At 41.0% G+C, this 58812-nt stretch overlaps 3 protein-coding genes across 3 annotated transcripts; all 3 read right to left on the reverse strand.

Moving 5' to 3' along the window:
• Positions 1-14311: 14311 nt before the first annotated feature.
• On the reverse strand, positions 14312-29294 carry LOC309476838 (outer dynein arm-docking complex subunit 4-like; the record flags this gene model as incomplete). The annotated part of the gene is given in 14 exon segments (XM_082139971.1): positions 14312-14433; positions 21594-21694; positions 21881-22077; positions 22192-22278; positions 23275-23353; positions 23450-23578; positions 24787-25011; positions 25110-25257; positions 25407-25462; positions 25574-25727; positions 27467-27598; positions 27706-27745; positions 27747-27792; positions 29195-29294. Coding segments are annotated over 14 exon segments (1530 nt in total). The 3' UTR covers positions 14312-14397.
• A 6667-nt stretch (positions 29295-35961) lies between these two features.
• Positions 35962-44967, reverse strand: LOC309512326 (tripartite motif-containing protein 16-like). The gene is made up of 5 exons (XM_082187862.1): positions 44250-44967; positions 42215-42310; positions 41886-42119; positions 40803-41037; positions 35962-36578 (listed from the first exon to the last, which is right to left on the reverse strand). Exons 1-5 carry the CDS (start codon positions 44820-44822, stop codon positions 36058-36060), a joined length of 1659 nt encoding a protein of 552 aa, XP_082043988.1. The 5' UTR covers positions 44823-44967; the 3' UTR covers positions 35962-36057.
• Positions 44968-54324: 9357 nt separating this feature from the next.
• LOC309512406 (E3 ubiquitin/ISG15 ligase TRIM25-like) lies at positions 54325-58570 on the reverse strand (the record flags this gene model as incomplete). The annotated part of the gene is made up of 6 exons (XM_082187964.1): positions 57837-58570; positions 56703-56798; positions 56374-56607; positions 55287-55446; positions 55090-55137; positions 54325-54842 (listed from the first exon to the last, which is right to left on the reverse strand). The coding sequence occupies exons 1-6, from the start codon at positions 58407-58409 to the stop codon at positions 54325-54327; spliced, it is 1629 nt and encodes a 542-aa protein (XP_082044090.1). The 5' UTR covers positions 58410-58570.
• Positions 58571-58812: the final 242 nt, after the last annotated feature.

The following is a 58812-nucleotide window of genomic DNA, read 5'->3' on the forward strand; positions in this document are numbered from 1 at the left end:
TGATAAAAGATCCGTTAAATAGACTGGAGCTAAGCCGTTTAGGGCTTTATAGGTCAGTAGCAATACCTTGTAATTAATACGGAACTTTATAGGTAACCAATGCAGTGATGATAAAATCGGTGTTATATGATCATATTTTCTTGATCTAGTAAGAACTCTAGCGGCGGCATTTTGGACTAACTGTAGCTTGTTTATTGAGGATGCAGGACAACCAGCTAGTAAAGCATTACAGTAATCCAGTCTCGAGGTCATGAATGCATGAACTAACTTTTCTGCATCAGAAACTGATAGCATATTACGTAGTTTAGCAATGTTTCTAAGGTGGAAAAATGCTGTTTTTGTAACATATGAAATATGATTTTCAAAAGACAGGTTGCAATCGAGTATGACACCCAGGTCTTTTACTGTAGAGGATAAAGTAACAGGACATCCTATGATGTTAAAGTTGTATTGTGCGAGGTTTTGTGGGCGGTTTTTTGAACCGATAAGTATTACCTCTGTCTTGTCTGGATTTAATAAAAGAAAATTACGGGTCATCCAATCTTTTATATCTTTAACACACTCTGTCAATTTGGAAAATTTTGCGTTTTCATCCGGCCGTGATGAAATATATATTTGAGTGTCATCAGCATAACAATGGAAACTAATTCCATGTTTCCTTATAATATTTCCAAGTGGCATCATATATATTGAAAATAACAGAGGGCCTAATACAGATCCCTGCGGCACTCCATAGTTTACTGGAGTTATGATCGATTTTTCTCCATTTAAATAGACAAAATGGTAGCGGTCAGATAGGTATGATTTGAACCAGCTTAGTGCTTGTCCTTGAACACCAGTATAATTTTGTAGTCGATCTAAGAGTAATGTATGATCTATAGTATCGAACGCAGCACTAAGATCAAGTAAAACTAGTATTGAGATACAGCCTTGGTCAGAAGCTAAAAGTAAATCATTTGTGATTTTAACAAGCGCAGTTTCAGTGCTATGATGCGGTCTGAATCCAGACTGAAACTTTTCATAGATCTCATTTTGTTGCAAGAAAGAGCCCAGTTGAGCGGACACCACTTTTTCTAATATTTTAGACATAAATGGAAGATTTGAAATGGGTCTATAATTTGCTAGATTATTATGATCTAATTGTGGTTTCTTAATGAGAGGTTTTATAACTGCCAGTTTAAATGTTCTTGGAACATGACCTAAAGATAAAGACGAGTTAATAATATTGAGGAGAGGATCTTCCACTACAGGTAACACTTCTTTCAGTAGTTTAGTTGGTATAGGATCTAATAAACATGTTGTTGTTTTAGATGAAGTGATAAGTTTATTTAACTCTTTTTGTTCTATAGTTGCAAAGCACTGTAATTGTTCTTTCGGGGTGATAATTGAAGCTGAATTATAAGGCGCGATTGAAGATTGAACGTTTACAATTGTGGTTCTGATGCTTTCTATTTTCTCAGTGAAGAAGTTCATGAAATCATTACTACTGAACTGTAACGGGATATTTTGTTCGGGTGACGTCTGTTTATTTGTTAGTCTAGCCACGGTGTTAAATAAAAACCTTGGATTGTTTTGGTTGTTTTCTATTTGTAGCGAAGTACCACTACAATTGAAAGTTAGCTGGTTGAGGCGGCCAAATATGGATCAGATTCCGATCAGAGAATCAGGAGTGGAGAAGAGATTCTTGATAATAAGGCGTTTATTTATCTTGTATATGCATCTGAGTTATGCATCTGTGCTTGTATATGGTATGTATTGCATGAACGCATTTACACAGAACGAAACCACCAGCATAAACAATGATTCACCGTCATCTTCTACCGGAGTGCGTCGCTAATAAAGGAACGTGTAGGAAACAATAAACAAACATTAGTTCCTAGGACAGGCTTTCTTACACAGCCGCCCCAATTATCTGTCAAGATAATTAAACACTCTAGGAAAGTCTGTCTGCAGTGTCTGTGTCACAGTCCTCAAGATGAGGAAGAGGGATCAGTCGGACAACTGGACGGGTGTAGGTTTTCTCTTTAACCTTGACTTTGGCGATACGGATTCTACCATCAGCCCCAGCCAGGGTCTCCATCACAGTGCCGACGGGCCAGAGCGCCCGTGGAAGTTGGGGATCGACAATAAGCACTACTTGACCCACTGTCAGTTCTTTGCCATCCGTCCTCCACTTGTGACGACCTTGCAAGCCTGGGAGGTAATGGCGAATGAAGGCAGTCCAGAAACAGTCAGCCAGCACCTGACTGTGTCGCCATCTCCGTCTTCCTAGCAAGTTGTTAGAGTCGTACAGGACCTGAGGTAGAGAGGCATCACGGCGACCCATAAGAAGCAAGTTCGGAGTCACCGGATCCAAGTCTGCGACATCTGAGGATACATAGCCGAGCGGCTTGGCATTTAAGATGCTTTCAACTTCCACTAGAAGGGTTTGTAGTACTGGTTCTGGGACTGACTGCTCTCGCAGGATTACCCGCAGCGCTGTCTTGACTGATTTTACCTCACGCTCCCAGGTTCCCCCGAAGTGAGGAGCACTTGGTGGATTATGGCGGAACCGGATTTTCTGCCCAGCCAGCAGCTCCTGGAGCTTTGGAGACATGGCAGTGAAGGTCTCTTGTAGTTCTCGATTACCTCCGACGAAATTAGTGCCATTATCACAAAGCAGTTCCATGGGCTTGCCTCTTCGTGCTATGAATCGACGCAGAGAGAGCAGGAATGCGTCAGTGTCCAAATGCTCTAATAGATCCAGATGTACACACCGTGTCGTCATACATTTGTAGATAATCCCCCATCTTTTCTCTTGGCGGCGACCAACTTTGACTGCAAATGGGCCGAAGCAGTCTACACCAGTAGAATGGAAAGGTGGCTTATACAGGTTCAGCCTGCAGGGTGGTAGATCAGCCAATCGTGGGGTTTGAGGCTTAGCACGCCACCGCTGACAGTCTTGACAGTTGCGCTGCTGTTTACGAATTGCTTCTCGGCCTCGAAGTACCCAGTACTGACGACGCAGTTCAGCTAGGACCCTTTCCGAGCCGGGGTGAAGAAGTCGCTGATCGGTCTCCTTAATTAGCAGCTTGGTGATGGGATGGCCAGGGTCTAACACAATTGGATGAATAGTATCCAGGTCAAGGTCACCCGCACGACGTAGCCTTCCACCCACTCTAATGAGACCAGTGTGCCCATCATACTCGGGGGCAAGAGAGCTCAAACGACTGTCGGCTGGAACTGACTGTCCAGCCTTTAAAGCCCTGACTTCGATTGGGAATGAATCACTTTGGGCCTGTGCCAGGAGGAGCCTCTCTGCTTCAATATAATCAGAAGCCACGACAAGAGTGTCGTTGTCTGTGCCAGCCGCCCCATGCAGGGATCTAACAGTAGCCTGGACAAGCTCTTGCCATGTGTGGAACTGGCTTGGATCAGGAAGGGAACTATTAGGCACGGAAACAGTGCCAATAAAGGCAGCCTTCTTTAATTCACTGAAATCTGGCTCCTTTTCAGTTTTAGGTGTGGATGGCCACTGATCAACTGACTGGTTCAGGAAGGATGGTCCTGAGCTCCACTTATGAGGACCTGCCAACTCGGTTAGTGTAAGACCTCGTGTGATGTGGTCAGCAGGGTTGTTAACAGACTCAACATACCTCCATTCAGCCATATCAGTGAGGGTCTGTATTTCTGCTACACGTGTTCCGACAAACACCTTGTAGCGGCAAGACTCCGATGTCAGCCAGTATAACACAGTGGTGGAGTCAGACCAGAAAGTAACCTTGTGAATAGGAATGGTCAACTCTGTTTGGATCACCTTGGCCAACTGGGCACCAGTCAGCGCAGCACTCAGCTCCAAACGAGGCATGGACAGACATTTCCTCGGTGCTACTCTAGACCTGGCCAAGACAAAAGTTACAGTGACTTGTCCTTGACTGTCTGTGGTACGCAAGTATGCAACCGAACCATAAGCTCTTTCCGATGCGTCACTGAAGACATGAAGTTCTCGGATGACAGAACTGTTGTCATTGGAGTCCGAGGTGTATGTACGAGGGAACTGCAACTGAAGGAGAGTTGGGAGTTCTCCTACCCAGGCAAGCCACTGTTCTCTCAGATGCAGAGGTTCAATGGGGTCGTCCCAACCGAGGTTATTCTTCCAAAGGTCTTGAACGAGAACCTTGGCCCTGGTGGTAAATGGGAGGATGAACCCCAAAGGGTCATATTGACTTGCCAATGTCCTATACATATTCCTCATGGTAGGAGCAGCGGTCTCCGTAGAGCGTAAATTATACCCCAGGGTGTCATTGATACAGTTCCACCGTAGCCCAAGAGTGGGTTCTTGGAGGTCAGTGCTTTTTTGTGCCAACCAGCGCTCACTATTAGCGGACTTGGCATCTGTGGGAAGGTGTTGGATCACAGATGGTACATTACTTGCCCATTGCCTTATCTCAAAGCCTCCATCAGCGAGCAGCTGGCGCAGTCCATCCACAATTTCTTTTGCTTCATTTGCAGTTGGTGTACTATGAAGGCAGTTGTCAACGTAAAAGGAATGTTCTACTATGTTGACTAGGTCAGCCATGTCATCTTTGTGTCCTTGGGCATGATTTTGGAGGGCATAAATAGCACAACATGGGCTGCAGGTAGTGCCAAACGGAAGTACCTGCCATTCATATATATCAGGTTCCACGTCCCGACGCATGTCCCTCCAAAGGAACCGCAGCACTGACCTGTCCCTAGGCAGCAAGCGTACCTGATGGAACATACCTTTGATGTCCCCACTGATGGCAACAGTGTGTTGGCGGAATCTAAGGAGGACACCCAGTAAGGAAGGTCCCAAAGTCGGCCCGGGCAGCAGTTGATCGTTCAAGGATTGTCCCTGATGTTTAAAGGAACAGTTAAAGACTATCCTGTCTTTACTGTTGTGATGCACCATATGGTGCGGGATGTACCAAGACTCTGCACTTTTGTTGGCTTCTTCTGGAGTGATCTTAGCCACATAGCCAGCCGCCTCCAGCTTCTGGATCTCATTGCAGTAAGCTTTGGCCCTCTCAGGATCCCGTACCAGCCTGCGCTCAGTGCTACGCAAACTGGGAAGCACAGTCTCTGTTCCTACATGGAGTAAACTCATTGACGTTCGTCTCAGCAATGGTGTAGCGTAACGTTGAACACCATCCACGTTGACCCGGATTGTGGCATTTTGCAGCAGGGCGTAAGCCTCTCGATCCTGCTTGGACCTGGTGATCATTTTCTCGTTATAAGGGAGAGTATCAACCTGCCAGAGCCTTTCTACATGGTGGATGAGATCATCACGGGTTGGAACTGTCATGATGTGAAGACACTGCTGATTCCCTCGTGATGGTTGCATTGGACTCATCGGGCCCTGGAGAGACCATCCGAGTTGTGTACAGACAGCAATGGGTCCCCCAATTGGGCCTTTGCGTATGGGCTGGATTGGTGTTAGGAGGTGGGGATTATCTGACCCTATAAGGAGCAATGGCTTTACTCTGTCCACAGGAGGCAGCGGCAGATCCTTTAGGTGTCGATAGGCATTCTGCAGAGCAGATACTGGGTAGGTGTGCTCCGCTAGACACAAACCAGTCGCAGTGAATGCATTACGTATAGTGAACTTTGTCATGGGCTTGGATACTGAAGAAATCTCAAAGGATATCGATGACCCGTCAAGTTCAGTGTGAGACTGCTGAATTGTCTGTAGGGGAAGCAATTCCGGAGTGCCGGTTAGCTGAAGCTGCTGTAGCACTGGCTGGAGCACTATTGTTCTCTCTGATCCGTTGTCGAGGACCGCATGGGTTTCCATAGTGTGTCGACCATTGTGGAGAAGGACTTTGACCACTTTCAACATAACCTTTGGAGAACGGTTAGGTCTGTCAAGGTAGATCCTGGTAGGTGGCAGGCTTACCAAAAGTACAGCCCTGGAGGTGTCATTAATTGAGTCATGTAGAATTGTGAGATGTAACTCTTTACAGACCTTACAAGGACGCTTGAGGTTACAGGCCTCTACTGCATGTGAACGACCACATCTCCAGCAGCGTTTTCCCTCCTTAATCCAAGTGACAATTTGAGAAGTTGTTAATTTCTTGAACTGGTCACAATAGTTGAGGTAATGGTCCCTGTTGTCACAATGGGGACAATATGGCTTTGGTTTTGAACTGGGTTTCGGGTCAGCAGATTGAGGGGGCCTTATTCCACTCTCATTGGCCAGAAGAACTGGTGTAGGTCGCTCTCTGGAACGAGTGAATGTCGTTGCCTTACCATAGGACTTGGGCGAGTCACTCTGGAACAAGGTTGCAGCTCGACTGGAGATGCGTTTCGCTTGAGACTTGATCTCTAGCCAGGTGGCCAAATCAGGAAGTGTATAGGTCTTGTCAGTACCCATCTGGAGAATACCCCTGCTTAGGCAGTATTCAACAAACCCATCACGATAAGCAGATGGTAATTTACTTAAGAGACGATCCACGTGAGAACCACACATGAGCTCGTAACCGTTCTGGCCCTCAAGAGTCCTCAGCATGCCTACCAATGATTGAACGGATAATGCAAAAGAGTCAAAAGCGTTAGCATCACCCATTCTCAGTGGTGGAGTACTCATGATAGCGCCCAACTCTGACTGGACGAGCTGTCTTGGCTGGCCATACTTGTCTTGGAGAGCCTGTAGTGCAGCTGAATAAGGACACGGATGGTACATATAGGCCTTAGCCAGCTGCTGAGCACTGGGAAGTTTCAAATGGCTAAGCAAGACATGATACTTGTACTGCTCACTGAGATGGTTGTGATTGCTCAACAAATTGTCCAGTGCTAACTTTAATAAGGCGAAGTCACTCTCATTACCACTTTCGAACACCGGCAACTTGGGTTGTGGGATGCCATAGGCTGATGCAAACAGTAGCTCTGTACCAGGGTATGCTGAATGACCATCATGCTGAAAGGGCAAGAATGAAGGTGGTTGAGCACGGTTAGGGCCAGGAGGTGGCACGGATGAAACCTGATAGCTGGTAACTGGAGGCTGCAGCAGACGTGTGCGCGTTGTCACAGGAGGAATGGCTGTCTGCAGCACAGCATATGGCATTGTTGCTGTTGTAGGTTGATGTGACACTGCCGGCATGCTTTTACTCAAGGGGTGTGCAGCAGTGGACATGACTGTGGCTCTTGAATGTGGTTGGGGTACCATATTCGATGTTGACAACACAGTACGAGCTGGTGCAGTTATAGGGGTAGTCTGAGATACATTGGAGACGGGTGAGGAGACAGCTTGTGGTAACATGTTGAGCACTGCGTGTGGTGCACTCCCGGATTCGGGTGGTCTAACTGCTGGCTGAGCCACCCACGAATCATCAGGAATAATCTGTTCTGCTGAACAAATTTGTATGGTTGAGGTCACAGCTGGTGACTGAGCAGAGGGCTGCTGGAGAGAGGGTGATTGATGAGATGGGCTTAAGGCTGGACTAATATGTACAAACTGAAGTGGAGGTGAAAGCCTATCTGGTGAGCCTGGAGGCACAGGAGTTGTTTGACCAGAGTCTTTAATAAGCATGGAGGATACGAGCTTCGCTACCTCAAACTCAGTCTCTGCTTGTTGCAGCTTACGCTGTCTTTCTAGATGCTTGGATAAGGCCTCCTTAGCTGTGAGAGCTTCCTCTTGAACACGCTGGGCTTGTTTAGCTTGTACCTGTAGCCGCTGATATTCCACATCTGCCAATGAGTCCTCCACGACCTGCTGGCGGAGACTTTCTAACTGCCTCTGTTTAATCTTCTCCTCCAACATAGCAGTCTGGACACTAGAGAGTTCTGGTGGAAGATAAACGCCAGTGGAGGTAATAGAGCGCCTACTTGACCTGGAATGAGAGCTTACGCCACTACGAGACGTTTTCCTCGAGCCGCTTCTTGGTTGACTGGGACAGTGGGAAGAAGCTTTAGGAGGAGGGTCCTCAGCGGGTCGATAGCCAACCTCATAATCGTCCAGGTGAGAAGGCAGATTAGTCCTGCGGCGAGGTCTGTCCATTGTCTCTAATGTGTCACTTTCTGCTGAATCCATACTGGTTTGATCTTGCACTCAATCCGGCTCGAAGGACCATATTAATGTAGCGAAGTACCACTACAATTGAAAGTTAGCTGGTTGAGGCGGCCAAATATGGATCAGATTCCGATCAGAGAATCAGGAGTGGAGAAGAGATTCTTGATAATAAGGCGTTTATTTATCTTGTATATGCATCTGAGTTATGCATCTGTGCTTGTATATGGTATGTATTGCATGAACGCATTTACACAGAACGAAACCACCAGCATAAACAATGATTCACCGTCATCTTCTACCGGAGTGCGTCGCTAATAAAGGAACGTGTAGGAAACAATAAACAAACATTAGTTCCTAGGACAGGCTTTCTTACACTATTAGTTTGCGGAGGTGCTCAGCCCTGGCCGCTTTTAGGGCCTTTTTATAACGTGACATACTGTCTTTCCACGCGATTCTAAAGACCTCTAAATTAGTTTGTTTCCATTTACGCTCTAAAATACGCGTTTCTCTCTTTAAAACATGCGTAGTATTGTTATACCATGGTGCTTTATTTTTCTCTCTGACCTTTTTTAATTTAATAGGTGCAACCACATCCAATGTTCTAGAGAGAATGGTGCTCATAGTGCTAGTTAGTTCTTCTTGTTCATCTGTTTGTTTGGGTTCAGGCAGCAGCTGAGACAGATTAGATAAGCAATTTGAGAAATTATCTATGGTGGATGGGAGGATTGTTCTGCCTGGTTGATAACGCGACGCCGCATGACATATTACAGCAGTACGTAATATGCAAGTTACCATGTAGTGATCAGTGACTTCATCACTTTGTGGAATGATATCTATATCGGTTGGATCGGTTCCATGTGATATAATTAAATCGAGTGTATGATTAAGACGATGTGTTGGTCCGGTGACGTTTTGCTTGACCCCAAATGAATTTAATAAATCTGTAAACGCAGCTCCTAACGCATCATTTGGATTATCTACGTGTATGTTAAAATCTCCAACAATTAGTGCTTTATCGACATTGACTAATAGGTCTGAGAGAAAATCTGCAAACTCTTTTAGGAAATCAGCGTAAGGCCCTGGCGGTCTATATACGGTAGCCAAGGCTAGAGATAATAGGGATGTTTTTCTAACATCTAAGAGCGTAACATTTAGTACAAGTACTTCAAATGAAATAAACTTATAACCCGTTTTCTGGGTAACATTTAGAATATCTTTATAAATGGTTGCAACACCTCCGCCACGACCAATCAGACGGGGCTCATGCTTATAACAGTATCCAGGAGGAGTAGACTCATTAATACCGAAATAATCATTTGGTTTAAGCCAGGTTTCAGTAAGGCAAAGTATATCGAAGCTATTATCTGTGACTATTTCATTTACAATAACTGCCTTAGGTGTGAGTGATCTAATGTTTAGAAGACCTAGCTTTAGAAATAGTTTTTGTTTACTAATAGCAACATTTTCTGTTTTAATAACAATTAGATTTTTCCTAGATCCTGCATTAGATTTATTATTTGATCTCACTAAACGAGGAATAGACACGGTTTCTATGCAATGTTCTACACTAGTATTTATATCAGTTGAATTGGTGCAGCAGAGACTATGATTTGGACTTTTGGTTACTAGTCAAAGGGTATTTAACATTTTGGAGATGTTATCTGACAGAAGATCCGCTCCGAATCTGCTTGGGTGTAAGCCATCAGCACGGAAAAGCCTAGGACGCTCCCAAAACAGATTCCAATTATTTACAAAGAGCAGTTTCTGCTCATTGCACCATGACATTAACCATTCATTTAGCGCAAATAATCTGCTGAACTTTTCATGCCCTAGTCGGTACGTGGGAAGCGGTCCTGACACAATGATCGTTGTTTCAGGCGATGTGCTGCATACCGTATCGATTAGATTCCTGAAGTCTTTCTTCAGAATCTCCGTCTGGCGCAACCTGATGTCGTTCACTCCCGCGTGCAGGACCACAGTTCCGACGCGCTCGTCACCGTTCAGGATCTCGGGAACGCGAGCAGCGATTTCAGAAACACGAGCACCAGGAAAGCAGTGACTTTGCACCTTACTTTTACCTAACGTAGCGTGTACATGCCGAACGATGGAATCGCCGATGATCACAGCATCGCGTTCTGTTTCGCGTAGAGGGGAGAATCGGTTTTGTGTCGATAACTCGAAAACCGGGAGGGTCGGAGAAAGTCTTGGTCTAAACCTGACTCGCGTCTTCCGCTGCGGAACCACCCAGGCTTCGTGGTGGCGTGTTGGAGCCGGAGTGAACGAGACCATGGCTGATTTCGACCGATGCTGAGGAACGCACGGAGTAGACGCGGTCGGAGTCAGCGGGTTAGTAACGTTAAACACTGATTTGTGTGCATCGGCGCGTGATGTTTCAAGAGCCAAACACCGGTCTCTCAGCTCGGCCTGTCTCAATAAAAGGTTGTGGATCTGTTTCTCAACAGCTTCCAGCTCAGACTGCAGTGCGTGAAGCTCAAATGTGTCCTCACCTGCACCAAGCGGTAGACTACTTAACGTTACATCTGATATATTCGCCATTTTAACAGATGGACAGTGAGTTAGCAACGAAGCTACCAGTGATGCTATCAATATTAATACTAATTTATATTATAAGTTTGTTTGTAAGTGAGTGTGGAGAAGACGCGTTCAGCCGTGATCCATGGACGTAACCTTTAAGAGTATGCAGCGTTGGATCACTAATAGGCTTGAGACGCGTCTGCTCAACAGTCCGCGTTGTAACTATGAGGTTTTTTAGGTTTTTTAGTGGTAGGGGTGTAGAGTAGACGCACGATAGGCGAAAAAAAAATGTTTGTTTATAAGTGAGTGTGGAGAAGACGCGTTCAGCCGTGATCCACGGACGTAACCTTTAAGAGTATGCAGCGTTGGATCACTAATAGGCTTGAGACGCGTCTGCTCAACAGTCCGCGTTGTAACAATGAGGTTTGAGCAGTAACATTAGTGCTTCTCAGTGAGGAAAAGTAGAAAATGTTCGTTGTAAGCGAGTTTAAAGAGAAAAATCAAGAATTATAAATCAAATCGATAGAGCTCCAAAAACAACAACGCATTCAGACGCAACGCATGATAATAACAGGACAAGACATTACTCACCGTGTTTGTTGAGTGTTTCTTACTCACCTGAGCTTTTCTGAACTCAAAGGCGCGAGCGCGCGAGAGAAAATAAATAAATAAAAATAGCTGAGCGCACACGGGTGGCGCGTTTACAGGCTAGCGAATTACTAGCGTGTTGTGCTAGTAGTAACGTAAGCTAGCGATGTCAGGGTTGGGTAAGCTGTATTTAGTAGTAATATACACAACTAGAAATTGTAGTAAATGATGGTTCAAAACAAGGAAATACGAGGCTAAGACGGAGCTTACAGCACCGAAGCAGACACACTCACAGCAGGCAGCGAGAAAAATCAAGAATTATAAATCAAATCGATAGAGCTCCAAAAACAACAACGTATTCAGACGCGACGCATGATAATAACAGGACAAGACATTACTCACCGTGTTTGTTGAGTGTTTCTTACTCACCTGAGCTTTTATGAACTCAAAGGCGCGAGCGCGCGAGAGAAAATAAATAAATAAAAATAGCTGAGCGCACACGGGTGGCGCGCGTTTACAGGCTAGCGAATTACTAGCGTGCTGTGCTAGTAGTAACGGAAGCTAGCGATGTTGGGTAAGCTGTATTTAGTAGTAGTATAAACAACTAGTAATTGTAGTAGATGATGGTTCAAAACAAGGAAAATACGAGGCTAAGACGGAGCTTACAGCACAGAGCAAACACACTCACAGCAGGCAGCGAGGCAGACAGGAGCAAAGGAAAGACGGAAGGAAGGAAAGACAGGAATGAAGCGAGGAAGGAAGGAAGGACAGACAGGAAGGAAGCGAGGAAGGAAGGAAGGAATTAATGAAGGACAGACAGACAGGAAGGAAGCGAGGAAGGAAGGAAGGAAGGAAGGAAGGAAGGAAGGAAGGAAGGAAGGAAGGAAGGAAGGAAGGACAGGCAGACAGGAAGGAAGGAAGCGAGGAAGGAAGGAAGGAATTAATGAAGGACAGACAGGAAGGAAGGAAGGAAGGAAGGAAGGAAGGACAGACAGACAGGAAGGAAGCGAGGAAGGAAGGAAGGAATTAATGAAGGACAGACAGGAAGGAAGGAAGGAAGGAAGGAAGGACAGACAGGAAGAAAGGAAGGAAGGAATTAATGAAGGACAGACAGGAAGGAAGGAAGGAATTAATGAATGACAGACAGGAAATACGGAAGGAAGGACAGACAGGAAGGAAGGAAGGAAGGAAGGAAGGAAGGAAGGAAGGAAGGAAGGAAGGAAGGAAGGAAGGAAGGAAGGAATTAATGAAGGGCAGACAGGAAGGAAGGAAGGAAGGAAGGACAGACAGGAAGGAAGGAATTAATGAAGGACAGACAGGAAGGAAGGAAGGAATTAATGAAGGACAGACAGGAAGGACGGAATGAAGGACAGACAGGAAGGAAGGAAGGAAGGAAGGAATTAATGAAGGACAGACAGGAAGGAAGGAAGGAAGGAAGGAAGGAAGGACAGACAGGAAGGAAGGAAGGAATTAATGAAGGACAGACAGGAAGAACGGAAGGACGGAAGGAAGGAAGGAAGGAAGGAAGGAAGGAAGGAAGGAAGGAAGGAAGATGGTTCCAAATTATCAACGAAAGACAGAGCATGCAAGCAAAGGATTTAGACATAAATTACCGTACTCTGACTCGGTATTGTCAAAAGAGAAGAAATTGAAAGTCAGACAGCCATGCCAGCAACAATGGTTGGTTATACAACGCCACAGAAGTTTTTTTCACCTGATTTGGAAAAGCAGCTTGTTGAGTATATTACTGGGTCAGCTGGGCCATTTATTTTGGTCTGTCGCCAAGTGAGGTCAGAAAGCTTGCCTACCAGTTTGCTGTGGCACACCAGCTGAAGTTCGCGCCTTTGTGGGCAGAAAAAGAAAAGGCCAGCAAAGAGTGGTTTACAGGCTTCTTAAAGTGGCATACAGTGCTGTCAATGAGAAAGCCAGAGGCAACTAGCCTTGCCAGGGCAAGTAGCTTTAACAGAGAGAATGTTAATGCTTTCTTTGACAACTTAGAGAAAGTGTGAGTTTGGACCAGGAGACATTTGTAATGTTGATGAAACTGGGGTCACTGTACATAAACCAGACAAAGTGGTGGCCAGACGTGGATTCAAACAAGTGGTCACTGACCTCTGCTGAAAGGGGAACCCTTGTCACACTGGCCTGTGCTGTCTCAGCCACAGGGAATAGTATAGCTCCATACTTTATTTTCCCCCGTGTCAACTTCCGTGATCATTTCCTGATCAACGGGCCACCTGGCAGGAAAGGAGAGGCAAATTCCTCTGGATGGATGAAAGACACGAACTTTGTTGACTTCCTGAAACATTTCAGTGAACATACAAAGTGCTCAAATGAGAAGCCCTGTTTACTCCTTTTGGACAACCACGAGTCTCATCTGTCCATTGATGGACTCAATTATGCCAAAGAAAATGGCATAATCATGCTGTCATTCCCACCCCACCGCTCACATCGGCCCCACCAACAGGTCTGTCTACGGGCCACTAAAGAGGCACATCATCATTGTGTGATGCCTGGATGAGGAACAACCCCAGGAAGACAATGTCAGTTTATGACAAATCTGGACCTACGAAGAACAAGGCAGCTAAAAGAAGAAAAATCATACAAGAGTCATCATAAGATGATGAAGAGTGCTTCTGCCTTGTCTGTGTAGAGCCATTTTCAAACAGTCGTCCAAAGGAGACCTGGGTAAAATATGTAAAATGCAACAATTGGGCCCATGATGCTTGCACCTCAGGCCAGGCAATTTATGTGTGTCAGAATTGTGACTCTGAAGATGAGTCTGATTAGTCAGATACAGGGCATCTGTTCTGTTCAGAGGTTAAACATGTTAAGTGAGTTATCTGCAGCATTCCATTCAGTTATCATGGATCTATGTGCAAGCCAGAGAACGTTTGAGTTTAAAGTTCAAAGTAAAGTGGAACTTGCCACTTAATGTGTTTTGATTGAAATAATTGTTTTTCACAATTAAGTAGCTGTGTTCTTATTTTTAGATAATCTAGTGTGAAAACTTACCCGCCGATGGGGCAAATTGTCACAAGTGCACACTCTCTCCCCAAACTCTTTATTCAACAGTCTAAACTATGCAAAACATATTTTTACCATATGCAAACAAGCACAGAGAAGGCAGTCATGAAGTAATCCTTAACCAATGACACCCGAATGCAATCCAACACAATGTTCCTCAGGCAGATTTTATTCCACTAGTAAGGATGCATTAGTTCTGACTTTGATTGCAGACATTTTATTCAGATGGGTTCCTCGTCTTACTGGGTCACTCTGTGTCTTGCTTCACGAAGAGCCTGCAGAGCGAGAAATTGAGGAGTTGATTAAAGTGAGTCAAATAATAGCAGAGCAACATGAAGAAATATGATATTAGAGAAACTGGATAGTCAAGAATCAGGTAACATGCAAAAAATGAAAATGTAAATATTACAATTATCAGTTCATATTATGACAACACAATTAGTATTGATGAGTATTCTGTCACCTACTAACTACCCACAACACAACAAGATTCCAGAGACGTAATGCGCGCAATGTAACATCAGAACAGCTGTTTTCCTGGCATAACATTAAGACAACGTTTTTGTAACTTTTTATTTTCATGACTTCTAAAATGCTTCTCCAAGCATAATCTTTGTCATTGCTTTCCTTACGGAAGTCACGGTGGTTTTGTCATATAATATAAGCTCATTTTTCTTAGCTTCCATAATCAATCTCCTTTTATCCACTTTTAATGATGTTTTATAAACAAAGTTCGGGAGGAGCACGTTCAAATAATCAATCCAATCTACTCGTCATCAAACAATTATGTCTACCCTAATCAGCATGACAAGTATATATATATCCACACTGTCAACTCACCTAATATTCCTTGACAGTTTTCCAGCATTTGGTCCCGCCCATTTGTCGTAATGTCAGAGATCGAAGTCGAACTCTTCCCGTCTGATGACGATGCCCTCGCTGCCCAGGATCCATCGCAGTTTCCCAGCACTGCAACGAGCTCCCAGGCTCAACAGGACACCGCAGCTGAACCTCCAGCTACACCGCGAGGCCGCCGGCCTAGCCGAGCTGCTTCCTGTACCCCGAGGCGCCGTGGCTTGCCCTCACCTCCACCATCAAGATTGCCACCACCTTCTCCAGCTTCTTCCTACACTTCAGCACAACCGACCATTCCGGCAATAGAAAAATGGACAGTATTGGGATTGAGACAAGCGCTAATCAGCGCTGATGTTAATTTTTCCAGGAGAATGAATAAAGCACAATTGTACAACCTGTATGTTTCACTCCAGTCTGCTTTCCCGTCTCCAAAATCCACTCCATCTGCAAAATCCGGAAAAAAGGCACGTTCCCAGAAAACTCCTACTCCCTCTCGCGCAGGGCCTAGTTTTCCGCGAGCGTCAGGCCGCAGCAGGCCTTCTGCTAGCCTGAGCCGCGCCCCAGATTCAGCCGCCGCTGCCAGGCCCCAGTCTCCTCTCCGCTCTGCCGAGCTACAGACCGCAGCTTTCTCCAGCACCGCGCCCCCCGTCTCAACGCCATTTCCTAATGAGACAGGCGGCAGTGTGAGTATGCTTCCATCAATGGCGCAGGCTCAGCCACCATATCATTTTCCTGTCTCTTTTTCCAACCTGTTCCCCTGTCCGTGGCCTGCAGCCCCACCTCAAGACTCTAGCGCGAGGCTGCCTCAGCTAGAGTCGCAGGCCCAGACACCATTTCTACCTCCCCAGCTCCCTTCCTTTCCCACTTTTTCTGTTCCTCCACAAGCTCCAGGGGTCGACCCAAGTGTGAGGTTGCCTCCACAAACGGCCCCGGCCCCGGGGTTTTTTCCTCCTAACACTTTTCCTCAAAATCGTGCTCCTTTCACTTTGTTTTCCGCAACGCCGATGCCCATCCCGCCGAACGCTACAGCTATGGAACCGCCCCCTGTTGCCAGTAACATCAGAGCTCAGATCCTCACAGGTGCGGACATCGATTTATCTTCCCTTCTCTCTTTACTTCCTCCCTCTGTGTCAAACCGTCAAATCGACTGCGGCGATTTTGAAGTCACCCTAAAAAACCCAGTTAATAATTCATCCCGCATTCTTTCGTTCTCTGAATTTGCTATTGCTTTCAGCCGTTATAGCGAAATAATTTGTGCCGCACTACCCCACAGGAGAAGAGAGTTAAACGATTATCTCGCGATAATCGCAGAACTCGCGCTATCATACGGAGGAACCCATTTTTACACTTACCATAAATTATTCTCTGCAAAGTGCGCCGTCCGAGTAGCCCAGTGGAACCAGTGCCCTTACTGGGGCGCTCTAGACACAGAGCTACACAATAGAGTGTTCCTAGGCTGCCGTAACATATCCTGCGCGGTTTGCAGATCCGTTTCTCACTCCACCACAGCTTGTCCCTTGATTATCCCTCCTCCCCGCCCAGATCCATCACCAGCTGAAAAATCAACCAGTTACGTCCCACGGCCAGCAAACATCAATTTCAACGACTCCGATTCCAAAAGAAGAAATTTCACATCCAACAGTCAAGTTTGCAATAACTTCAAATCAGGACGTTGCACACGTCAACGCTGCCGTTATTTGCATGTTTGTAGCTATTGTGGCGGCGCTCATGCCCGCACCATATGCCCTGTTAAAAGGTCCGTAAATAAAGATTCAAAAAATTACTTGTCGACTCCTTTGAATATTTCTCGTCTGTCTTCTGAATTGTCTCACCACCCCAACACTGATTTTACCAACTATTTACTGTCTGGTCTCGAGCACGGTTTCAAAGCCTCCCCACTCAAAGTATCATATGTGATAATCTCCAGTCCGCGCTCGCTGAACCCGACACAGTCGACATCCTGATTAAAAAAGAAATCGAATCAGGCTTTATGATTGGTCCTTTCAACAATCCTCCTTTCGAGTGTTTCCGCATCAGCCCCATTGGGGTGGCTACCAGAAAATTTTCAGGCAAGAAACGCTTAATAATCGATCTCTCAGCCCCACACAACTCCCCATTTCCAAGCATAAACAGCCTTATTTCTCTGGAACAATTTTCTCTTAATTATCACACCATTGACCAAGCCATAACCTTGATTAAAGACGCAGGTTACGGCGCTTGGCTTGCTAAAGTCGACATCACCTCTGCTTTCAAAGTGATGCCCATTCACCCAGATTCATGGCATTTGTTCGGCGTACGCTGGCAAGAAAAATTTTACTTCGCCGTCCGTTTAACTTTTGGCTGCAAAAGCAGCCCCAAGATTTTCGACATGCTATCAGAAGCAATTTGTTGGATTCTTTCCAATAACTACTCAATACCCTACTTAATTCATCTATTAGATGATTTCCTAATCATCTCACCGCCTGACCTTGTCCCAGCCGCGCATCTTCTCACAGTCCAAAAAGTCTTCGCTGAGCTCGGGATTCCAATCGCCCAAGATAAAACTCTGGGTCCAGCCACATCCATCGAATTTCTGGGCATTAATTTGGACTCAGTTAACTTCCAGGCCTCACTACCCAAGGAGAAAATCGACAGGATTATTCTGGTCGCATCCACCCTCCTAGAAAATCCACATTGTTCCAAACGAGAGCTACTTTCTCTACTCGGCCACCTAAACTTTGCGATGCGCATCATCCCGCAAGGCCGCCCTTTCATCTCACATCTCCTCTTCCTCGCATCATCAGTGCACACACTAGAGGACCAAATCTCCCTAACTACTTCATGTTGCAATGAACTCAGTTTATGGATAACTTTCCTTAAACAATGGAACGGCCTGTCTTTTTTCTATAATGATCTGATTTCTCTCCCTGAGGATATCCAACTGTTTACTGACGCAGCTCCCTCCATTGGTTTCGGAGGGTATTACCAAGGCCGTTGGTTCGCGTCTACATGGCCCGCCCAGCTGTTAGACTCACCGCAGTCACTAACATCCTCAGTGCTGTTCGAATTGTATCCTCTAGTGGTAGCAGCTTTCCTGTGGGGAAAAGAATGGTCAACTAACAGCATAATGGTGCACTGCGACAACGAAGCAACTGTGCATTGCATTAATAAAGGCCGCTCAAATTCCCCCGCACTAATGCCTCTCCTAAGACGCCTCATTTGGATCGCAGCTTGCGATCAATTCATTTTAACTGCCAAACATGTTCCAGGTTCCAGAAATCAAATAGCTGACTCTCTCTCTCGTTTTGCTTTCCAGAAATTCAGGCTGCTGGCACCAGATGCGGACCCTTTTCCAACCCCAGTACCTCACTATTCAGAGCTGATATTCCCATAAACCACCCATTGAAACCACTTCTCGATGCCTCTCTTAATTCCATTCTTCAAGCCGTTTCAACCAGCACCCTCCACTCCTACTTAACCGCATGGAAGTGTTTTCAGTCTTTTCACTTCATATACAAGCTGCCTTTTCCAAATTTTTCTCTGCTCACCATCACTTCATTCATAACTCGACAGCATCAAGAACCTCAAAGCCGGCTCCATCAAGGGTTATCTAAGCGGAATCCAATTCTTCCACAAACTCCTTTTTGGTTCACCCTCCACAGAGATAGCAAATTCTCAGACATCAATGCTCATCAAAGGTATCCAAAAAAACCAACCCACCCGCCCAGATGCCAGGAAACCTATAACGTTAGACATACTCACTAAATGCATCTCCACCCTCCGCAGAGGTTACCATTCCACCAACACAGCCCGCACACTGGACGCAATGTTCATTTTGGCTTTTTTCGGCTTTCTAAGATGCTCAGAACTCACCATCACTTCCAGCTTCAACCCAAAAATCCACCCCACAACAACAGATCTATCAGTGCTAGACAACGAAACCATCTCCTACTTCATTAAGCAAAGTAAGACAGATCAAACCAGGAAAGGCCATTTCATATATATCTTCAATCTCCCATCACCAATCCAACCATACCAAACTCTCTCAGCCTACTTGCTTTTCAGGAATTCACAGTCCAAATCCCCTTCTGACCCACTTTTCGCAGACGACTCCAACCGCCCTGTTACACGTTTCTGGTTCCAAAAACACCTTCAATCCGTTTTGCTCCTTTCAGGCATCCCAGCAGACCACTTTTCCAGCCACTCTTTTCGCATAGGCGCAGCAACAACAGCTGCTCAAAAAGGCCTCTCTCAGCAGCAGATCCAATCACTTGGCCGTTGGTCATCGGAAGCCTTCAAAAGTTACATCCGCTCAAACCGCTTCCATATCAAAGAAGCCCAACGAACCCTCATCAGCTAAATTCTTTACAACTCCTCATTCACGTTGAAGCAAGTCTTTCCCAAACACCACAGCAGCATCATCTTCCTCCATTAGGAACCCATTTTTCCACCCAACTGGCTCTAGTTAGTTAAAAGCAAGTTAATCAAGTCTACCTCCGCTAATCTACTCCACTCCCGCAGAAGTTCTGTCACTCTGTCCAAACTTATTCCACTTCTGCAGCAGTGTCTTCTATTCCGCTCCCGCAGGAGCTCCATTACTCCATCTAAACTTGCTCCACTGCCGCAGCAGTGTCATCTACTCCGCTCCCACAGGAGCTCAGTTTCTATGTCCAAAATCGGTTTGGATATTTAAAAAGCAAGTCGAAGCAAGTTTGCTCCACTGCCGCAGCAGTGTCATCTTCTCCGCTCCCGCAGGAGCTCCATTACTCCATCTAAACTTGCTCCACTGCCGCAGCAGTGTCATCTACTCCGCTCCCACAGGAGCTCAGTTTCTATGTCCAAAATCGGTTTGGATATTTAAAAAGCAAGTCGAAGCAAGTTTGCTCCACTGCCGCAGAAGTGTCATCTACTCCGCTCCCGCAGGAGCTCCATTACTCCATCTAAACTTGCTCCACTGCCGCAGCAGTGTCATCTTCTCCGCTCCCGCAGGAGCTCCATTACTCCATCTAAACTTGCTCCACTGCCGCAGCAGTGTCATCTTCTCCGCTCCCGCAGGAGCTCCATTACTCCATCCAAACTTGCTCCACTGCCGCAGCAGTGTCATCTACTCCGCTCCCGCAGGAGCTCAGTTCTATGTCCAAATTGGTTCAGATATTTAAAAGCAAGTCGAAGCAAGTTTGGTCCACTGCCGCAGCAGTGTCATCCACTCCGCTCCCGCAGGAGCTCCATTTCTCCGTCCAAACTCGTCCACTGCCGCAGCAGTGTCATATACTCTGCTCCCGCAGGAGCTTAGTTTCGTGTCCAAATAATTTGGATATTTTAAAGCTTTGAAAGCAAGTTTGGTCTACTGCAGCAGCAACATCTCCTCCTCTACCGCAGGAGTTCCGTTCCCCGTAGCAGTGTTTACTTTCCCGTCCTTTTGCTACCAGCTAGTTGGATAGCAAGCCAAAATAAATTTGATCCACTGCCGCAGTAGTGTCATTTCTAGAGCTAGTTCTCCATCAACTTGCTTTCACTGCAGTGGTTATTCCTTTTTACTCCACTTCCGCAGAAGTACATCACATATGACCATCCCTAGCCTACCACCTTAGAGGCACACCCTTCCGACGTGTGATACCGAGCCCGGAGCCCTCTCCTCGGACAGCACGCCAAATACGCATTTATTCTATCTAACTTATTTGTAAGTGTGAACTAGTGAAATGATGTTTTATAAACAAAGTTCGGGAGGAGCACGTTCAAATAATCAATCCAATCTACTCGTCATCAAACAATTATGTCTACCCTAATCAGCATGACAAGAAGTATATATATATCCACACTGTCAACTCACCTAATATTCCTTGACAGTTTTCCAGCATCCCTCCACCACCCCGACTCCTCACTCTTGGCTTAATCTTTTACAGCCAGGAATACGGGGGGAGTACTCTGGGTTCGGGCCGAATACCGAGCCCGGAGCCCTCTCCTCGGACAGCACGCCAAATACGCATTTATTCTATCTAACTTATTTGTAAGTGTGAACTAGTGAAATGTTTAATATGCACAAGCCCCACGGGGTGATGCCATAGAAGTAGAAACTAAGCGAAAGACTAAATGTAGTGTGGCTGACCATTTAAATGAGTGACTAACAGTGAGAAACAGTTTCAAGGGAATTCTACAGGATAGACATTGCAGAATATTACTACCCAGACTCTCAAGGTGTGAGGCAAAAAAGGTCAGTTGTCCATTATCAGTAGCAATATATGAAGCATAGACTCACACTTTCAAACCAAGCAGCTTTACAAACCAAGCGTGACCAATATAAACCCAATGCAAAATCTGCATAGGGGAAATCTTTTGCCCTTGCAAAATTTCTGATCGCACGGATTCTAATTGAAATGACCGAATTTGCCTGCAAACAATGCCGAACAATGGTAAATGTGACCGCACCTTTAGTCAAACTGACAATAACTTCCATATTGGTCCTCTGTGACATACACAGAAACAATAGCGCGCATCCTGTGTGATTCAGAATCTCAGTCATTTTAATGTAGTTTGAAGGGGACTATAGAAAAGGCCGCGAGCGAGATGGATGGTGAGAGGGATGAGGGAGAGAGAGTGAGACCTTCTGGATGGCTTCGCTGGCGGAGTCGTCCTGCTGCAGTTTTGCCCGGTCCAGTGCTCTCTCAAAGTGTAACACACTGGCCTTGTAGTTACCCAGCTTCACTATGTAAGAGAGAAAGAGGATGTAAAGTGATGTAATCGCACAGCATGGCGTAGATCAAATATACATAACGACCACATTAACGTCCTATTGATTCTGAGCATTGTGGGAAATCAGATTATTCATGGTCACAGAGTGCATTAAACTGCTGACTTCCTGGGATTCTGGGCGAAGTAGTTTGGACTCACATTCGGCCTGCGCCATGAGCACACTGGCATTGAGCTGCCATTTCTCATCAGTGATGTCATCCGCTGCCGTGAGCGAGCGGGAGCCATAGTCTCGTGCTTCGCCATAGCGCTTCAGCTCAAGGTAACAGCGGCCGATCTCATGGAACAACCAGGCTTTCTCTAACCCGCCACATGCTAGAGGCACCTTCTCCTCCCAGCTATGCAAACACACACATAAACACACACAGAACAAAATGAAATCACTATTACAATAGACTTGTGTGTGTACATCAACACCAAAGTAAACATCAATTAAAGGCAAATGCACTTACACTTCTATAGCTTGTTGGAACTTGCCAATCCGTGCGTACACACGACCAATGTTGTCCAGAGCCCTGGATTTACTGTCCGTCAGGTCGCTATGACACGAAGCACAAAGCAAACACACCTGATGAATAGTAGTATTCATTTAAAAAGTCAGCTTCATTTATATAGCGCTTTTAACAATATGGATTGTTTCAAAGCAGCTTTACAGTGATAATAGGAAATTACCGTAACAGATTGTTTAGGCTCTACAACAGCTCTAGGATAAAGTTATTGTCCAGCTAAAGTTAGTTTTGATTGATTGATTCACTTCCGTGGCGAAGATCATTAGTTATTAACGTAGGGGCCGCTAACACAACACCGTTCTAACAGGAAAACCCTTAACGCGCTCCGGCCGCCCATCCGCACAAAACAGTGGCTGGTGTCTCGAGAACGCACTCCCTGAAATAGGTTCGAAGGTGCAAACGATTATCCGTTATCTCTGCGCAAACCTCAAAAACGCAAACCCACGAAAACGCAGACCTCGCGCACATGCGCATTATGTGTTCAGTCCAAAGGTATGTGCGTTTGAATATATATGTGCGCAGGTGTGTAGTCCTTCTTTACAAATCAACCCTCAATAAACTACTTGTCTGGCCTTAAAAATGTGTAATAAAGAAATGTTTTGTCGTGTCTGCGCAGCCACGCAAACCGGAATTATCCCGACAACAACGAGGTAAAGGGAAGGGAAGGAGGCCTTCACAGGGGAGGAACTGGTTGACAATTCAGGACTGCGTTGTCGTCGTGTCCAGGCGCAGGTCCTTCATCAGATCTGGATACAACATGGATCCGGCAGAGTGCGGTAAACCTTGGATAAACTGATATTAGCGTAGACGTCATCCTTCTTATAAAGTAACAAGTACATCAGGATTTATGGGGAGTGTTCCCGGTTCCGGCTGACCTAATCTATGCAGCCTAACATTGAATTATAGAAGTCTATACACATTATAGACTTCTATAATGTGTTTATGTGTATGGTAGGCTAAAGCTAGGCCAAAATTAACCAACCAAGAAAAACAAAAGGTAGTTTTCCTGCTCTCATGAGCGCTCACCCTTTCTTGGCCAGCTCCAGATCTTTCTCATGATGATGCAGAGCCTTGTCCATATTCCCAAGATCCATCAATGCATTCCCTACACAGCACATAAAATAAAATGTTGTATCTCTGATTCTTGTGCTATTGATATTATATATTTAAGTATTGGGCCGATGAGATTCCCAGACTCTACCAATGCAGCTGTGCAGGTTCCCAAGCACTTCTCTCTTATTGGGCAGCACCTGCTCAGACCATTCCTTCACCACCTTCATGAGCTCACGGGCCTTCTTCAGGCCGCTTTCTGCATCGCCGGCACTCAAGGCTGCCAATTCAACAAATAACTCTCAATAAACCCAATAACATACTGAACATTTTCTGAAAATGTTTGCCAATCCAAATGTCATGCGATACCAGAGTGTTGCTAAGACTGTTTCTATGAGTCTATAGGATTTTTTGGCCTGTTTTATTGTCCACCAGGAAAAAATCATGTGTCACCTAAAAAATCTCTTAAGGTTTGGTAATTTTAGTAAAATTTAACAGAAGTCATTTTCTAATCAAGCAGTTTTCTGTTGGTCAAATGTGACAAATGTGAATCTCCTGTGAAATTTGTTTCGCCCTCATGTGAAATTCCAGAATGTGTGGACTGGATTCCCATTGAAAAGACTGGATTTCGCCCACGAAAATCCGCTGAACAACAGTAAATCTGCAGCAGCTTTATAAAAGTAATAACACTTCTCAACAAGTAGCAGAATTTGATGTATTGTTCATGTCCATGGCACAAATGTTACACAGTTATGCACCAAAGTTTCATAGTTATATTTAGGGGTTTGTTCAAATGTCCTTAGCAAGCACTATTAACTTACATTAATACAATTTAAATAATCAGCTGGGTGTGTTATGTATCTGGTCTGCTAACACACACATTGTGGAGTGACCTAGAGAATAATTAGGATCATAATTCCAACATTATCTCCAAGTTGTCGTAGGTCAGTCACTCATCAGTTAGCTAATAATCATAGGCATACACTGCAGTTCAAAAGATTGGGGTCGGTAAGATTGTTATATATTTTTTTTAGATAAGATAAATAAATTAATCTTTTATTCAGCAAGGATGCATTCAATTGATCAAAAGTGAGAGTACAGACATTTATAATGTTACAAAAGAAAGTATAAAATTTTCCACAAAAATATTAAGCAGTACAACTGTTTACAACATTGATAAAAATAAGAACAATTTCTTGAGCATCAAATTAGCATATCATAATGATTTCTGAAGGATCTTGTGACACTGAAGACTGGAGTAATGATGCTGAAATTCTTTTAAACCGTAAAAATATTTCCCAATATGATGGAACAAATGCAGCCTTGATAAGCATCAAATATTTATTCAAAAACATTACAAAAATCTTACTGACCCCCAACTTTGACAGTAGTTTATGATTTTGCATGTGCAACATGAGTATGCAACTAATGCTAAACTTTGTTGTTAGGAACCTAATGCTGTGAACTTTGAACTCTGCAGAGGTTCACCTTTGTCAATATCCTCCAGACTGGCGAGGACATATCGGGTTGGGTCTGAGGGTGGCTTGTGTTGAACCCGGTTCCACCGCTGCTGCATTAGTTTTCGGTCTTGTTGACGAGCATAGATGGGCTTCTGCTGCTGCCAGAATGCTGTCCGCGTGTCCAGATAGGAGATACAGCCCACGATCAGATCTTGCACACGCTCTCCAGTTCCAATCTTACCTTTTAAAAGATCTGTATGGGAGCAGATTGCCATCCTTTATATAGAATATACACCATCATAGATGCAAACTAACATCAAACAAGGCCTAAAAAAACATGAAAACACACACCTTCATCTTGTAGAAGTTTATCTAAGAATTCTCTGTCACTGTACAGTTCTCCCAGAAGTTGCTTGGCTGCTTTTTCATATTTGCTCTTCTTCTGGCCATGCTTTTTGGATTCCTTCTTATGAGAAGGATTCAAATGCTTGGGACGAACCTTTGGGAACGCATCAAACAAACAAATATGCATTACTAACTGCTAAAATTAACATAAACGTAAATTATAAACAATGGTGTGATGGTGTGGTATGAGTGACGGGGAAGGTGGCATAACGGAAGAGAGAGAACGAGCGAGAGATAGCTCACCCCGTTGTAGAAGAAAGACAGGTCTCCTTTATTTTCCAATTTCACAGAGGAAGGACCTTTCAGGCCGGGGAGAGAGAGGCAGATGAGGGTTACTAACTTAAGTCACTTTGTTGTGTAACCAAAACATGAACTCCTCATTTCTCATCATGTTGTGTCTAAGGACTTACTGCCCACTGAGTTCTCGATTGCCACTTGAGCTTTCTGGATTCCCAGTCTGAACTCCTGTAGCTCTGGACGTAGCTTATGGCCTCTGTGATAGTAGACCAATGCAAACTCAAAATCCCCCATAGTGTAGAGGGCTTCAGCCTTCTGATACAGACCCTGCAGGACACAGGATGGAGAACCAGAGAGAATCAGGTTACTTGTTAGCACATCAGAAATACAGTAAAAACAGGAATATTGTGAACTATTATTAAAAATTAGAAAAGAATTGTCTTATATTTTAATCAATTTTGAAATGTAATTTTCAGCATCATTACTCCAGTCTTCATTCATTGTCACATGATCCTTCATCAATCATTCTGATATTCTGAGATGCTGCTTTGGTGCTCAATAATCTGTTTATGATCAATGTTGAAAACATTTGTGCTGCTTAAAGTCCCCCTGTAGTCAATCATTTTATTGCTGAAAACTCATCTCTGATCACCAAAATGACAAGTTTTTTAACTCTACATCCTTGGTTCATTTAGCGGATTCATGAATATTTCAAATTAGCCCCGCCTCCAGTCACTCACAGCTCAGAGACCCACTCAGTCAACTTACTGAGGTAAACGCTGCACAATGATATCGCTCTTGACTTTACAACATTTTTTATTTTATTATGTAAAAATTAAGTATTTACTATCACTTTTGATCAATTTAATGCATCCTTTGTGAGTGAATAGTGACCCCAAACCTTTGCTAAACATCAGATAATTCAGATGTGCTTTTACTGTGCTTTTTAGAGAGCTTATATAGTGGCTCCAAAAAAGCCACATTTAAAGATTCATGAACTTCATTGGATTACATACAAAATACCAATCTAAGTGTCATGTGAAAAGCTAATGGTACACTTTCCACAGAACAAACCTCTTTTCTTGACTATTTAGCATTTTAGTGGATTTTCCCCTCACAGGTAGTCATGTTTCACCAAGTGTCATTTTTGCCTTAACATTTTTAGTGTTAATCTTAAACAGTATATTCATTCACAAAAGTTATATTGGTAATATCCTGTGTTCGAAAAACGTGCTTGTGATATAAAGGTCACTTTTTCTGAGACCGAATCGTCATCTGATAAAGTATCAGTAAATTCGCCCCCTTCAGGACAAGTGTCTTACTACAGGTACACATACAGTGACTCAGAGCTGTGGCTGCTGGGAACTTTTGGAACAAACGATGAGACAAAAGAAAAAAGGAAGCTAGTATGGAGCTAGAATTTTGTCTTTATTACATGCGATAAAATAAATGATCTGAGAGAAAAAAAAAAGTTTGAGAGAAAAAGTTATCACACTGATAGGCGGCATCTATGCTGGTGAACCGAACAATGGTGTAATGATTCAGTTTGACTCCCAAGACAAGACGATGCTCACCCGACTGGCCAATAGGAACGTGGCCCCGCCCATGACACAATTTTCACAGCAAAAGCAAAATCCTGACACAAGAGCAAGAAATTGCATCGAGAGCAAAGAAAAGCGTTTTGAGAGAAACACTTTCTTTTTTTTGAGAAAATGTTTTCACACTGATAGCAAAAATATATATATTTGAGAGTTTTTTTCAAAGTATTTTGAGAGAGATTTTTTTTCTCAGAAATAATAAAATAAAAATAAATTACATTTAGATTTTTTATGTTCTATTAGAAAATACTTTCTCTCAAAACTTTTTTTAGTCTCAAATATTATTATTTTTTGCTACTGATATGAAAACTTTTTCTCTCAAATATTATTTTTTCTCTCATGAAATGCTTTTCTGCTATCAGTGTGATAACTTTTTCTCTCAAACTTTTTTTTTTCTCTCAGATCATTTATTTTATCGCATGTAATAAAGACACAATTCTAGCTCCATAGGCTAGGACGGATGAACACCTTGAAGTAGTTTCTGTTGTCTTTGAGGGAGGTCTCGGCGTCTTTCAGCGCGCTCTCTGCATCTCCTAATTTCACATAACACCTGGATCTGGCGACCAGACAGTTCTTATCATCCGGCTGTAAACTTAAAGCCTGTTGGATAGCAGAGAAGACGCTTATAAAATGTAAAATAAAGCAATCCATATAATTTCGTCTGAACGTAAGCAATGCAATATATGATCGCATAGTTATTAGCTCACCGTGGAAAAGCACTCGATAGCTTTGACATACTCGCCCTTGAAACAGCTGGTCACCTTCAGACATATAGGTGGTAACAGTGGTGTAGTCTAGTTTTTTGTAGTGAGTATACTGTAATCCCCCCCCCCCCCCCCCATCCCCCCCCCCCCCCCCACACACACACACACCCACCCCGCCTCATACTCGCCCGTCCCAGAGCGTCACCCCATAAGCACCACCACACTCACTAATGCATACAGTATGCATCGACATGTAATTGAGAGCATTATGAAATACTAAGTGTTATCAACATGTCAATTTATTATAAGAAACACAACTCAGCCAGTTAAGAGCTACATTTAGCCTTAGATGTTACATGAATATGGTCCCTGAACCACAGGTTTTATCAGCTGACAATTAATTTTTTTTTTTTTATAATAATAATAATTTAAAACATTATACAAATACAAATTTGCTTTTAGAAATGGTGTTTTTGAAAAAAAAATGGTGTTATTGTTTTGGCAAGTTTACTTTTGAAAAACTTTGTGTGATATTCCTTTAAAATAACGTTTTAATAGATTGTATTATTATTATTATTATTATTATTATTAATAAATACATTTTACTGTGCAATTTCTTTCTAATTTCTTTGAGTTGGACCGAACTTTTATTTTGGTGGGTTGTACACATTTGAGTTTCTGTGTGTTTTAATAAACTATTATTATTATTATTATTATTATTATTATTATTATTAGGCCTACTTGAAGTATACTCTACTGTGCAATAGTAATATATTTCTGTTATAATTTCTTCAAGTTATACCGAACTTTTATTTTGACAGGTTGTCGTAAAGACATTACAATCTCTTACGTGTGCATATGAAACGAATGAATGACGATAGTTTTATTTAATGAAATGGTGAAATTCTCGTGAAGTGACTTTCATAGCAGCTCTGCGATGAAGTGCACATATGTAGCCTACATCATGTCTCAATACAGTGAAATGTTGAAAACACCACGAGCGTGAGTCACGCGTGCTTCAGTGTGTGTGTGTGTGTGTGTGTGTGTGTAGGACACATTGAGCGCTCATTCCCAGAGACGCGTAGAACAATTGCAGTCTCTTTTAACTTTAATATTCACAGACACTAGTCCATATCGAGATTTGATTCATTGTACAGCCCTACTTTTGATTTATTAATTCAAAAATAGCCAAATTCCGTGACTGGATTCCGCGATTCTATCCGTGTCGCTTCGCAAACACAGACGGGGTGAATTTATGAATGAAAGTGTGAAAGTTCTGACACAAAACGAAGTTGTTACGTATCCTCACGCTTTTTTTAAGTGGGTATACGGAAATCCTTGGCCTTTTCTAGTGGGTATACGGCGTATACCTGCGTATCACGTAGACTACACCACTGGGTGGTAAAGGTACTCTTTGGCCCGGCTTGTTCTCCCTCGTTATCAGACATTTTTATCGTATTCTAAGCAGAATTATATCAAAACCTTTCAGTACACATCAGTAAGAGCGACCGTCCCGTCCGCTCGTATCCTAGAAACGCTCCTAACAAAACCCAGTGAGGCCAATGAACTGCGTTAGGAACTTTGATGGACATGCCAACACATACTAGGTCATTCAATCCGAAACGTTTAGGTATAATGTAAATAAATTATATGTTGTGGAAAAAATTCATCTTTTCTTTGTATTTTATTTTCAATGATTTAACAAACGAATGCCATGCGTTCTTTGGCTGTATTCTGAGTTTCTTTTATGATGTTAGCACAGCTGCAGGGTGTGTGTGTGTGACTCAGAGGTGAGAAGATTAGGGGGTTAGGGGAGCCACAGGGGTTCCTCTGTGTCTTTTGTTTAGTGGGGGCGGTAAGAGATAGCTTTTGAAAGAGATAACACTATAAAAATGCTGGCCAATCTCTGCTCTGGGTCTCACTCCGTCTGCAGCTGGTCTGTGGATGGACTGGGAACATTTCTTGCAAGAAATAAATATGCCTTAAAACAATTTGATCCTGATGTCTCTTATGCCTGATGCTGTTTTGTTAGTTATTTGTTTTTGCCTCAACATTATATATCATTTATAAAACGTAAAATATTATCTAAAATAATATTTAGTCCAACAAACGTTTCTTAAAAAATAAATAAATAGAAATTATATCTATAATAAAAAGAGATTGAGAACCTGGTGACAAAATAATCTGAAAAAAAAATTTAAAATCAAATGAAAAATAAATGTATTAATAGAGACAGAGAAGTTGAGTATTTGGTGAAGGGGAAAACAGAAAGAGACTTACTTTATTTACATTGCTTTTTAAAAACGGTCCATAGTCGAGAATGTTCAAGCGGAGTGAGCAGTCAGTGTGGACGTTGACTTTGAATACACTGAAGATATAGCAGCTTGATATTTGTTTGCATTTTGCAATACGTACGCTGCAGTTTCTTGGGAATAAATGGAAAAGGAGGAAGCGAAAGGAAAGGGGCTCTATCGGGAGAGACTAAACAACAACGCCAGGCAGCGTTATTTAGAGAAACTGCTTGACATCAACAACATGGACCCGTACGACATGCCAGCTACAGAATGGACGAAAGACCCAGAAGCACTACCACCTTTCACATATGATTAAATGTAAATGAAAGCTCTGATTCAATTATTCTTTTGCACCATCACTCAAAACTGAGCACGGTCTCTCGCTGCACATTTATTAGGGTGTTTTAGTAAAATACATATTGATAAGTTTAGCCTACTGATGTTTATTACGTCTCACTCTCCCTGCAGCTCGGGGATTCCCCAGTGCCTCCACTGCTAGAGCAAGCACAACGTTGACAGCTCTGCAAATGAAAATGATGTCTCTGCACTGTGGCTATCAGGTGAGACCAAGCATAGATATCATATATAAACGCTAGATGTCTTATGGCGCAGTCACTTCCGGCATCACCGTTCGGCCATCTTGTCACAGTGAAGCTGTGAATTAAGGTGAGTGATCAGCATGCACACAAATCCTCTTATCTCGCTGAAATCTTGACGGATTTACAAACGGTTTGGTTTCTTACAAACGTTATTTACGTGGCTATAATTCCGAATGCTTGAACATGTATGTTATAATTATTCATATGTATGCAGTCAGTGTATGTATTAGTGATGTTACATATGACACTGAAGCTTCGATGCGCGTATCACACAAGCGAAACAATAGGTGTGTTCGACATCGGCTGCGGCTGGATGTAACCGATCGGTGAGAGTAGCCGCGTGCAGGCGGGGAGGAGCTGCAAACGGAGATGTGAAGTCGGACACTTTCTGGTTCCCGATCGTAGTGACCGCTCACGTGGTGTTTGCATAGCCTACTTTACCACAGCTGAAGTGAAATAAATGCAATATTTGCCAAATAATACACAGATGTTTCAGATACATTTTCATTCAATACTTTATGTACAGCTTCATACAGCGTCTGTTTGAACAAGAATAAAGTTCAACATAAGCTAGGCCTGAAGTGGAGTCTACATTTTTTAATCAGTTTTAATTTGATAAACATGACACAATATAACATCACAACTACATGAAAAGAGTGTTTACTGTTATAAAAAAAACTGATTTGTGAGCTTTAGAGGAACTAAAGGTTTTCGAATAAACACGAAACACACGTGATCGTTGTCATGCGGTGAATCTGGCCAATCGTGGAACAGCTGTGTCGTCATCAGCCCTTGTGCAGCCCAATGCAGCCGCTCTTGAGAAGCTGCGCTGGCTGAGTTCTCCGGCTACTCTCGAATTGCTCTCGCGGTACTTTGATGGCATACGTCACAGTCACGTGGCGTCGGCGCTGTATCAAGTCGGACAAAATTTCTTACCGGCATGCACTGCTTCAAGTCAGCCGCCGATCGGTCTGCGCAGAGCTGCATGAAGTCGAACAAGCCTAATTTCTACTGAAGCCCCGTATCGGGGTGTGTATTGGTTTACTAGAGTCACGTGATCGATGACAAACGAAGCCTCACTTTCTCTCCAGTCACGTGCGCGTTTCGCTTTGGGTGTCAGAAGGCTCGAACTCCAGATCGTATTTAACGAGTCATTGTTGGCTCAGTCTGGTTGATGTGTTTGTGAGGAGAGTGGTGTACTTTGAAAGTTAATCATCAATAGCCTATATTAGCCTACATTTAAATAAGCAAAAATTATTTTTCGCTACTTAGGCTATTATTATTTTTTCTTGTGTCTTTTTGTTTGTGTAAAATCTTTGCACTTTTTGGTGATTTTAGGTAATTTGGTGTTGGTATTTGGGTTTAGGGTGAGATTAGGGGAGAGGGGTGTTGGTGTTTGGTGAATGGTTTGTATTTAGAGCAATGGCAACAGCCAAAAATAATAAAAATAATGAAAAACTTTATCAACTTTCTGTCATTCCTACAGTTGATTAAGCACTATCAGTAACAAGTGTCATAAGCACATTTAATAACAGATGATCCTATCAGACAATGTCCTTATTCATTGTGTGTGTGTGTGTGTGTGTGTGTGACTGTGTGTGTAGAGAGAGAGAGAGAGAGAGAGAGAGAGAGAGAGAGAGAGAGAGAGAAGGCCTACATTAGATCTTATTGAATCATATAAGCTCATTTTATATTTTAATTGTCACACTTTAATGGGTAAAAAAAAATATTTTAATGAACAAATCAAACACAAACATGTAAAGTTTTTATTTGTACACATAACATTGAAACTGAGGAGTGTGTTGTGGTTGCTTCATCTGCCAGAGCTTCTAACACAGGCTTCTGGCTGCTTTATTCTAAATAAGCACCAGATGGCGATGTTCTCGACACTCTCGAAGCTTTGAATCTTTTCCCGGAACAGTTAGGGGAAAGCTTCAGTGATTCATGAGGCTTCATTTCCCCATCCCTAGTATGTATGCAGTGTCATAACTACATCTCTGACGTTTATAACAAACCAAACCGTTTGAAAATCGGTAGAAAATTGAGCAAGTTATGGTTATTTAAAAGTACATGCACCATTAAACGAGTGAGCGAGCACACTGTGGCAAGATGGCCGCCACGTGCGGACGTCGACCTCCATTGGCCAGCAGCGCGCACGAGACATCTAGCCTTTATATATGATATCTATGAGACCAAGGCTGCGTTCCAGTCCAAAAGTGTCATGCCCTTCACTCGCTAACTTCCCTCCGTCTCGTTCACTCGGATGTACGTCATTGCTTACGATGCACAAGTGCCCACTACTGGCGGAAACTCCAATGGGCTGAATTGGAACGCCCTAAGCCCTTGATCACTTGGAATCAGCTAAAGAGTTGATTTATTATAAAAAAAAAAAAAATTCCCTTTAAGAATTTGTTTAATGCAGCATCCAAATGTATATAGGTGTTTGTGGGTTGGTTTAAATTAAAATATATATATAATTAATATATCATAGAGTTGTTTGTTGTGGTGGTGATTAGACGAGATTTGTGGTGACGTCACAATCGTACTGCATTGTGGGACATATAGGTGCCTGAAGTGTACATATGAAGTAGACTCGCTCCCTTGATCAAAATCGAGGGAACGAGGGTCTGTCCATCTAAACTTCCCTCGTCCACTTCACGAAGTGGAACGCACTTCAAAATGGCGGCGGGGATTCCCAGGAGGGGAAGTGCTTAGGGAAGTTCGCAAGTGCGTGTCTAAAAGTGGACTGGAACGCAGCACAAGCGTGCCGCACAAGCCCTGAAAAGTGAAGCCAAAACGTCTCGATCGCCCCCCGGTGACTGGTCCTAGTATAGGTCATAAGCCCCGCCTCCCCGTGTTATTCAACTAAAGTGAGATCAACTAAACAATTAAATACACTTCAAATATCTTTTTTCCAAAGGTGGTTTCTTTCATTTGCTGTCGTTTTTATCACGCTAATGTAAGTTCAAGTGTCTGTTTCAAAAATAAGTTGGTTTTTAGTTAGTTACGTGATGCGGTGGTGTAACGTCATGATTGACAGCTGTGATTGACAGGTTCTCTGAGCGAAGTAGTCACTGAAGCACCAACGGACATTTATTTCGGGATCTTCGGAGGACTGAAGAGATTGTATTTACTTTATTTTAACAAGCCTCTTGTCGTACTGCAATCAATTTTTTAAAAAGTGTGCATTCTGCTAGAGTGAGGGCGGAGCGTTGATTTCGCTGCTTTACTTCCTGCTCACTACTGCGCAGGTCTGGTCCCGAGATCGCTACTGCGCATAGACCAATGCTACTTTTGCGTCATCGAAGGGTAACGCCCCTTTTTTTTTTCTTTTTTTTTTGGGGTCAAAAAGGGGCGTTACCCTTCGATGACGCAAAAGTAGCGTTGGTCTGCGAAGGGGCGTAGTCCATATTTTTTTACAGTCTATGGGTGAGACTCATTGAGCATCTCTTTTTAAAGAGCATCTTTCGCCAGCTATTGTTTAACAACTCCGCGCGAATCAGCGTCACATGCCAGGGCTATCATCATCATCTTGTGCCATCAACAACCACCTACAAGCCGTTACAATAATTATTTATTTTGGGTAAACAAACATAATTTTAGTACAGTTATGCAAATCATTAGTATCTTAGCATGTTTTAGTATGTGAGTTAAAATTCTGTAATGTGATGTGGTCTCTACCAAAACATTTCTGTCACTACAGAAAATGTGCCGTCACGACCGAAACATGGGATATTTTGTCTAAAATAAAGTATTATCAACTAAGATGTTATTAAAGTGTTTGGTCCAATGTATATTCAAACTAATGAACCCTTAATTTGAAATCAGTATGATTAACTTAATGCTTTTTACAAAAACAGACTGAATTCAAAATACAACAAATCTTAAAAATTACACTTGAAATATTGTTAAAATGTTTAAATAGCAAAAAATATATTTACAAGGTAGATGTAAACACAATATGAATAGGTCAATATAAGCCTTCTGATTAAATTATTTATTATTGTGTTTCGGTAGTGACAAATTTGGGGAGAGGAAAATATTCCAAAACTTTCTGCAAATACAATATGATTAACTGCACAATTACTAGAAATGTGTACCTCGGATATTATACAATTTGCATACATACAAAATTTGTAAAAAAAAAAAAAAAAATGTTCAAGACGTTTCCAACTCTGACTTTGAGCCAGTTCTGTAGAATGGCCCATATAACTGGTAAACTTCCACTTGCTTTGGTCAATTATCACAAACAAGCATTACTGTTCTGGTCACTTTTGTACAAACACAATTTTTCTCCTAGCAGGAGTTTTATATGGAACAATGGAGATATAATTCATAATAAGAAGTCATTGTACAGGGCGAATTGGGTTCGGCACAAACATTTTAATTGTAAACCAGCTTATTGACAAGAATGGCCTATTTACACGTACCCTAATTTTATTTCAAAATATGATTTATTTGTAAATGAAAAAAAAATTTATGAAGTAATTAAGGCTATCCCTAATGGCATAATAATCTGAACCAAATTCTCAGGCGTATATTAATAATACAACCTTACTTTAAAATCCTCAACTTTTTGTAAATGGTCTCTCCTTATTTGATAAAGGTTTTAATAACAATTTTATAAGAAATTCCTTTAATGTCGGATCCAGTCCTCCATGTAAATCAAAATGGCTTAAACCTTATTGTATATCTTGCACAGCATTTGGACATTACCCTATAAATATGTTATTTCTAATAAAGCAAAACAAATAATGTACACAATTATTACGGTAATATCCTGTAAATGCAGCATTAGTAGATATACTCACTGTTTGTGATAAATGTACTTTTTGTAACACATCACTTGAAGATATTGAACATTTATTTTTGCATTGCCCTTTTTCTATTACTTTTAGGACTGACTTTAAAATAGACATGACAAACAAATTAAACAGAAATCACAGAACACTTTCTGCATTTTTACATTTTCAAAAAAATATAATTTAGTATGTTTATTTACCCATTCCCCTCATGGGGACCGCTGGCTGGTCCCCACAATGGAGGTGATCTCAGGTTTTACTATCCTTGTGGGGACATTTGGTTCCCACAATGTAATATAAATCAAACGCACACACACACACACACACACACACACACACACACACACCATTCTTACTGTCGGGATTTAATACACACATTTATTCTGTTATTTCTGTGGCAGAAGTTAAAGGTATAGCGGAGGATCTTTCCAAATTTTAGATAAGACCCGCCCTCTCCACTTTTTGAAAAGTTTGATTGATTCACCAGAATGATTGACAATTAGGAGGACCAATAGTTTAGACTACCCACCAGGAAGTAAAACATCCTCCGCTATACCTTTAAGCTATAATAAAGAATAAGAGTCTCTGTATCTCACTGTTACTGATTTATCGTGCAGCTCAAAGTATTATGGGTAAAATATCTCGATCTGTTCTGAAACATCAACATAGTTTCACTGATGATCCAGAATCAACCCAAAACCCAGGATAGAGCGTCTGAGTGAATGTGGTCTGGACTGTGTGGATGAGGCTCATTGTGTCAGAGACGCTGTAGAAGGACAGAGTTCCTGCACTGTGATCCACATACACTCCTATTCTTCTGCTGATGGACTTTACAGGGAGAGAAGTGTGTATGTTATTGTGTCTGAATGTGTAACTGGAGGAAGAGCAGGACAAACTCCAGGACTGATCATTACCTCCAAACCAACACTCATAGCCCGATCCCTTCCTGCTGATGCTCTTATATGACACTGATATACACACACGACTCCCACTGCACTCAATCTCCCAGTAACAGCGTCCACACACACTCTCTCTACACAACACCTGAAAATTGTTATCAAATCTGTCTGGATGATCAGGATACGGCTGCTCTGTGTCAGTGCCAGTAATAACTCTGTTCCTCTCAGACAGACTGAGGAGTTTATTCACTGTGTTCAGATCCAGAGTGAGCTGATGGGAATCTGATGGAGAGAAAACACATCAGAAACAGGAATTATGAATCTGTCTGATCTTTTAATGTATCTGAACTCTTCATGAATCAATGTTCAATGTATCATCAGTGTCTCAGTACAGCTGACCAAATATCCTGTGCAAATCATCATTTACATGATCAATTATAAAACTCTTCTATCATGATTTATTTCTCCTTCTACAGGAAGAACATGAACACATTCAGTGAGTTTTTCTGCTTGTTTTCTAGTGACTCACATTGTAGGAAGTCATTCCTGGTCTTGGGATTCATGTTGGTGAAAGTGACTGTGGAAATGAACAGTGTGAAGAGAAATGACAAGATAAAATACATTCATTTCTGAGACATTTCTAATATGATGCTCTATAATATTAGATGATGGACTCATTTCTGAGAGTGGATTAATAATCTCCAGGGGCTTCATTTATAAAACACACACATCGGATTGATCCTAAATTAGGGGGGGTGGTGGTGGCGCAATGGATAAGACACATGCCTTTGGTGTGAGAGACCTGGGTTCGAATCCACTGTGAGACACCAATGTGTCCCTGAGCAAGACACAACCCCCTGAGGTCTACGGTATCGCCGGCGATACCAGCTCGCTTTTTTTTTATCAATGTAAAAGAAACTCATAAATACTCTGTTGACTTTGATTTTCCATAGGAGTTTCATACATCAATCGATTCTGTTAAATGTGTATTATTTTTGTGTATACTCACAATAAAAACAAAGTGTTGTGCTTTTTGCCAAATAAAGAAAAATAAACACGAAGCGAGTTCTGCCTTCTCTCTGCCAGTGAAGTCCATTCTGAAACGCGTCCGAAAATGAACAATAACTGAGCGAATACTCAGTCAAACAGGCATACAAAGACACAGGCATGAAGCTTGAATTCTCGTCTTTTAAATGAAGTAATTTATATAAAAAACAAATATCCTCATCTTGTGAAATCTGTATTAAAAGAGAGCGATTCCAGTCGAGCTCATCTCATCTCATTACGTTATAATCGGCCACGCCCACGGAGAGCGCGCGCTATTCAAACGCAAATGACTGAGACGATCCCATACAAACTGTGAACGCCCACATATCAGCTCGAGAAAACACATCAAGTTTATTCAGATAAGTGTAGTCGTCTACACTGTCTCGCAGCGCTGTGAGGAATAATAATAATGGAAAACTTACCTCAGAAGTGCTGGTATTTCGAGGAGCAACGGATGGAATAATGTAGTAAGTTTTTTTTTTCATTCTCAAGTAAATCGCGTTTCTGTGTGAATGAATGAACGCAGAGATGCGCTGTTTACCACAACTCGCAAAAAGACGGTTTAAATTTGAATTGCGTTTCTGTGTGTGAATAAATGATCTGCTTTTAGCAAACTATTTTGCTATACTGAGTAAAATCGATTGAAATATGTTGAAATAAAATGTATTTGTATAAGCAACGTATTAAACTGCAAATTAACATTTATATTCCTTATAATAAAAACGAAAGACCTATGTTACAGACATATGAAAGACAACATTTCGTTGATTAGTTTTGGATAGATTACACATTTTTACTGTAAAATATCTGCCACCTCAAATAAGCTTTTGTTTGCCAATTTTTGCTAATATGTTAAATATAGTATGTTTTGTCAATGTTCGAAGTTTGAAATATGTATGATAAAATGTATACTTTAGTTTTTACAAAGAAAGATTACACTTCAATTGTTGTTGTAATTGTAACCTTTTTAATAAAAAAATATATATTTACAAGGTAGATGTAAACAAATTTTAAAAGGTAAATATAAGCATTTTCTTTAAATAATTTTTATTGTGTTTTATTATTGACAAATTTGGGGAGAGGATACATATTCCAAAACTGAAAATACAGTATGAGAATTAACTGCACAATTAATAGACATGTTTTCCTTGGATATTATACAATTTGCAAGCAAAATTTGTGAAAAAAAAAAAAATTTGACATGCTTCCAACTGTGAACCAATTTGGTAGAATATATATTAGGGATGGGACGATTACCGGTTTCACTATAAACCACGATAAAATGTACTGACGGTTAGTATTATCGTTCAAAATTTAATTATCATTAAAACCGTGTTTGATTATCGCGATTTTAATAACTCACTGTAAATCCTGTCCAGCCAGCAACAGTCTGACGCAGGCGCAGCGCGCAATGTTTTTGTTTTTATTCGAGAAGGAATGGCGAAAGGCAGTGACCGTACTCGGGAGATTTTTCAGCGTTTTAAGAGGACCAAATCTGGTCATATTTTGGCTTTTACAAAAGTCCTGAGTGAAACTTAATCGAGGATGGTCACTACAATAGGGGGGAAACACTTCAAATCTGCAGAGTCCTCTTGTGTGACCATCACCCACTGTTTATAGCGAACGCAAGGCAAGTTAACTTACCAAAAACTACGTCTGGGAAATAATTGGGCACAAAATGTTGTTTTGAGTAGAAATATTTTCTCTCACTCACTTGAAATAAACGTGAAGCTTCCGCGAAGAAAAGTTCGCAGCAAGTGGCTTTGAGCCAAAGACGAACGAACAAGTTCAAACAAGACTATCATTGTACACTTATTACACCGATTTTATTTATTTTTTACCACACAATTATGGGGACATATTGAATTGAGATTACTGTTTTAAGTCTTACCTGTTTATAAATCCATTTTGTACAGCATACAAAACAATCGCCCAAGAACGGAGACGCAACACGGCAAGTTGTATTTGAATGAAACGAGAGAGCGCGTGCGCGTCCGTTGCGATACATGGATGTGCGCTGTGTTATAATGCGTTGCTATTGACGACGGTCATTATAAGGAAGGAAATGCCACAGAATATAATCTTGCTTAAAAAAGTGCATAGAGCTGCTTGTTTTATTTGTTGTTTGTTGATTTTCAAATATTAAACTGTTTTTACTGTGAGCATCAGTTCTTTTTGAACACTTTCATTTCGTTTTAACAAAACCGTGATAATATTGATAATCACGATAATTTTGGTCACTATAATCGTGATATGAAATTTTCATACCACGATAATTTTGGTCACTATAATCGTGATATGAAATTTTCATACCGTCCCATCCCTAATATATATATATATATATATATATATATATATATATATATATATATATATATATATATATATATATATATATATATATACTGTATATATATTGCTCTTGCATTCTTTCTTGTGGCTATAGGTGACACACCTGAATGAATGGCTCATTAAGTATGCGGGCCCCATTGTCTCCTGAGGTGTGAACCACTACATATGCATGATGCTGTTGAATGGTTGACGCCCCTTGCGCATATTGCCTTTACAAACAAAAAGTGTTTTACAAGATTTAAATCAATGTATTGTGTTATGTGAATGATAAGGGCAGGATGATTTTCACATCATTTTGAAGAAAAAACTGTAGGCAAAGACATCAATTAGTCAAAAGTCTTATTGACACGTATTTAGTATGTGTTTTGTGGCCTTATTTCAGAAACTTTAGTTTTTAGTTTTTTCAATAACCATGCATAAACATTATTCTCTCAAAAATACAAACATGTACATGCATGTTGCTCACATATTATGGTAGCCCTGTTTGTGCTAAATAGAGTGTAATTATACCTTTGCCATTAATATGTTTATAAGCAACTGAAAAAAGCACAAATGTCAGGGCATGTCAGAACATCTCAAGGACCCCAAAAACCCCTCAGACCTCAGAGGGTTAACCCCTAGTTGCTCCAGAGGCGTGCGACCTCTGACATATATAGCAATTGTAAGTCGCTTTGGATAAAAGCGTCAGCTAAATTAATAAATGTAAATGTATAGGGAGGAGTAAGAATGTGTGCTGGGGTGTGCATCTCTATGTTTAATGCTTTCCTGTAGCTCAGTGGTTAACAACGCAAGGTTGTGGGTTCGATTGCACATACCTATGTATAAATGTATAGGATAATGCAATGTAAGTCGCTTTGGATAAAAGCGTCTGCCAAATGCATAAATGTAAATGTAAAATGTAAATTCCATGGATTTCATCCTCCGTCATGTGTATATAAACGCTTGTCCACGATGATGAGTCCGTATTTCTTAATCATCAAGAGATATTTGTGGCCGTTCTGTGGAGGATTTGATGGACTTGAATTTAATTTATTAATAACTGATTTAAAACTGGGATGCATTTAAGGACATTTTTGTGCAAATGGACGTTTTATAAATCATAGGAACATTTCAGAAACGGTTGTACGTTCAGATTTGGGATCTTTCTCCACACGTCTGTATAAACGAGGCACAGGACTTTACCTCCGTCTGAGATCTTCTTGATCTCCTCTTTGCAGAAATCCTCCAGTTTGTCTCTCAGCTGACGGACAGATTCTCTCATGCCATCAAAAGAGGAGAGAGAACTGAAGGAAACGTCGGGTTCGTCTGTAGATTCAGGAGGTGCTGAGAGAGACTGGAAACTCTACAGAAAACAGAAATCAAAACTCATCATCTCCACACTTCAGCCAATAACCTGCACTATATCAGATCTGAGCGGCTCTTGTTGACTTGACTTCTCTTCAGTGACTCGCTTCAATCCAGCACTTTCACACAATCAGCACATTCTTCTCATATTCATCATTTAATGCTACAAACTCTAGTATTTCACACTTAATAATAATATAATCTAAATATATATATATATATATATATATATATATATATATATACTTAAGAGAAGATTGAATGTAATGCTTTCAGACACTTAATTCTTTTTAAAATTATAATTAAAATAATTATTTTAATTAAATGAATATCTTATAGTCAAAATTTATATTAAATGCAATTAGCTAATATTTAGAGAGCTCTTTGACCAACTTAAGTAGGATTTAAGTGTCTGTATATGTAATTTCAGAATTACTTCTATTGTCAACTTTGAAGATCACCTGACCCAATTTTGGTGCCAATTACTGAAATTATTTTAGTAGAAATAAAAGATTTCATTATAAAGAAGATGAAAAATCTAGTTGGCTGGATATTGACACCATCAAGTTCATTGATTTCATCAAGACAGAAGAAAGCAGAAGGAAAAATGAGTTAATATTTAATGGTAAATTTCCCAGGGCTTTGTAAGTGTGTCTCTTTAAACAGAAGATGATCAGATGAGAGTCTGACTGATGATTAGATGATAACACAACACTTGACTGAATCTGACTGAATTCCTGACAACATCTCAGTCAACGGCTCATTCTGCTCTCATGAAATGTTTCTCTGTCATAGCAGGATCTTGCTCAAGTCCACTATGATCCTGTTCTTCTAGATCTCTGTTACCTGCAGGAACTGGATGTGATCTTGTGTGTGTGAAAGCTGCTCCAGCTCAGCGTCTCTCCTCCTCAGATCATTGATCTCCTGCTCCAGTCGCTCCAGTCGTCCTTCAGCTCGACTCACTGCAGTCTTTTCCTGATCTCTGATCCGCTGTGTGACCTCAGAGCGGCTTCTCTCAATGGAGCGGATGATCTCAGTGAAGATCCTCTCACTGTCCTCCACTGCTGTCTGTGCAGAGCGCTGTTACACACACATCACAATCACACAGTGGCTTCAGCACGACTGACAGAGTCCAAACTGAGACGTCTCAAACTTCTCTTCTTCTCCAGACTCACCTTATGAGACTTCACAGCCTCTCTCAGATGCTGAAGATCTTTCTGTCTCTGCTGGATTCTCTGACGGATCTTCATCTGCGTCTCCTTCAGCTGTTTCTGGAGGACAAACCAATGACAGGGAATGACACATAAAACTACTGTCATACAAACATTAAAGTTACATGAATCCAGAGTTGGTGAAGTGGTTAAAGATCTTGCATGTTAAGTTTTTACTGTCTGGTTCAAACCACATATTCATGGTTTCCTGAAATGAATGTCAGCAGTATTTCATCAGTGCCTAGTTTTATATCATTAGTATCATCATTTACTCTCCCTCATGTCGCTCCAAACCTGTATGACTTTCTGTCTATTGTGAGACACAACAGAAGATATTTAGAAGAATGTCTCAGCTGTTTACAGAGGCCAAATAAAATATGAGGACACGTCAATAACATCAAACCTCATTGGTTCTTTCATGTCAGTCACATGACTAAACACCATGATGTCATGACACAAACACCAGTGAAGTTTGATGTTTTTGATGTCATCATATTTGATTTGGGCTCCACATACATGAGTTTATCAATGATTTGATTTGTGATTAAAAATTTGGCTCTTTTAAAAGTAGCAAATTTTAAAAAGTGCACTTATTTTGGAAATTATATAATTATAACTTTAAAAAAATATAATTGTGAAATAAGTGTGAACTGAGTGTAATGTTTCCAGACACGTAAAATTGCATGTTAATTGCTATTAAATGAAAATGTATTATAGTTTAAATGTAAGCAAAAAGCAATTAGCTGAACTTAAGAGTGACTTTTTGACACACTTAAGTAAGATTTAAGTATATAATGTAATTTCATAATTCTATTGAGTTAATTTGAAATATTAAATACTATTAAAATGCACTTTAAAGTAAAACTTTTAATTTTACATGATAAAAAAAGTGTACTTTATAAAGTGTACTTATGAAACAGTCATGAAAGTTGACTCTCTTTAAGTGCACTTAAAGGGGGTCGCACACCGGACGCGCAGCTCGGCGGCGCGCCGCGCAGCGCCACGTCTTTTAAATTCGAACACACTATTCTCTATGAGAGTACACACACCGGCGGCGCCTTTCGGCGTCTGTCCGCGGCGGCTCAGGACCGTGTTCAAAATCCTGCTGCGCCACAGAGCGCCATTTACGTAGTTTTATATAAAATGTACATTTATGTGTCTCAAATCGTAGTTAATGTATACGGACTTCACCCTGTGCTGCAATATACATTTAGTTTTATATTTATTTACAGAAATCAGAAAATTGCTGATGTTATCGGATTTTCAGGTGACAGTTGTCCTAGACGTGGCGCGGCGCGGCGCGGCGCTGAGCTGCGCGTCCGGTGTGCGGCCGCCTTAAGTGGCCTTTCATTTCATTAATATTATATTAGTAGTGTTTTTTTTAATATTTTTTTTATATACTTTTAATTTGAAGTACACTACAAGTGCATGTCACTCCTTTCTTTAACCACTAGTTGTTTAGATTACTTTTATGCTTTTTCTCCTTTTTGGAGCTTGAAACGTTATTATTCCATTGACTTACAAAGACTTTCTCACTGACTTTCAATGTATAAACTAAAATAGATGAGAAATTCTTCAAAATATCATCTTTTATAGCCTGGTAAAACCCAGACAAACTTCCGGCAAATTTAGATTAGTAGTGTGGCAAAGAGCCCATTCAAGCCGATTTCTAATCCGTCCAAATCGAGGCACCAATCAGAAACGTTGAGGCGGGCTTTACACGATGACGATCGCTCTGATTGGTTTTAGGTCTATCCAATTGCGCCCAGAGGCATTTGAGCGACGTCCATTGGTGACGCCCCATTGGAAATGAGTTATTAATGAAGCTTTGCCAGACCATAACTCAGTTACTACTGAGAATGGTCTGGTTTTAACCAGGCTACATCTTTTATATTCCACAGAAGAAACTCAGTCAAACCGGTTTGGGACAACATGATTTAATAAATTAGTAAATGAAGACACATTCATTTCTGTGTGATCAATCCCTCTCAGTTCATACCTGTTTCTCTGTCCTCTGTGCTGCAGTTGATACAGTGTTGTGGTTTTTATGTTCATACTCCTTACACCACACACAGATGCACTGTTGATCAGTGATACAGAACATTTCTAGCTCTTTATCATGTTTACGGCAGATCATGTCCTGCAGTCGTCCAGTGGCATCAATCACTTTGTGTGGCTTACGAGAGTGATATTCCTCATGACGGTCAAAATGAGTTTGACAGTAAGATTCCTGACACACCAGACAGGACTTGACGGCTTTGTATTTTCTTCCAGTACAGACGTCACACTGCACGTCTCCAGCTCCAGCGTAACAGTCAGCAGGAAGTTTAGTCTTCTTCAGTTTCTCCACCAGTTCAGCCAGAATGGTGTTTTTCCCTAAAGCAGGTCTTGGACTGAAGGTCTGTCTGCACTGAGGGCAGCTGTAGACTCTCTTCTCATCCTCCTGATCCCAGCAGTCTGTAATACAGATCTTACAGTAACTGTGTCCACAGTGGATAGTCACTGGATCCTTCAGGAGATCCAGACACACTGGACACGTGAACTCATCCTGAGAAATTCTGGCTTCTGCCATTTTACTGCATGAATACAGAGAGACACAAACACACAACAGCTCAACAATACTTCAGTTTCTGTTTCTCTGAACTGAGGAGTTGAAATAGTTTCCTGCTTCTGTGTTTGAGTGACGTGTGTAAAACAGGAGTGTCTGTAAAGCAGCTTCCTCATTCCTGGTGAAGGAGAGTCACTTTACTGCTGTGTTTATGTGCTCTTCAAGTGGAGTCGAAAACATTCAATTGCAGGCATGTTCAATGAGTGCATTCACACCGCGAGCAGTGTGAAAGCACACTTTTGATGGACAAAATACATATGATTTCACACAAAAAGTACCTAAAATGCACATAATTTGCATGTGATTTAACAAGAACTGAGTAGGCTATGTCAGAAAAGAAAATGAAGACTCAAAAATATTTATTAAACTTGTTTTTATTAATCAGTTTGGGTAAAAGTGGTGTTTTATAAAAAATATATATATATAGAAATTAAATATTTGTGTGTGCTGTAAAGTGGTTAGAAAATGTTTTATCGGAATTGGCTAAAATTTGTATCGGCAGGTCAAACTCAATGAAAAATCAGAATCGGCCTAGAAAATTGTAATCAGTGCATCTCTATAATCTTTCTGATTGGCTGGTATCAAACCCCATCACATAATCTGATGTTCACCTAGATGTTTTATTTATTTATTTTAACATTTGACGTAGTTTTGTCGATGGGTTCAATAACACATCCTGCAAAAGGGGGGCCTTGGCCAGAACCTAGTGGTATTTGGGGGGGCCTTGTCATGGAAAAGTTTGGGGACCCCTTGCCTAGTCCACAAGACAAAATACATTGTGTGTCATTACCTGAATGATCCACAACCGTTTTTCTTTTTTTTGTAATGGTTGTTCATGAGTCCATTGTTTGTTCCGAACAGTTAAACTGCTCAATGGTCTTCAGAAAAATCCTCCAGCTCCTGCACATTCTTTGCTTTTCAAGCATCTTCTGCATATTTGACTCCTTACTAGCAGTGACTATGATTGTGAGATCCATCTTTTCACACTGGTGACAACTGAGGAACTCATACACGACTATTACAAACCCTGCAAACATTTAGTGATGCTCAAGAAGGAAGCATTAAGAGCCAGGGGGTGTCAACTTTTGAACTGGATCATTAGTGTAAATTGTTCTTATTTTGTTTAAAAATGAATGAATTAATTTAGTCCTTCCCTTCAGAGGCTAAATAAGATATTAGCATGTAAAACAAACTAAGAAAAATGTAACCATCACCATCATCCTGCTCAAAAGTTTAACCCTTGGCTCTTAATGCATCGTGTTGCATTCTTGAGCATTACCTTGCAGATTCTGAAAGATGTACAGTAGGTAAACATATGACTGTAAATATACATTGCAATCATTTTGTAAGGGTTACAATATTAATTTAAGAGCTTAGTGTTGAGACCTTTCGCTGGAATTTGATTGACAGGCGATCTGACCAATCATAATGCAGATAACCACCATTTTTGTCCGACAAACAAACCAAACCAGTTAGATAAATGTCAGCGGACTTGAACTTGAAAAATGGTGTGTATTGATGTCTTTTTGCAGTTCTGATGTCATTCATGTTTAATTCGTGATATAACTAGAATAGATGATCAGTTAATGTGCTGCTTGAACCGAGGCCCTACACATTAAAGTGCCACAAAACAGTATTGTTTGAATTTAATAAAAATTACAAAATTTGAAAGCTGAGACTTTTATTTCATACCAAAAGTAGCCTGCTCTGTCTTGTCTGTTGGCGCAGTCAGTGTCCTCTTTGCTCCGCAATATATTTTTCACTGTGTGAGAACATGTGGAGTGAGAGCGGAATGGCTTGTCGTACGTAGCAACAGTAACTAAGAGGGATAACAGGGTAACTGACTTTGTGAAAGGTCAATTTCAAATAATTTAAATCTTTGTGGACTCGGCCTGACTCGGCTCGAACTCGGATGTTAAGGACTCTGACTCAAGTCCGACTCGGCCCTCTTTGGACTCGGACTCGATTGTCAAGGACTTGGACTCGACAAAGGTGGACTCGGACCCAATACTAGTTGGAAGTCTATTCCACTCATGTGTTCCTCTAAAAGCCAAAGATAGCTGACCAAAGGTAGTTCTTCAGGGAATGGTAGGTTGTCTGCTACGCCCACATCCAGAAGATAAGTTTGTCCTTTCACCTTGATGTACATCTGCCGTAGGAAACAGCTTTTCATCCCCGTGAACACTGCGAGTGGATTTCTTGTCACAAGGATTAATCCAGACCGGTGAAATAAACTGTCTTTGCACCGAAGTCTGGTCGCTGCCAGTGTCAACTAGAGCATGTGGTCCTTTACCGTTTACTTCTACAGTGGTCAGGTTTAAGGACAGTCCAGGCTTTACAGGATCTGCATGAGCTCTAGGCATAACAAACTTGAGAGAGCTTGCCAACATTCTTTGGACAAACAGGTTTGGTATGACCCTCTTGGCCACACAAGTAACAAATATTGGCACTTTTTTAGGTGATTTAAATGATGTTATGGATTCAGATTTTCCTCCCACTTATAGGAGTGGTACTGGGACGGATGATAGACATGGGGTTTGCGAGAGTCTCTGCCACCCCGCCAACTCCATGGCTGGAACACATCTGCTAATGATGCAGCTTCGGCAGCCGTTTCAGGGCCTCGCTCACGGATCCATACCTGGAGCTCAGGAGAGAGCATTCGGAGATACTGCTCAAGAATAATTATTTCTCCAATTTCTGTTTTACCTTTTGGTCGAATCCACTTCCCATACAACTCCTTCAGCCTGGCATACAGCTCTTTGGGACTCTCAGATGATTCAACTTCCAGAAAACGAAATCTTTGTCGATAAGTTTCTGAATTAATGTCGTACTTTCTCAGAATAGCCGACTTAACACTATCATAATTAAGAGAGTCATCAGCTCATTATTGGCCGACGCTGGTCATGTGTGTGATGCTGACCAATAATGAGCTGACACTCTGACGTAGAACCCAGAAGCGCTGCACTGTTAACACTACAGCATCAGCGTAGGAGAATGACGTGGAAGAGAAGAGATTGTTGAATAATGTCATTATTTTGGGGGATTTTTGCGCACAAAAAGTATTCTCGTGGCTTCATAATATTAGGGGTTGAACTACTGTAGTCACATGGACTATTTTAACTCTGTCTTTACCACCTTTCTGGGCCTTGAAAGTTGCAATGAAGTTGATGTCAATGGAGGGACAGAAAGCACTGAGATTTAATAAAAAATATCTTCATTTGTGTTCTGAAGATAAACGAAGGTCTTATGGGTTTGGAACGACACGAGGCTGAGTAATTAATGACAACATTTTAATATTGCGGAGACCAGGGAAGAGAAGCGGGTGTTCAGATTATATAGAGGTCACACATTAAACCAGTTCATCACAAAGTTATCAAACGACTCCTCTGTTTTGTGCACATCTACATGGTGTCAGAAGCTCTTTAGCTGACAAGTCATGAGTCAAAATCGACGGCGCTCATTTTTGATGAAGACATCGCTAACAACTGGCTGAAATTCAAGAGGGAATGGGACGTGTACAGCAAAGCAGGACTGTCGGACAAATCAAAAAAAGTGCAAGCTTACGCTCTCCTCAATTTAGCCGGTTCGGGTGCACTAGACAAATATGAATCATTTCACTTTCAAGAGGGTGAGGACAAAAAGGATCCTGATGTGTTAATTAAAACATTTGATGAGATATGCTTGCCAAAACGGAACATGATAATGGACAGACATGCATTCAATATCACAGTGCAAAAACCTGACGAAGGAATTCAGTCTTACAATAAGACTGTTGGCTAAAAAATTTGACTTTGGTACGCTAACTGATGAACTAATACGTGACCGAATTGTCTGTGGCATCTACAATGATGCAGTCCAGACTTGACATCAGAATCAGCAATCAGAATATGTATGTTTGAGCGTTCTGGAAGGAGTATAAGGAGCTCAGAAGAGAGGCTGAAGTGTTTGCAGTGCAGAAGAACAAAAGACGATGTAACAATTGTGGAGGTGAGCACGATTATGAGCGCAACAAATGCCCAGCTTTTATCAAACGCTGCAACTCATGCAACAAATGGAATCACTTTGCCAAGTGTTGTCGATCCAAGCCTCAATATTCAGCTGGGCGGATGGCGCCATCTAGTGGAACTGGTGAAAAAAACCTACACAGAGTAAATGAAGTGGAAAGTGAAGTCCACCAAGATTATTTTCTTTGTGAAAGTGTGGACCTGCTTGTAAACAAAGGAGAAAATATTCACCAGTCTCAAAGCAACCTGTAACAAAAAGGTCAAGCTGAAAATAGACACTGGAGCTAAATGCAATGTTATGTCTGTATCCACATTGCAGCACGTTGACCCCAACGCTCAAACTGACTTTTGTGTATGGGACAGCATGAGGTTAAATCTCATACAACTTATCCCAGAAGTACATGCTGTACAACAACAGGCTCCCCGAGATGAGTGATTATGAGGACTGGTTTCGTACTGACACGGCTGGGAAGCCATCTTCATATTTTGAGCAAATATTATTAAACGACAACTTGCACGGATGAAGGTTTACCACAAGACTACAGCAACAAGCATGCACATCTGCTCCTGCATGAGAGGAATGACTGTCAACACCAGCAGGAGGCAGCAGCGTTCATCACTCAAAAGCAACTGGAACTTGGACTGTGGTTATACAAACCATTAACAAGCAGCACCTGATTCATTTTGATAACTTAATCTTCACTTTCTTCATTTCAAGACGGCATGGCATTCATGAGAACATGCTTGTTTCCTTAGCTCACTCAGGTAATCAGAAAAAAAGCCCCTGATGTTCTGAAATGTTTAAAACACGCCATAAATCAGTGTTAGAAACAGTGAGAGGCAAAAACACACGTCACAAATTTCACTAACTACTATATACATTATTTTAAGCTCATTTTGTTTTTTTTTACTTTTCTTCTTGCCAGTATTTTTAATTAATTTATTGCTCCTTTATTGCTGTTCATGTACAGATGAAGATTCCCTGATCATTTGCTGTTAATGCTCGTGTGGTTGAATGATATAAAGATATAAAGAGCACAGAAACTGGTGATTTACACAGAGCTGATTATAACAGCAGGAGTTTACTGTGTGTCCGGACTTAAGAAATCTCCAGCGCTCACTGCATCTGCTAGAAGACAAACTTCAGCATGAGCTTTACAATCCAGATTCACATGATGTCGGATCATATGAATGTCAGGCCATCAGGAGTATTTTATTTCTCATAGTTTAGATCGTAACGTTACTGTATCAAATAATTGTAATTTTTCATTTGCCATTGAGTCACTCTAGTTCATTATTAGTCATGTGATCGTCTCAATCTGCATAATCAACCATATTCAGACATTCATCTCTGCTGTGCTCTTAACAAATGATATTTACTAGCAGTAACACTGGTTTAATTTGCTCTTTCCACTGACGATCAGAGGTTTCATATATTTTAAAACTGAAGACATGGTTTATTTGAGTATTATTTACACAATGATACTACTTTTATTATTCGTTCTTGATTATAGAAGTGAAAACTGACTTAGTAAGAAAGTAGTTCATATATTTTGAATGGTTAAATGCTTTATTTCTCTACAAAAATAACAAATCAATAAGAAAACTTGTTGTTTAACATGCGGTTTATTAAACAGGTTGCAAATCAGCTTACATCCGCATTAAAGCCAGAATATTGTCTGCAGAAAATGACACAGTTCAGCCATTAGTTACAGTCTTGAACTATATTAAATAGTTTCTATATTCATGATTTCTATTACACTACGTCAGAAGATATTATTACTCGTTTGATTTCTTGATGTTTGTGCTGGTGATTTTTGAGGCGACAGACGCTTCACATGTCAGATCTTGGTCTTTGTCCCACTCTGAGCTCTCAATGGTTAAATAACTGCTCATCTTGAGTTTCTGATCAGGCTGCTGTTCAGCAGAGCCGGTGAAGAGGCCTGTAGTAACAGAGTTCCCGTTCACAAGCCAGCGCACATCAGCAAAAGCCACAGACATGTGATTGATCAGACACACCAGAGTGACTTTCCTGGAGCTGATCAGATCTTCTCTGGATGGACTGAGGATGTTCAGCACAGGAGGAGCGACATCAGCATCTGCATCAGCATCAGCATCAACACAAATCACCATTAAGGAACTGATACTCTCTCTCAGTAATGCATCTGATGTCCAGGCGAGTGTAAAGTTGATTGAGGTCCACTAAGGGCATGTCTGCGACTCTAAGCGCATCATGAAACGAGTTCCACCTTGTAGTTTCAGGGACCGGCAACTTTCTTTTGCTGAATTCCCCCAGGATCTCTGATGCCACAGTTGATCGACTAACTTTTGACCACAAGGCTGAACACTTTCCAGTTGCACTCCTGTTCACTGCTTTGCAATCTACCTTCGCCCACACAACTTTAACTACATCGTTCGTGCTTATAAGGTTAAGGGGGTGGGATGCACATCGGTGATGTGGAGGGAGAACATATCTTTTGCTGGTCTCATTGTCATCCCGTAACACTTTGTGCAAGTCCGTAAATATGACATTCGTCTTCATTATTCTCTGCTTCATCATCATCATCAGCTTGAAACATTCTGGATGCTTTTACAAATGTTTGCGCCATTGTCTGTGACAGTGGCAGTTATCTCACCACAAAGAGCAAATGAGCTGTAAATTTGCTCTATTTTCGCTGCAATGGCATCATACGTACAGTATGTCTCCCATGAAATCGTCTGCAGGCGATTGCAGCTTTTTGCGCGAACAGCGGTAAAATACGTGTTTTTTTTTATTAAAGGGATAGTTCACTCAAAAATGAAATTTACCCCATGATTTACTCACCCTCAAGCCATCCTAGGTGCATGTGGCAATCAGAGCTGTATAAAAAAAAATGTCCTGGCTCTTCCAAGCTTTATAATAACACTGAATAATAGAAGTCCATAAAAGTGCATCTGTCCATCATAAAAGTATTAATTAGTAAGTTAATAAAGGCCTTCTTAAGCGAAGCAATGCATTCATGTAAGAAAAATATTTTTGGATGAACTAACCCTTTAACTAGCAGAATTTGTTTTGATTCTGTCAATATGAATTGTTAATGATTTCCTGAATTAATTAATTAATTATCACACAAACACTGTTACAACTGTTTATATTAATTTTATTAATAGCCTATAGGCCTATGTTTATGTATATGTTTATGTATAGTTATAGTCAAGTCAAGTATATTTGTATAGCGCTTTTCACAATACAGATTGTATCAAAGCAGCTTCACAGTATTAATTAAAATAATACAACAAAGTTTGTTTCTAGTTGAATTTATTGATTGATAAAATTAAATTTAAATATCCCCAAAAATATCCCCAACTGAGCAAGCTAAAGGCAACAGTGGCAAGGAACCGAAAAACTCCATCAAGTGACCTAATGGTGTCCTAAAACTCCATCAGGTGACCTAATGGAGAAAAAAAACCTTGGGACAACCCAGGCTCAGTCGGGGGCCAGTTCTCCTCTGGCATTTATGAGCTAGAGGCCGGATTGTAGTTTGAACTGTAAGATTAAAAATATTATATGAATGCCTGGCTGAAGAGATGCGTCTTTAATCTAGTTTTAAACTGGGAGAGCGATTGTCTAGTGTGCCTTTAGACAATGAAAGCTCTGATTCAATGATTATTTTGCAGCATCACTCAAAACTGAGCACTGAACACATTTATTAGGGTGTTTTAGTAAAATATATATTGATAAATTTAGCCTAGGCCACTGAAGTTTATTACTGTGTCCTGTTGTATGGGTGCGTATTACAGGTTTCCTCAATTTCTAACACTCTATAAATGATTCAGTTGGCACAATTTCCCAAACCATTCATTCAGTTCTTAAAACAAAGACACATTTTCACACACATTACAATTTTCTTCATGATTTCTGCAAAACTCTACACAAAAATGTCCTGATTTTACACGAGTTTAATCATGTTCTCATGATGATCAGACTCTCCACACACTCACAGTGAAGCAAGAAGACAGACAGACAGAAAAGAAAAAACACAGAGTAACTATTTTCGTATTTTACTTTTCCTTCATTTCATAAGCATCCTTTTCAGCTGGAAATAATTATTTCATCAGCAACTTTATCAAACGTTGTGAAAGTCATTTATTTCTTGTAAAGAGTTCATGATTTCCATCCCTTGTGACTCAATATCTGAAATCTCAGAAAGGGCTTCTTCATCCCTCATCTTCTGAATCACAATTTTCCTCACATTTTGAACTGTGATTGTTTTCCAGCACTATTTTCTCCACTACTAATGTCATTTTCCACATCTTCACTCCTTACATTGTTCACAACCATTTCTGTAATTTCATTATTCAAAACCACACTATCCTCAGTCTGTTAATTTTGAAATGAACCTTCTGTTTTGTTTCAACTGAAAGATATTTTTTGATAATAATACTTGATAATAATGTGTGTTACGTCCCAGGTCTAGGGTCCAGGAGAATAACATAAATAACTTCGTAACACCTGACTTCTTGTTTCTTTCTTTTTATTATTTTTGAAACAAGTTGTTCAAATTGGTAAAGGTCAGCACAAGACATCAAAAAGAAGCAAATTCATTTCAGGGTTGGGTCAAAGCCAAAATAACAAACAAAACTGATTCTTCCTTTGTTTTAGAAAAAACAAATTATCCTATCAAAGAAAAACGTTTAAACAAAATACAGATACTAAACTGACTCCAAAAACAAGAGAAAAAGTAATGTTCACAACAAAGAAAAAATTGGCACCCCAACCCCTACAGCTTCCGTGCTGAGAACAGTGACATTTACAATAATTATAATAACGAGGGAAAACACTCAACCACGTTGAGTATTAAAAGAAAACTGTTTACAGAAAACTTTACAAAAGAAATGAGAAAAGAACAACAAACCAGGAAGGGTAAGGTGAGAGGAAAATAAATAACACAGTAGGTCTATTTATAAAAGTCACTACACAGAGTTAATTCTCACACCAACAACAGTTTCAATGACAGCACTATGAACAACATTCCTCTCTCTTGATCCACGTCTCTTCCTCTTTTTAAAAGACGCACAGTCCCATCTTGACCAACCACGGGGCGTGAGAGAGAGAGAGAGAGAGAGAGAGAGAGAGAGAGAGAGAGAGAGAGAGACCATACACAACATGTCTCAACACGTGTCACAAAAAAAAAAGAAAAGAAAATGAGATTTTCATCAAAAATCACACACACACACACACACACACACACACACACACACACACACACACACACACACACACACACACACACACACACACACACACACACACACACACACACACACACACACACACACACACACACACACACACTGTTCTCATTGTCTCTATGAGGATTTGATACACACATTTATTCTGTTTTATTTCAGTGAAGTTCATCAGAATTAATGTAATGAAGAGGAAATGAGAGTCTCTGTATCTCACTGTTACTGATATATCGTCAACACAGTTTCATTGATGATCCAGAATAAACATTAAACCCAGGATAGAGCGTCTGAGTGAATGTGGTCTGGACTGTGTGGATGAGGCTCATTGTGTCAGAGACGCTGTAGAAGGACAGAGTTCCTGCACTGTGATCCACATACACTCCTATTCTTCTGCTGATGGACTTTACAGGGAGAGAAGTGTGTGTGTTATTGTGCCAGAATGAGTAACTGGAGGAAGAGCAGACCAAACTCCAGGACTGATCATTACGTCCAAACCAATTACCCGATCCCTTCCTGCTGATGCTCTTGTATGACACTGATATATCAACACCACTATTCCCAGTCCACTCAATCTCCCAGTAACAGCGTCCACACACACTCTCTCTACACAACACTTGCAAATAACAATCAAATCTGTCTGGATGATCAGGATACGGCTGCTCTGTGCCAGTGTAAGTAATAACTCTGTTCCTCTCAGACAGACTGAGGCGTTTATTCACTGTGTTCAGATCCAGAGTGAGCTGATGGGAATCTGATGGAGAGAAAACACATCAGAAACAGGAATTATGAATCTGTCTGATCTTTTAATGTATCTGAACTCTTCATGAATCAATGTTCAGTGTATCATCAGTGTCTCAGTACAGCTGACCAAATATCCTGTGCAAATCATCATTTACATGATCAATTATAAAACTCTTCTATCATGATTTATTTCTCCTTCTACAGGAAGAACATGAACACATTCAGTGAGTTTTTCTGCTTGTTTTCTAGTGACTCACATTGTAGGAAGTCGTTCCTGGTCTTGGGATTCATGTTGGTGAAAGTGACTGTGGAAATAAACAGACATGAACAGTGTGAAGAGAAATGACAAGATAAAATACATTTTATAAATCATAGGAACATTTCGGAAACGGTTGTACGTTCAGATTTGGGATCTTTCTCCACACGTCTGTATAAACGAGGCGCAGGACTTTACCTCCGTCTGAGATCTTCTTGATCTCCTCTTTGCAGAAATCCTCCAGTTTGTCTCTCAGCTGACGGACAGATTCTCTCATGCCATCAAAAGAGGAGAGAGAACTGAAGGAAACGTCAGGTTCATCTGTAGATTCAGGAGGTGCTGAGAGAGACTGGAAACTCTACAGAAAACAGAAATCAAAACTCATCATCTCCACACTTCAGCCAATAACCTGCACTATATCAGATCTGAGCGGCTCTTGTTGACTTGACTTCTCTTCAGTGACTCGCTTCAATCCAGCACTTTCACACAATCAGCACATTCTGCTCATATTCATCATTTAATGCTACAAACTCTAGTATTTCACACTTAATAATAATATCATTTAAATATATATATATATATACTTAAGAGCAGATTGAATGTAATGCTTTAAGAAATTTAATTATTTTTAAATTTTAAATTAAAATAATTATTTTAATTAAATGAATGTCTTATAGTCAAAATTTATATTAAATGCAATTAGCTAATATTTAGAGAGCTTTTTGACCAACTTAAGTAGGATTTAAGTGTCTGTATATGTAATTTCAGAAATATGGTTAGTTACTGCTGAATGAACTGACACACATTTATGATAAACTAAAATATACTCAATGTAATTTCTATTGAAAATTGTTTGTTTAATTTTATCAACATTATCAATATTATTAACTTTGAAGATCACCTGACCCAATTTTGGTAACAATTACTGAAATTATTTTAGTAGAAATAAAAGATTTCATTAAAAGAGGATGAAAAATCTAGTTGGCTGGATATTAATACCATCAAGTTCACTGATTTCATCAAGACAGAAGAAACCAGAAGGAAAAATTAGTTAATATTTAATGATAAATTTCCCAGGGCTTTGTAAGTGTGTCTCTTTAAACAGAAGATGATCAGATGAGAGTCTGACTGATGATTATATGATAACACAACACTTGACTGAATCTGACTGAATTCCTGACAACATCTCAGTCAACGGCTCATTCTGCTCTCATGAAATGTTTCTCTGTCATAGCAGGATCTTGCTCAAGTCCACTATGATCCTGTTCTTCTAGATCTCTGTTACCTGCAGGAACTGGATGTGATCTTGTGTGTGTGAAAGCTGCTCCAGCTCAGCGTCTCTCCTCCTCAGATCATTGATCTCCTGCTCCAGTCGCTCCAGTCGTCCTTCAGCTCGACTCACTGCAGTCTTTTCCTGATCTCTGATCCGCTGTGTGACCTCAGAGCGGCTTCTCTCAATGGAGCGGATGATCTCAGTGAAGATCCTCTCACTGTCCTCCACTGCTGTCTGTGCAGAGCGCTGTTACACACACATCACAATCACACAGTGGCTTCAGCACGACTGACAGAGTCCAAACTGAGACGTCTCAAACTTCTCTTCTTCTCCAGACTCACCTTATGAGACTTCACAGCCTCTCTCAGATGCTGAAGATCTTTCTGTCTCTGCTGGATTCTCTGACGGATCTTCATCTGCGTCTCCTTCAGCTGTTTCTGGAGGACAAACCAATGACAGGGAATGACACATAAAACTACTGTCATACAAACATTTAGAAGAATGTCTCAGCTGTTTACAGAGGCCGAATAAAATATGGTGACACGTCAATAACATCAAACCTCATTGGTTCTTTCATGTCACAGTCACATGACTAAACACCATGATGTCATGACACAAACACCAGTGAAGTTTGATGTTTTTGATGTCATCATATTTGATTTGGGCTCCAAATACATGAGTTTATTAATGATTTGATTTGTGAATAAATGTGGCTCTTTTAAAAGGAGCAAATTTTAAAAAGTGCACTTATTTTGGAAATTATACGCTTTAAAAGAATATAATTGTGAAATAAGTGTGAACTGAACGTAATGTTTTCGGACACGTAATTGCATGTTAATTGCTATTAAATGAAAATGTATTATAGTTTAAATGTACATATAAAGCAATTAGCTGAACTTAAGAGTGACTTTTTGACCCACTTAAGTAAGATTTAAGTATATAATGTAATTTCATAATTCTATTGAGTTAAATTGAAATATTAAATATTATTAAAATGTACTTTAAAGTAAAACTTTTAATTTTACATTATAAAAAAGTGTACTTTATAAAGTGTACTTATGAAACAGTCATGAAAGTTGACTTTCTTTAAGTGCACTTAAGTGGCCTTTCATTTCATTAATATTATATTATCTGCAAGTACAGTTTTATTTTAAATATACTCTTAATTTGAAGTACACTACAAGTGCATGTCAATACACTTAAGCGTACTTCTTTCTTTAACCACTAGTTGTTTAGATTACTTTTATGCTTTTTCTCCTTTTTGGAGCTTGAAACTTTTTTACTCCATTGACTTACAATGACTTTCTCACTGACTTTCAATGAATAAACTAAAATAGATCAGAAATTCTTCAAAATATCATCTTTTATATTCCACAGAAGAAACTCAGTCAAACCGGTTTGGAACAACATGAGTAAATGAGTGAGTAAATGAACACACTTTCATTTCTGTGTGATCAATCCCTCTCAGTTCATACCTGTTTCTCTGTCCTCTGTGCTGCAGTTGATACAGTGTTGTGGTTTTTATGTTCACTCTCCTTACACCACACACAGATGCACTGTTGATCAGTGATACAGAACATTTCTAGCTCTTTATCATGTTTACGGCAGATCATGTCCTGCAGTCGTCCAGTGGCATCAATCACTTTGTGTGGCTTACGAGAGTGATATTCCTCATGACGGTCAAGATGAGTTTGACAGTAAGATTCCTGACACACCAGACAGGACTTGACGGCTTTGTATTTTCTTCCAGTACAGACGTCACACTCCACGTCTCCAGCTCCAGCGTAACAGTCAGCAGGAAGTTTAGTCTTCTTCAGTTTCTCCACCAGTTCAGCCAGAATGGTGTTTTTAGCTAAAGCAGGTCTTGGACTGAAGGTCTGTCTGCACTGAGGGCAGCTGTAGACTCTCTTCTCATCCTCCTGATCCCAGCAGTCTGTAATACAGATCTTACAGTAACTGTGTCCACAGTGGATAGTCACTGGATCCTTCAGGAGATCCAGACACACTGAACACATGAACTCATCCTGAGAAATTCTGGCTTCTGCCATTTTACTGCATGAATACAGAGAGACACAAACACACAACAGCTCAACAATACTTCAGTTTCTGTTTCTCTGAACTGAGGAGTTGAAATAGTTTCCTGCTTCTGTGTTTGAGTGACGTGTGTAAAACAGGAGTGTCTGTAAAGCAGCTTCCTCATTCCTGGTGAAGGAGAGTCACTTTACTGCTGTGTTTATGTGCTCTTCAAGTGGAGTCGAAAACATTCAATTGCAGGCATGTTCAATGAGTGCATTCACACCGCGAGCAGTGTGAAAGCACACTTTTGATGGACAAAATACATATGATTTCACACAAAAAGTACCTAAAATGCACATAATTTGCATGCGATTTAACAAGAACAAGGCTATGTCAGAAAAGAAAATGAAGACTCAAAAATATTTATTAAACTTG

This window comes from Leuciscus leuciscus, assembly GCF_965113295.1.
Source record: "Leuciscus leuciscus genome assembly, chromosome: 1".
Taxonomy (NCBI): Eukaryota; Metazoa; Chordata; class Actinopteri; order Cypriniformes; family Leuciscidae; genus Leuciscus; species Leuciscus leuciscus.

Bases quoted from the DNA above. Each gene is read 5' to 3' on its own strand.
- LOC309512326 (XM_082187862.1), bottom strand. From the start codon at position 44,822: ATGGCAGAAGCCAGAATTTCTCAGGATGAGTTCACGTGTCCAGTGTGT. The intron at 42,311-44,249 runs GTATGAACTGAG...TTTGTCCTCCAG, and splicing joins CACAGAGGACAGAGAAACAG to AAACAGCTGAAGGAGACGCA. The intron at 36,579-40,802 runs GTTCCTATGATT...TCTCTCCATCAG, and splicing joins CGTACAACCGTTTCTGAAAT to ATTCCCATCAGCTCACTCTG.